The 65,504-nt window shown below is 37.1% G+C and overlaps 3 protein-coding genes across 3 annotated transcripts; 2 read left to right on the top strand and 1 right to left on the bottom strand.

The window, feature by feature from the left end:
* Positions 1 to 1,676: 1,676 nt before the first annotated feature.
* Positions 1,677 to 33,555, top strand: LOC133990057 (dynein axonemal heavy chain 8-like). The gene is made up of 92 exons (XM_062428238.1): positions 1,677 to 1,718; positions 1,847 to 1,981; positions 2,489 to 2,573; positions 2,908 to 3,059; positions 3,744 to 3,930; positions 4,130 to 4,293; positions 4,581 to 4,757; positions 5,411 to 5,524; positions 5,662 to 5,769; positions 5,905 to 6,006; positions 6,121 to 6,267; positions 6,347 to 6,544; positions 6,689 to 6,765; positions 6,842 to 6,941; positions 7,061 to 7,180; positions 7,275 to 7,410; positions 7,538 to 7,725; positions 7,808 to 7,888; positions 8,198 to 8,314; positions 8,483 to 8,602; positions 8,796 to 8,931; positions 9,132 to 9,229; positions 9,323 to 9,429; positions 9,507 to 9,594; positions 9,732 to 9,858; positions 10,252 to 10,424; positions 10,521 to 10,647; positions 11,265 to 11,500; positions 12,172 to 12,276; positions 12,389 to 12,502; positions 12,620 to 12,682; positions 13,092 to 13,192; positions 13,318 to 13,455; positions 13,670 to 13,910; positions 14,027 to 14,226; positions 14,600 to 14,753; positions 14,892 to 15,055; positions 15,293 to 15,395; positions 15,828 to 15,932; positions 16,299 to 16,460; positions 17,064 to 17,288; positions 17,399 to 17,571; positions 17,709 to 17,887; positions 17,987 to 18,174; positions 18,262 to 18,348; positions 18,441 to 18,548; positions 18,622 to 18,756; positions 18,852 to 19,013; positions 19,118 to 19,364; positions 19,701 to 19,942; positions 20,045 to 20,185; positions 20,284 to 20,515; positions 20,609 to 20,751; positions 20,857 to 20,991; positions 21,074 to 21,196; positions 21,286 to 21,499; positions 21,592 to 21,701; positions 21,790 to 21,953; positions 22,039 to 22,231; positions 22,314 to 22,436; positions 22,524 to 22,654; positions 23,474 to 23,627; positions 23,912 to 24,076; positions 24,185 to 24,411; positions 24,573 to 24,691; positions 24,809 to 24,912; positions 25,255 to 25,431; positions 25,523 to 25,690; positions 25,874 to 26,089; positions 26,461 to 26,598; positions 26,679 to 26,806; positions 26,922 to 27,093; positions 27,205 to 27,360; positions 27,488 to 27,643; positions 27,729 to 27,911; positions 28,150 to 28,255; positions 28,354 to 28,606; positions 29,146 to 29,336; positions 29,423 to 29,544; positions 29,637 to 29,752; positions 29,847 to 30,049; positions 30,159 to 30,232; positions 30,317 to 30,469; positions 30,628 to 30,783; positions 31,254 to 31,370; positions 31,449 to 31,550; positions 31,712 to 31,872; positions 31,975 to 32,131; positions 32,224 to 32,376; positions 32,497 to 32,686; positions 32,974 to 33,095; positions 33,268 to 33,555. The coding sequence occupies exons 1-92, from the start codon at positions 1,677 to 1,679 to the stop codon at positions 33,553 to 33,555; spliced, it is 13,674 nt and encodes a 4,557-aa protein (XP_062284222.1).
* A 5,634-nt stretch (positions 33,556 to 39,189) lies between these two features.
* LOC133990897 (retinal homeobox protein Rx2-like) lies at positions 39,190 to 43,973 on the bottom strand. The gene is made up of 3 exons (XM_062429316.1): positions 43,691 to 43,973; positions 40,673 to 40,929; positions 39,190 to 39,627 (listed from the first exon to the last, which is right to left on the bottom strand). The coding sequence occupies exons 1-3, from the start codon at positions 43,971 to 43,973 to the stop codon at positions 39,190 to 39,192; spliced, it is 978 nt and encodes a 325-aa protein (XP_062285300.1).
* An 18,326-nt stretch (positions 43,974 to 62,299) lies between these two features.
* On the top strand, positions 62,300 to 64,299 carry LOC133990058 (excitatory amino acid transporter 1-like). The gene is given in 9 exon segments (XM_062428239.1): positions 62,300 to 62,377; positions 62,379 to 62,425; positions 62,427 to 62,438; positions 62,874 to 63,035; positions 63,037 to 63,105; positions 63,204 to 63,337; positions 63,340 to 63,397; positions 63,854 to 63,992; positions 64,162 to 64,299. Coding segments are annotated over 9 exon segments (837 nt in total).
* The last annotated feature ends 1,205 nt before the right edge of the window (positions 64,300 to 65,504 follow it).

The raw sequence follows: 65,504 nt of genomic DNA on the forward strand, positions 1-65,504 counted from the left end.
GCACCCAGGAAGCATTAATCATTACTATAAGTCTGAGTTACCGTAATGACTATGATTTGGATTACTCATTTACTAGAAAGCATATCACTAAAACTTCATGTTGACTTTTGAACTGGCCAATTATCGAAGCCCATTTCCGCCAATGTGATGGGGGAAAAGATCCTGTAAATCAAATATGATGAGAAACTTTGTCAAAATAATGAGATACTATATCAAAATAATGACGTAGTATCTCAAAATAATGAGATACTAATAAGTCATAAGATAAGTCATTATTTTGAGATACTAAGTCGTTATTTTTTAGATGTTCTCATTATTTTGAGTTACTGTCACTTTTTTGATATTATTCTGAGATAGTTTCTCATTATTTTGAGATACTAAGCAATTATCTTTGAGATAGGCTACTAAGTCATAATTTTGAGATACTCGTGATTTTGCGATACTAAGTCGCTGTTGTTGAGATGTTATTATTTTGAGTTACTATGTCACTCTTTTGAGATACTAAGTCATTATTCTGAGACAGTTTCTCATTATTTTCAGATAGTTTCTCATTATTTTGAGATACTAAGTCATAATTTTGAGATACTAAGTCATTATTCTGAGATAGTTTCTCATTATTTTGAGATACTAATTAGTATCTTTTCATCACATTGGCGGAAATGGGCTTCAATAGAAAATAAAATCGTTTCCTGATTTGGTGTCATCAGTTTGGTTTTGCAAGTTGATGTATGCCAATTAACATGAATCACTTGTAACTCAACTACAGGTCAGGGTTAATTATTACTGAAAGAAAGTACCTGGACGAGCATCTTTTTTTTTATCTGACAAGCATTATTACTTTATCTGACAAGCATCATTACTTTATCTGACAAGCATCATTACTTTATCTTACAAGCCGTCAAAACAAAGACAGAAAAGTAAAAGAACCGTTAGGAACGTTAAGAATTATTTTTTAAACGTCACCTCTGGCACTAGCGGTTGGACAACGGTAACAGTTGGTGGGCCGTTAAAGCTGGACTTTATTGAGAAAATCTTAAAAAAACATAAACCAACGACTCCTTTTACACCTGGAAGCGACCCAAACAATCAGAAAAAATGTGTCTGAAAGGAAGTTGTAGTTGTGACGGATAATCAAGTGTTGGTAAGGACAGAAACAAGTTAACAGTATATTAACATGATGTGTGACATTGACGTTATAGTTAAAACAACGTAAACGTGTTAGGAACCTTAGTATACGTAAGTTAACCAATGCAACAGCTGTTAAACTATATTTATGTAACTTTTATTTAACTTCAAGTTCGCCAGGAGTAAATTGGAGGGTTAGATATTGACGCTATGTTCAGCTTATTTAGCTAACCTAGCTCAACAGTTAAGCCATTTTCATTGATGATGTGTGTATTTGTGGGGTGGGACAACATATATAATGGTTGCCCCTTAAATTAAACTCTTTGTCATGAATATTTGTCAAACTGCACTATTTTACTCAAAAAATACACTTATATATCAGTTTACAGGTATCCCCACCTCTCTGAGGCTTCATTAAAGTCAACATAATGGCATGAGACTACAGCACAAGTGGCAAGTCATGCTTTTTTCTTATTTTTTTTTAATTCAGAGAGGATAAGCAGAACTGAGTTTTTCAGCAGCGAAAGAGGATCCTGCCCGAGCTCTTACTAATGGATGCACATGAACCAAAGTCAAAGAAGAATGGCTGTCAGGTAAATATGTGTAACACCTTAATAGACCCAGGAAATGCAGGCAATCAATGCCATTAAGCACAATTCAAATGGCACTGCATTTATTTATTGAACACGCTACTACCATTAACACTGCTTATCATCCTCAGGCCAAATACAAGCAGGCCAGACAAGAGCGAAAGAAGCTCCTCGCCCCTGCACACATGTACATGATTGACGTCCTGGCTGATAGGCTGTTCTTGGAGCCAACAGCAGTAGAGGACTTTATTTTAGACTCTTCATCTGTGAGTGTGTCCTATGGGTTTTGTTAGGGAGTTTCAGAATATCTCATAGGAGAAGTAATTAATCATACCAGTGGTGTTGGACTGTTTTGTGTTCATTGTGACCAGTCAGGTCTCTGATCAAAAGAAATGAGAGAGCCAACACTGACATAATGAGATCTTCTCTGCATTTGGGGAAAATATGCTCCAGTTGCACCTTGCACTTTTAATACTACAATACCCGCTGGGAAAAACAGAATAATAGAAATTTTCCATTCCAGTCTTATAAATAGGTGCTTTGATGTGGGCCAGATTGTTCATTATTTGTTTCTGGTGTTATTTAATCTCATAACATTGTACTGCTATGACTGTCTTCCTTTTTTTTAAATTTTTTTAGGGAGAAGTTTTTATTTTCAGCCATATTTACCTCTGACATGACTAGAACATAGTGTTTTTGGTTGAATGTCTTTTATGTCTAAGCTGCATTTGTGTCTAAGTTATCATTTCTTTCCTTTTTCAATTGTTGAACAGCTGGCTGCTTTTGATAATTTCTTCGCCGAGGGAGGTTGTAAAACCATTTCCTTTGTGTATCAAGAGTCTGAAGTCCCAGGAATAGGTAGGAAGATAATCATTCTCAACTGTCACACATTAGCCAGCATGTTGCTGTAATTTCATTTTACCTGACTCTCTTCAAGCAAGTTGAATATATTCTTAATAGAGAACAAAATAATTGCAGCAAGTCCCACAGGACAGATGGTTGTACAGTACTCATAACTGTGGGTCCATATGTGAACTGTATGCAGTTGAGTTTATGTTAGCTCTAAAATGGCATTTTTAGATGGTTCATCTGTGTAATTTGGGTATAAGTCCAATACTGGTTATTATTCAAACTTAAGTCTAAATCAGCATTGAGTAATATTATCTGTTTCATAATTTGTATTTAATTTCAGAGTGTGGTCGCTCATATCCTGGGGCAGCCAAAGGGGGAAAAGTATTGAGGCTATTTATAGCCAATTTGTCTCAGACATGCCTTACAGGCATTTGCTGCTCTTTCACACGGACCAGAGTGGACATTCCTGTGAATTCAGAAAACATACACGAGGTAAGAAGTGTAATGTGTAAACCATTTAAAATGGTCTTTTCTGTAATTGTAATAAATGTATTGTTATTGAATTAGATAATGAACTTATAATGAATCCCTGTGTGCTTGCATAGCAATTTGTAACAATAAAACACTCAATGAGTGTTGCAGTGCCTTTTTATAATATATTTTTTTATTCATATTTCTAATAAAACTAGAAAACTCTCACAGAGCATAATCCACAAAGGCTGGACAACTATAAGTTAATTTTAATAATATAATTTTAATGATAATAGAGATTGATGTGTTTTCAAGGTTACCACAGTTTAGTGCATATTGGGACTTTGTACAATAATTAATTTGTAAAAATGTCAAGAATGACAGAATCATCACAACTGACTTATGGCCATTTAAATGCATGATGTTGCTGGGGTTAGGGTTGCACCTATTTCTATCAAATTTTGTGTGATTGATTTATGTTGATATGCTTTCATGTCTGAGGAGTTTACAGTTTTTGATTTTATTCAACTAAACTGTCAATTTTAGTATAACTTTACCCAGTTAGATGGAACTTATGAAACTTTGTCAAATCACTGAGGAAGATGCTCGCTCCAGATGACCATGTAATTCGCAGTAAGCAAATTTGAACTTTTTTGCCGTTTAATTTTGTGAAGTGATCGATGATCTTTTCTTGCTGTTTTGTAGGAGATCTTGTTTTCAATGGTCAATGCCACAGAGGGTCTCCTGAAAGGAACCAGGAATGCCTTCAAATTTCTGCTACCAGCTCTTGATGCAGCACAAAACTGGGGTGTCCTAGAAAAGTGTAGACATGGAGCGAAAATTATAGGAAATTTCAAGTACACCATACAACGCTGTCTTCTTTCCTTTGATGGTAAATCATTGTTTGCTTTCAAATTTTGATGTTTAGAGGGAATTTTAATTGTAACCTGTCATCACCATTTTTATTGGCAAATCACACTTGATTGGTTTTAAATTGTCATTTGTTGCAACAATGCCATTACTGTAACCAAATGGTGGTCTTTAAATAGTTTTGATGATCTTGTACTTTGTCTCTTGTATTTGTACCCCAGACATCCAGATGAGCAATGAGAGTATCGTTCATCTATATACAGTCACAGATGTTGACTTCACTAAATTGGCGACCCTTGAAGATATGAAAGTTGCTGCTGCCAACTTTGACCTGGTGCATCGACTGGAAGAAATTCTGATGCAATGGTATAAGCAAATCGAGCAGGTTGGTTAAATGAAGATCTTATATATGTTATTACTACTCTAAGAGGAAGTATTCAATTTATGTAATCAGAGGTATCAAAAAATGCAATATACTTGCATAATCAGTATCTATGCACCCTGTCTAAAATATCAGTAAAAACGGGATCAAAATTAAATTAAATTTTTCATGATTAATGAATCCATATTTTGAAATATTAAAGTATTACTATCACTATCTTACTATATGTTAACTGAATTGCTATCCTGTGAAAGGAAATTCTAATCTTTCTGTGTATCTGTGATTATCAGGTCCTGATAGAGAGTGATCAGCTGAGGAAAGGAGTTGATTCTGCAGGGCCGCTGAGTGAGTTAGAGCACTGGAAAAGAATGTCCTTAAGGTTCAACTCCATCATCAGTCACATCAAAGGCCCAGAGTGCAAGGCAGTTGTAATGGTGCTACATATCAGCCATTCCAAAATTATGAAGGTATGGATACTTGAATGTTCAACTTAAAAAGTAATTCATTAAGAAGTTTTTGGTTGTCTGATCAAGGTTTGTGTAGCGATAAAGGCTTCACTCAAAACTTACTAAGTTTAAGTGAGTAAAAAATACTCAGTGTAGTATACTAATAGATTCTGCGAAATTAAAACCAGAAAAAATGTATTTCAATGTTATTATTAAAAAAAGCTTATTGTTGCATTTTACATACTGATTTCGACCTTAATTAACATCTGTGGATATGTGATAAATTGTTAATATTTGGTTCACTTTTTCATAAGGGGTTGTAAAGTGAAAAATGTTGTGTTTTAAAGTGGTACACGTACAGAACAGACATTCTAAATGTCTGATTCTAGTGGATAATTGCTCACTTTTCTCTGTCATCTTGTTCATTTAATAACTTTATTATTGTATATAAGAAAAGAAAAAAACAAAACAATAATTAGTCCTTGCTTTTTCAGAGTCCTTCCCTTTATAATAAGAATAATATAATGGGGAAGTAGTAATCATTAGGTATACATTGGCACAAATTCATATCTAAATATTGACACAAGCTTTCAGCTATCAACTACAATAGGAACTTCAAAAGCCATCAAGCCATACACAGGATTGTATTTAACCAAACCTTTTCAACCATGTAGATGTGGCGGGAGCTGGATGCCAGGATAACGGATCGTGCCAATGAGGCAAAAGACAATGTAAAATTCTTGTACACACTGGAGAAAGTCTGTCAACCTCTTTACAACAGTGACCCGGTATGTACAGTAAATAATTAAGAGGATAAACACCTTGTCGTCATCATTAAAGTGTGTGTTTATTAGAAATGAATGCAACAATTTCCTTAGAGACACAGTATTGTCAATAATATAGATATATGTCTGTATGATTTCAGGTCACCATGATGAAAAGTGTGCAGAATGTGATCAGTGCCATTCAAATGATTTACAGTGTTTCACAGTACTACAATACAAGTGAAAAAATATCTGCACTCCTAATCAAAGTGAGTGGGTTCAGTTAAGTCAGAGAAATATACAAGTAGTATTCAGAAAATGTAGTTCTGATGAAAATATATAATGTAAGGTCACAGTTTTCTTTGTGATGTTTTAATAATTTAATGCCTCCAAAAATGTATCAGGTCACAAATCAGATGGTCACAGCATGCAGATCATATATTACTGACAATGGCACTCTTCTTATATGGGACCAAGATGCCGAAGACATCATCAGTAAAATGCAGGTAATGATCACACCCATATATATAACATTGTTTTTTTTATCATTAGTGAGGCTTGAATAAAACACACATTGACATCAACATGTTACGGTTTTATTTATCTTTTATCTTTGGCAGGACTGTATCGGCTTGTATCAGGAGTATCAGTCTTGCTTCCAGAAAACAAAGAAACAGACAATGGAAAGACCTGGAAAGAAGTCCTTTGAGGTTTCAGAGATGCAGATTTTTTGCAAGTTTGAGGGCTTCTGTAAGCAACTTGAAAAGGTACAATCCAAGATCCCATTTTTATTCCTCCTCTTACCACAAAGCCTCATCAAGTAACAATAAGCATTATCTTTTCTAGATCATACAAATAATAACAGTGTTCAAGACGTATGAATCTCTCAGCAAATCAAACATTGAAGGCATTGAGGTTCTGGCCAGACAATTCCACACTGTATCCATGAATGTGAAAAGGAAGCAGTATGATATGTTGGCTCCAAGGACAGCTGAATTCGAAACCGATTTTGCTAAGTTCATGACTCAAGTCAGCCACATTGAGGTATGTATTTTATCCTGCTTCTCTAAATTTGCAACTTGTTCTGGTATTGGTAGCCCCTATTTCCAATCTCCCTATTTATACTCAGTATTGTTTCTGAAGTACGGTAGATGATCATATATAATTCACTGCCACCCTTATCTACAGAACCAGCTGCGGGCATTTATGAATTCATGCTTCTCAAACATCATCACATCTCAGCAATCTCTTTGCCTGATACAGCGGTCAGTATATAATATTAAGATATGACTGTAATTATGTAAACTGTGGATGATTTCTCATGAATTCCTTTACCTGTAGTTTTCAGAGGCTGAACATTCCCTGTCTAAAGACAGAAATATCCAATACCTTGGGTCTTATTCTTCAACACTATGCCTCAGAAGTAGAGTTTGTGAAAAAGGTATACCATTTGCATGAGTTTATAAACAGAAATTGACTAATATTGACATAGTATAAACAGATTTGTTCTAACATGGACTTTTATTATGTGTTGATCTGCTTATGTGAATTTTCTTGCAGCTCTATGACTTACAAAGAGATGACCCTTCTTTGGCTAGAAACATGCCTCCTGTGGCTGGGAGGATTGGTTGGGGCAGGCACCTCTACAGAAAAATAGAGGAACCCATATCATACATAAGAGTAAGACCTAATTTCTCCCATAAAAACAACACAAAATATTTTCATTGTTGTACTGAAATATTTCATTGTTGCATGTATCTGTCATGCTCAACAGCAAAACTCTGACATCCTGTGCAGTCCTGAGGGACAAGATGTGGTCAAAATGTACAATCAGACTGCAGCTGCATTCGTAGAGTTTGAGTCTGTCTACCACATAGCATGGATGAATGAAGTATCAAAGCTGGATTATGGTTGGTTCTTTTGCCCTGATCTAATATCATCATACCCTTGATGACACACAATACTCCTTTTTAGGTTGCATTATAAGATTATGTTAATATTCATTCAATATATTTTCTCCATAATCTGCTTCATCAGTCTTGAATATTACACTGCTGGTTCGTCACCCAAAGACAGGAAAATTAGTCGTCAACTTTGATCCTAAAGTAACTGAGGTCATTCGGGAGGCTAAGTGCTTGTTAAAGATGGGTCTGGAGGTTCCAAAGCAGGCTTTGCGTCTGGTCAAGCTGGAAAGCAGCATAAATGCCAATCACCTCAGACTGCAGGTAAAATATGTTGTTATATTTTTTCACAGTGGGATGGGTTACCTTAAATAAAATGACTTGTATGCTTCATTTTTTCTTATAGACCATTTTGGCAGACTATGACAGCACTTGTGAGAGCATACCTGCAGACTTCACCAGCTTAATGGCTTCAAAAATAAAAAATGTAAGCAGTTTGTAAATACAGTACACTTAAAATTATTAAATGTAATTAAATACAAAAATATCAAACGGTGGAAGAATAACTAATTTCATGTCCTCAACTACAACATAAATAGTTCAACTCATCAGTCAGTTAAAACAAACAATAATGCCTTCAGTAAATAAGCTTTCTTGCCACAGACTGAATACATGTGGAACCAGCTGTACCACACTTCGTATTTTAATGGATTTTTTATCTTTTGACTGTTTATTTTTTAATTTATCAATGCTTCCAGGGTTGCTCATTTTTAACATTTTATGAATACATTACAAGGTGGAATCTGCACTTCGCCACGGGTCAGTGCTGCTCACCTGGTCATCCTTCCTCCTGGACAAGTTCTTTCAAAATGTTGACACTGCTTTGTTTGAGCTCAAACATCTTGTAAAGAAGGTACACATTCTCAACAAAAACACGTGAACTGTCCCTCCATTTCACTTATAATATCGCAATAACATCAAGTATAGTAATTTACTGTTTACAGTGATAACAAAACTAATGAATCTCTGAAAATAAGAAATTAATCAGTTCATAGTTCAATGCTACATTTTCTGTTTTCAGGTGCGGGATATCTGTAAGATACACATTGATGATATCCTTAAAGACATCTCAGAGACTGTGCTGATTAAGCTTCCTGATGATCATGCTTCTTCAGTGCAGCACCTGATTGACCTTAATGAGGTATGGACTGTGATGACCATCTTATTTTAATCCTCCAAATAAATTCATTACATAAAGTTGTATATTCACTAGTAATGCCATACCAGCATGACTCCCTAACAATTACAAGTAGGACAAGTATAAAATTGTATGCTATAGAGTTTGTTATTATATCTGAATCACCATTACAGTTATTGTGTTACAATTTTTTTAGACTCAGTGTAAGGAGTGGGCAAAGACATTGGACCACAAATGCGGTCATGTTAAAGACGCCGTGAAGGAGCTGTGTAATGTGTTCAGTGCCATTTATGAATTAAAAGGCACCAAGAAGACTGAGGAACCTGTCCCAGGTACCCCTACATTCATATTTATAGTTGCATGCAAGTCAAAAGTGCATAAATAACCATCATATATCCACTAAAATCAAACATAATTTGTGTATTATTTTACATATTAATTTATGTAGTCACAAGCTTGGACACACTTTTTCAATGAGAAGGTTTGTCGGGTACAGTATGTACTTAACTTTTTTACTTATAAAATGTTTTAGCATGGAAGTTCACAGGAGACATCCAGAAGACCCCTAATGAGGAGGAGGTAATGACTTCAGAAGGTCCAGATAGAAATAAAGCAATCAAATTTGAAAAGGTAAGTTTGTTTACTAATACCAAAATGTTGCTCATGGTGTATATAGTATACCAATAAACATGTGAATGCTTCAAATGAAAATTGACATTTCAGGAATTTAAGAAGCTTTATGAATACTTAAGTGCAAGGGTGTTGGATGCACTGGTCAAAACAACTAAGTTATCTCTTGACACCCTAAAAAGGAGAATCTTTGGCACCAAGTAAGTATTTCTGGGTTTGTCAGTATGCAATATAATACCTTAGCAGTACCTTAGCAACACTATACAATTTCTTACAGAACGACATCAACTTATCAGACGTCAAAGTCTGTGTCTAAGCTGGTCCCACTAATAAAATCTGAAGTCCAACTGGTCATGCCCAATGTGGTGAGTCTCTACTACTCACTGACAGCTGATTTTATATACACTAGTTACTTTATAGGAGGATAGGATAATCTAGAATTGCTTGCCCATTTTGTGAAACAGAATATGTTGTTCCTCTGTCTGATATTTGTTGTGATTAGGTGATGATTCCCACTGTAGATGAGATCCAACACACCATAAGTCATCTGATAGACTTGTTGTTGGAAGTTAGCAAGGGTATTACTTGCTGGCAGCGGGAATACAGCCATGATGGCACAAAGAGTAAAGGTGAGTCATTGTCAAAAGACACATGCATTTTTAAAAAAAAACTAAACAAAGCTAAGCTAACAGGAAAGAAAAATGCCATAATGTATAATACAAATATGCGGATACTAATAAAGAACACTTAATATACAGAATGGGGTTAGTTTAAGTTAATAAAGTTATTCATTTGTTGATCTCTGTATTAAAAATTTGAATAGTCAAGATTGATTAGTTCATCTTTTATTTAATATGATAATACAATGTATAATAAAATCAATACTCTGACTGGCCAATATCAATCACAATTGTGTGCAGCTCTTACAATTCGATGTGATGTGATGTGAACATGATTAGTTTTATTAATCTGAGATTGACTTTTTCAAGAACAAATAGTGATTACTTGTAATCATCTCATAGGCAGAGAGAAAGAGAATTTCTATCACAGAGTTGTTGAACACAAGGACATCAAAAAGGCTGTGGTCAACCTGAAATCAGCTGTTAGCTCTGAGAGAGAACAAGCAACTGATGTTTTGGAGCAATTCAGTCCATTCAGAGTAATGTGGGATGAGGACAGAGACCTCAAAATAAAGGTGTGTTGTCCTGTGAACATAATATATTGTTTTGACTTTTAGTCAGAACTTTTTTTTCTTACTATAATGATATGAATATTATCTTAACTTTTAAAGGAATTCATGAACAGCAATCCATCCTTGATCCAGATGAAATCAGAAATCCAGCACTATGACTCAGTTGAACATGAAATTGATGATATCAAATCCATCATTGCTTTCGGGTTCACTGAATTGTCAACAGGTAAGGTAGCAGTAATGTGTTACATATAGCAACTTTTATTTTTCATTACTCAGATTTTTTTTCTGGCCCCTACATTAAATTTTACATGGTGTGATAGTGGGTTACATTTCAGGGGAGAGAGTAGAGAGATAGCTTTACGGCACACAGCCAGAGGGAGGAGCAACAGCTTTAGTTAAGAATGTTACCATGACAACATTTACAAATTAGCTCTAAACACAAAATACAGTTGAAGCTGATAGCAATGTAAGTTTTTCAGGTATTTCATAATGAACCAAGGATTAAACAGATTTAAATTTTGACCTCATGATGGAAAGTAGGGAGACCCTCAAATTGATTACAATTCATTCTGTGTCAAGCATTAATGTCTGTACAATATTAAAATCTATCCAATAGTTGTCAAGAGATTTAATTAAAAACCAAATGTCAACCTCATGGTGGCATTTGGAGGAAACTCAGGGAATCACAATAAAATGATAGAGCTGAGGTTTAAAAATCGTACACTTATAATCTTTTAAATGCTGTTTCATTTCACACTAGTTATGTCATCACTTGTGTTTGGTGTGTGAACTCTGTAGAAGTTAGAAGGCTGCACAACAAATGATATCTCTTGTATACAGATCCATTTAAAAAGTCACTAACAGTTGAGACCAAATCCTGGAAGAAACTGTTGTGCAAATACCTGAAGGAGCAGTACAAAAAGAAAATGATTGACACCAGCATACATACCAACAAATACATCAAGCAACTATCTCATCCTGTGACTAATCTGGAGGATGTGCGCCGTGCCATGGGGGCCCTGTCTAAGCTTCGGGATGTTGAAATACAGACTGACATGACACTGATTTCCATTGAGGTATGAATAGCACATTAGTTTGTTTTTGATGAGAGTGCCATAAATCCAATCTGTTACTGCAACAAATGCAAAGTAAATAGGAATGTTTGCAAATGTGATTGACCAGTTGGATTGTGTTGTTGCAAAATCTGAGCCAGGTTCAGGGTTTTTGCTGGGGGAACCTGTGTCCTGTTGCATTTCTGTATTTAGGCCCCTGCTGTGCCAATAAAGTGGTCTCACTGATGTAAAATAATACATTCTGATACAATTGCAGAATAAACTGGATCCACTCCACATATGTTTTCATTTTCAATAATCAAACTGTTGGTATAGTATCTCCACAAAGTGCAAGTTCAATGACCTAATTAGAAATCCTTAAAATTACATAGATTTAATGACATGCATCATGAACTGAGTAAGTTACTGGTTTTCCGTGATCTATGGGCTATCAGTTATCAGAGACAACTTGTGGATATTTTAATTTTCATGACTATGAAATGTATGTCCCCTTTCATTTCTTCTGCCTGTGCTCTATTATAATCTGCAGATTGTCAAAGATGGTTCAGAAAGTTTTTCATTCATTCATTCATTGTCATACATTGTTTTTCATCTTCATATATCTTCATAAGTTAGAACTGGAGTTTTAATTTGTATTTGTAATTGTCAAATAACCATCTTATGACATTTTACAGGACGCCTTTGAAATTCTGACTAAATATGAAGCAGAAGTAACCAAAAAAGAATCAGAGGGTGTACACAATCTGAGGAATTTCTTCACACAGCTGCAGTCTAAAGCTGTTAGTATTATCATTATATTTATGCTTATTTTGTTTTTGGATATTATAATGTGTATAAGAGTTCATTTTTAGTAACTCTGTGATCTTGTTTTTTGATTCCGGACATTCCCAGAGATCAGTTCAAGATGAACTTGTTCGAAAGCAACCCACGTTCAAACTAAACCTTGTGGAGTGCGTTGCCACTTTCCAAAATAATGTTTGCACTTTTGTAGAACAATATGATACAGTAAGTAATTTGTAAATGTTTGTGTTTAACACTGTGTGTAAGTTTTCAACCACTATAACAATCTAAATGTATATATATATATATGTATATATAAATTAAGTTCCTATGGCATTTTAGGAAGGTCCCATGGCTGAGGGCATAGCTCCTCAAGAAGCCAGCCTCAGGCTCCGTGCCTGTCAGGTAATTTCACATTCAGTGTCACTTTTCTGCTGCTCTATTCCATAAAAGTACCAATAGTTTCCCAGGCAGCGTCACAGAGGTTGACTCGCATTTCAGAACAGTGCTGCACAGAGGCTATCAAACACTATTGATTTTTGAATGAATGGATATTTGGTGTTATTTTTTATTTATTTTAATTAATTAATTAATTTTTTTGGCATGGTGGAAGTTCTTGTCAGCTTGACATTTTTGATGATGGTGATTTTTGTTTTTTTTGCTTAGTCTCAATTTTTTGTATTGTGTTTTTTTTTTGTTTTATGTTGATGTTATTTTTTGCAAACTACAAAAATACAAATATATATTAGTATCTTACTTTTCTGAGATGATAATGTCTTGCGTATTTGATGACCTTTTTTAAAATTTTATTTAGGCTAAATTTGAAGAACTGTGGAAAAATTTCAACACATATACATCTGGGGAGCAGCTTCTTGGCCTGCCAGTTACGGAGTATGAATGTCTTCAAAAGAAAAAGTGTGTTACTACTCTACAAAGACTTATCATACATTTCACTAAAAAATGTATTAATACTTTGATTATAATTGTATTTCATAATGTATTCAGACTAATACAGCTATGATTTCCTATGATTACCTTAGAAAAGAGCTTGACCTGCTTCAGAAACTCTACGGCTTGTATAATGCAGTGATGGGTAAGATTAGTGGGTACTATAGCATTCTGTGGACAGATGTGGACATCGAGAAGATCAATTCAGAACTTTTGGACTTTCAGAACAGGTACCTTTTCCAACACGGTTTTCTGTTTCTGTGAGTTTTTTCGATGGGGAATGATTTGGCTTTTAGTTAGTAGCCAATATCAAAATGTAATTAACGAAATTAATACAGTATTCTCTCTGTAATAGGGTGGAAATATTCAAATATACATTATGAAGGGAAGAGAAAAACAATTACTGTATTTCTTCATAAATGTCCCCTTTTTTTTCTTTTCCAGGTGCCGAAAGCTACCCAAAGGACTAAAGGAATGGCAGGCGTTCCTAGACCTGAAGAAGACAATTGATGATTTTAGTGAGTCATGCCCTTTGCTTGAGATGATGGCAAACAAATCTATGATGAGGAGACACTGGGATCGGATCACAAACCTAACTGGTCACGAATTTGAAGTGGAGTCCAGTACCTTTACACTAAAGAACATCATGGAAGCACCTCTGTTGAAATACAAGGAAGATATTGAGGTTTGCTTTCAGTTCGGACAGTGTGGTAACATTTAAACACACATCCCATTTTGTAGACACAATATTTTATCTGTCATCTGATTCACCCTCTTAAGCTTGGCTTTCTGCATCTGTAGGACATCTGCATATCGGCTGTGAAGGAGAAGGATATTGAGGCCAAGTTGTCACAAGTGAAAGAAGTCTGGTCCGGGCAGACATTGAGCCTGAATACATTCAAAGATAGAGGAGAACTAATGCTGAAAGGGGCAGACACAACAGAGATCCTTACCATGCTAGAGGACAGTCTGATGGTGCTGGGGTCACTGCTGAGTAACAGGTAGAACTGAGCAAACAGTAACTTTAAATTTTGAGTTGCTGGAAAATTAGATTTCACATTCAGAATGAGGAACATTTGAAGGATTTAAGGGCCCAATTTACATGAGAGTGAAAGCACATCACAAATTTGTGCTGCTGCTAAGTACATTTTTTGTGTGATTAAAGGTGAGGGAAAAATGTGGGCACGTTGTACCTAACTGTGCCAGATTGCATCTGTTTTGTGCCTATGTCTGTGGTCACCAGAATTGTAAAAATGTGCTGGTCACGTCCACGTGTGTTTAGTTGCATTTGGGTCTGCAACCTAATTCAGGAACATGAAGCCCAATGTTTTGTACTGTCTTTCAGACCTTGTGACAGTGGCTGTTTCTTTGTAGGTATTGTACCTTCTACAAAGCAGAGATCCAGGATTGGGTCTCAAAGCTTTCAACATCATCTGATGTCATTGAACAGTGGGTTATTGTGCAAAATCTGTGGATCTATTTGGAGGCTGTGTTTGTTGGGGGTGACATTGCCAAAGACCTGCCACAGGTATAATTTATGCTTTTTATCTTTTTATTCTGAAAAATTCAAATGTTGAGGTTAATTGTAGCATGTTGATATTTCAAATATATAGCATACAGTGTAATCTTAATTTCTTTGTAAAATACTTGATTTTTACTAACATAGGAAGCAAAGCGTTTCCAGAATATTGACAAGACCTGGATTACGATCATGCAGCGAGCCCAAAAGGTTCCAAATGTGGTGGAGTGCTGTGTGGCAGATCCAACTCTTGGACAGCTCCTCCCAGACCTTCAGAAACAGCTGGAGTTCTGTCAAAAGTCTCTTGCAGGGTAAAGCTTTGTCAAAGCTCTTTGTAGTTTGTAACTGTTAGAAAAATCTGTATTTGCATTTTAGTTTTCATTAGAACTTTTTTCAGCCTATTTTTTGTGTTACTCTCTGACTTGCCAATGTCTTTGAATCATGAAGAACGATTTGGAATTATTGACGTGCTGTACATCGTACAACAGTTATTGTACAGTGGATGAAGATGATATGCACACTGGATACGATGTTATCTAACTCAACAGGTACCTTGAGAAAAAGAGACTCCTGTTCCCACGATTCTTCTTTGTGTCTGATCCAGCCCTCTTGGAAATCCTAGGACAAGCAAGTGATTCTCACACAATTCAGGTTAGAACATTTATTACTTATTGATTTACTTATTTATATTACTTTTTTAAAATGGCGATGTTAACAAAAAAGGGCCAGTCATAAAGATATCAAAGCATTTATATAGACAAGAAAAAAATGTTTGTACCTTCACCAGGATTATTTTTTCAATCTAATTTCTACATCCATTTGTTTTCATATGTTGTACACATCAAGCGATTTCAGTGTAATATGGAGTAAAATGCCCATAGATGAAGGAAGAAAAGATAGGATGTAATTTAACAAATTTTTAAAGGATTTCTTAACATTGTGAAATAAGGAGTTTTAGCTTTTCCTGTATTGCTTTTCATATAAATGTACTAAACTGTAAGCCATATTGACTTATTGATTGCTTGAGTTTGTCAGGAAAAAAGCATTTGTAAACCTAATTCTAGTAACTTTTTTTTTTTCCAGTCACATCTCCTTGGAGTTTTTGATAATGTGAATGAAGCAGAGTTTCACACAACAGAATATGACAAGATCATGGCTGTTATTTCACAAGAAGGAGAAAAATTACCGGTATGTGATGTTAATTGTATTAACAGATAATAACTGTAATGTGGAATTGTATGTGACACTGTGGGTCTGTTTGACAGTGAATGCAACTGTGTCTTATGTACATGCATATGTGGGGGTTTATTTAGCTGCTTTCCTCTCATTTCCACAACTGTGACCGTAAAATAAGTGTATATAAATGTTACCTTAGTAACATTATGCAAGAATTAATAGCAAAGGGTACAAAAGGATATAAACGTACACTAATGTACAAAAAGTAAAATTACCCATGAAGATTAAAGGTGTTAAATTTTTTGTAGTAAACCTTGTACTTGGTTTCCAGCATTGATCTTATAGAATAAAGTAGTAAACATGTGTTTGTGGTTTCAGCTGGACAGTCCTGTCCTGGCACAGGGACCAGTGGAGCTCTGGCTCGGAGTGCTGTTGATGCAACAGCAGTCTTCATTGCACACTGTTATTAAAGCTTCAGAACTAGAGATCAATGATGAAGACTTTGATCTTCTCTCCTTCCTCAACAAGTTCCAAGCACAGGTCAGTGTGGCTAGTGTATGCCAGAAAAGAAAAAAAGAATAGATATCACCCAAATGCCTTTGTATTAGATTCTAGGCCAACGGTTGGTTTGTACAGGGTATTATTATAGCAGATTTTCTCCATTGCTATGAACTATGACAAGAACTGTCCACTCTCTGACCACAACTCCCCATAGATGCTTTCGCAACAGCAGTTTGAAACTCTGTACTCTATAAACTTAGACTATCATCATTGCACATTGTAGATAAGGTTCATCCATATTCATATCAAAGTACTACATAGTGATCATTTGAAAATTTAGTGTCTGGAATTATGACCTCAGGACTCATGAAATATCTACAAATTTAATCATGACTTTTTTCATTAATTTACCTTTCTCTGTGAAGATAGTTTTTATATTTTTGGATGTACTTTTTGTCAAAAGTTTGTAAAAAAAATAAATAAATAATAATAATAATAAAGATAAGTAACCTTGTAGTGTTGGAGTACGAAGAGAGACTGGTGACATTCTTATGTATGTAGTTGTTTTTTTAGTACCAGTCAAACGCTTAGACAAACCTTCCAATCCCCCTTCATCTTTTTAATGCCTTTTTACTCTCTTAGGTGGGCTTGCTGGGAATCCAAATGCTTTGGACAAGAGATTCAGAAGAGGCACTTCAAAATGCTGAAGATGACAAGGAGATCATGCCTCTAACCAAAAAGAAATTCTTAAATCTACTTAGCATTCTCATAAAACAAACAACCCATGACCTGAGCAAGTTTGACAGAGTCAAGTATGAGACGCTTGTCACAATCCATGTGCACCAAAGTGATATATTTAACGACCTAGTAGGTTCTTTGAAAAATCTCACTGCTATAATTGATCTTTTAATATTATAAAATAATGGTTATTGTCATTTGTATAACACATTCAGATTGATGTTCTGCTTTTTCCTCAGGTAAAAAAGCGTATTAAATCTATCAGTGACTTTGAATGGCTAAAGCAGAGCAGATTTTACTACAAGGAAGACGTGGATAAGGTCCTTGTGTCCATCACTAATGTCGACTTCATTTATCAGAATGAGTTCCTTGGCTGTACTGACCGTTTGGTCATCACCCCTCTGACTGACAGGCAAGAGAAGACGAATATAAGTTACTTAAAGGCATACTATGCAGGATTGTCCTTAAGAAGCTTTTTATAATGGAATTTAATTTTCATATAGGATTTCATTTCTAAGTTGAGTCAGAGAGTTGCTTTTCTATCTGCAGGTGTTACATCACATTAGCCCAGGCTCTGGGCATGAGCATGGGAGGAGCCCCTGCAGGGCCAGCTGGCACTGGAAAGACTGAAACCACTAAGGACATGGGTCGCTGCCTTGGCAAGTATGTGGTGGTCTTCAACTGCTCCGACCAGATGGACTTCAGAGGACTTGGCAGGATTTACAAAGGTATGCCAAGCAACAAAATGATTCATCCAGCAGTGTTGCTTACTATTTTAGGTATCTTATGTTGAAGTTTTGTCTTCTTTTTTTTCTTGTTTGTTTCAGGCCTTGCGCAATCAGGGTCCTGGGGCTGCTTTGATGAGTTCAACAGAATTGACCTGCCAGTGCTGTCTGTCGCTGCTCAGCAGATCTACATTGTTTTGCAATCACGCAAGAAGCATAAAACCAGTTTCATCTTTACTGATGGAGACAATGTGGACCTGAATCCAGAGTTTGGCCTGTTTATCACTATGGTAGAACAAACAAATCTTATAAATCTTGTAATTAACATTTCAAAGCAACATCAGATATACTCCAACATGTTGTCATTCCATGCCTAGAACCCTGGATATGCAGGTCGTCAAGAACTTCCTGAAAACTTAAAAGTGCAATTCAGGACAGTGTCTATGATGGTGCCAGACCGGCAGGTAGGTCAAGGCTACTATTGCTGGAGAGTAATTTTATTCATTTTTGCTATAGTCCTTACTGAAAGTCACTTCCCCACTGTTGTTTTTGGCAGATCATCATGAGAGTCAAACTGGCCAGTTGCGGATTCAATGAAAACGTTATCTTGGCCCAGAAATTTTTTGTCCTTTATAAACTGTGTGAAGAACAACTCACCAAACAGGTGAGAGGCAAATGACCAGTGCCTAATTCAGAAAGTGAATAATTATTGACACACAACCTCTGCTATTTACCAGGTCCACTATGACTTTGGCCTGAGGAACATCTTATCTGTGTTGAGAACACTAGGGGCCAGTAAGAGAGCACGACCCAATGATTCAGAGTCCAGCACTGTCATGAGAGTGCTGCGTGACATGAATCTTTCTAAACTGGTAAAGACAGGAACTCTATTGACAAAGAGAGATATTACATTTTATATTTTACTGTGTAGACAGACACTGTATTTGAATCTTTTTGTGTGTTTCAGGTGGATGAAGATGAACCCCTCTTTCTTAGTCTGATCAATGACCTTTTTCCTGGTATCCAGCTGGACGGGAGTACATATGTTGAACTTCAAGCTGCTGTAGCTCATCAAGTTGAGCTTGCTGGAATTGTCAACCACCCCCCATGGAATCTTAAGTTGGTCCAGGTACCTCAAAACATGTTCATACACATGCTTTGTTCCTGTCGTCTTACATTTTACAAAGTGTTAATTTGGAAAATACCACTCTGTTATGTTACTGTTACCAACAGCTTTATGAGTCTTCACGTGTACGGCATGGCCTGATGACTCTGGGCCCAAGTGGAGCTGGGAAGACCGCTGTCATCAACATCCTCATGCGAGCTATGACTGAATGTGGATCCCCACATAGAGAGTTGCGCATGAACCCAAAGGCCATCACGGCACCGCAGATGTTTGGCCGTCTAGATGCAGCCACCAACGATTGGACAGATGGCATTTTTTCCACTCTGTGGAGGAGGACGCTAAAAGCCAAGAAAGGTTTGTGACACAAGGTTGAGTGCACATTTAAATATCTTATAAATATCTTATCTTATATATCTTAATGTATGTCATTTGTTGCCTCATTTTATTAATTTATTAATTATTTTCTATTACTTAAAGAGCCTTACAATTTAGCTCTGATTCACACTCACCCACCTACACATACCTAGGTGTATCTTCAGGTTAAGTGTCTTGCTCAAGGGCACTTCAACATGTGAACAGGATGTGCTTGGGTATTGAGTCTCCAGCCCTGCCCAACCAAGTAAAATGCTGAAGAGGTAGTTTTAGAATTTAATAATTGAATTTTGATGGCTGATCATGGATTCCCTTCAGGAGAGTTCATATGGATTTTGTTGGATGGTCCTGTGGATGCCATATGGATTGAGAACCTGAACTCTGTGCTGGATGATAACAAAACACTGACTCTGGCTAATGGTGATCGCATCACAATGTCTCCATCCTGCAAGCTGGTGTTTGAGGTACACAACATGGATAATGCTTCCCCTGCAACTGTGTCTCGGGTGGGTATGGTCTTCATGAGCTCCTCAGCTCTCACCTGGCATCCCATACTGCAGGTAAAGTTGTCATCAGTCATCCGAGGAGAGAGTCTTTGTAGATTAAAACAATACTTTTATCACAATTCTGTGCTTAAGTTGAATACAGGTGTTATGTTTTAGGGATGGACTAACAAGCGTAATGCAGAAGAAGCAAGCAGCATTATGGGTTTATATGAAAGGATATTTGAGGATGCTTACTTGTTTATGAAGCAGAACCTTAAACCCAAAATGGACTTTTTGGAGTGCAACTACATAATGCAGGTGTGTACCAAGAAGAAATGCTGAAGTCAGACAGGAATTGGATAATGCTATTAACCTTTTTCTTACAACACAGAATAATCATTATGATCTCCTTTTAGTCTGTGAATCTGTTGGAGGGCCTCATCCCAACCAAGGAGACAGGGGGCTTAGTTGGTAACAAACACATGGAACGTCTCTTTGTCTTCTGTGTAATGTGGAGTGTGGGAGCCCTTTTGGAGTTGGAAGATCGTGACAAACTGGAGGCCTTTATCAGAGCACATGAGAGTGACATTGATGTGCCTCAAACACAGACAGGAGAGACTATGTTTGAGTACATGGTCAACTCAAATGGTACATTAATTTCATACATTTAATACCACCTCTTTTTTTTATCTAGTTTTAAGTGATGGATAACAACTGCATGTATGGTAATTTCTCTTACAGGTGAGTGGTGTCATTGGAACAACCATGTGGGGGAGTATATCTATCCAACAGATTATGTGCCAGACTATGCCTCCATCCTTGTGCCAAATGTGGATAACACAAGAACCTCTTTCTTGCTGGAAACTATTGCCAAACAACGCAAGGTGATCTTTTCACTTTTAAATGGATGTATTTTTTATTAAGAAAGTAATTACTTAATTTTGTTTACGGTATATCTATGAAAGACTTAACATATTTTTCTTGTATAGGCTGTATTGCTTATTGGTGAACAAGGTACAGCCAAAACAGTGATGATAAAAAGCCATACAAAAAAGTATGATCCTGAGACAGACCTGTCCAAATCTCTGAACTTCTCTTCAGCAACCGAGCCCGTTATGTTTCAGGTAGAATATTTCTTGTGTTCTGTATTGTTGTCCTTGTTAAAATAGAGTTTTGTTTGCAATAGCAATTTTTTTTTCATTACAGCGAACAGTTGAGAGCTACATTGAGAAACGAATTGGCAGTACCTATGGACCCCCAGGGGGACGCAGGATGACTGTCTTCATTGATGATATAAATATGCCCATTGTCAATGAATGGGGAGACCAGGTGTTTATATAGCAGGTTTTATTATATATTTACTATTTCATTTTCAGTCAATTCAATTAGAGTAACTACTGTATGTATCTGTCCAACAGATTACCAATGAGATAGTACGGCAGATGATGGAAATGAGTGGCATGTATAATTTGGACAAACCAGGAGACTTCACCACTATTGTGGACGTTCAGATACTGGCTGCCATGATTCATCCTGGTGGTGGGAGAAACGACATTCCTCAAAGACTTAAGAGACAGTTTACTGTCTTCAACTGTACTCTGCCATCCAACATCTCCATTGATAAGATCTTTGGTACCTGTCCCTAAAATTACATTTGTCTCTGCTTTCTGTTTATTAGCTCTAATGAAACACTGAAGTTGTTTTCTGGTGTTCTGTTTGTACAGGTATAATTGGCTGTGGATATTTCCATGAATGCAGGAAATTCAAGCCTGAGGTATCAGAGATGGTGACATGTCTTGTGTCTGCTGGGAGAATTTTATGGCAGTGGACAAAGGTAATCACTTGGAAAATAATGTGAAATTGACCATAGTGATAGATTTATTAATGAAGACATGTCCTGATTATATGATTTCACATTAAAGGCAAAAATGCTTCCCACACCGTCCAAGTTCCATTATATCTTCAATTTGAGGGACTTGTCCAGGATCTGGCAAGGAATGTTAAACATTAAGGCTGACGAGTGTGGTGATATCCCCACTCTCTTGGCTCTTTTCAAGAGTGAATGTACGAGGGTGATTGCTGATAGGTACAGTGAAGTTCTTACATACCACAAATCCCCCTTTAAATACAACAAAATGGCAAAAGTCCAACTGAAATGTATTTTTCTATAGGTTTATTTGCTCTGAGGACAGAGAGTGGTTTGAAAAAAATGTAACTCGTGTGATCGAAGAGCATGTTGATCCCAACCTCGTACCAGAACTTCATCCTGAGCCATACTTCGTCGATTTCCTGCGAGATGCCCCTGAGCCCACTGGAGAAGAGGATGATGATGCCTGTTTTGATGCCCCCAAAATTTATGAATTGGTATGACCTTGGTATTTAGGCCATTTAATGATATTTGTACTGTTGATGTCACCATCATCTGAGCAAACTAATGTTCTTCCAGGTGCCAACTTTTGAGTTCTTATCAGAAAAGCTAATGATGTATCAGGCCCAGCACAACGAGGTCGTCAGAGGCTCCAGCCTAGATCTAGTTTTCTTTACGGATGCCATGACTCATCTTGTCAAGGTCAGACTAGAAGGCAATCTAACAGATACATATCCTGTAGTGAAGGCTACAGATAATTCAGATTTATTTGAGATTTGCCTCCCATAGATCTCACGTATCATTCGAACGGACAATGGAAATGCCCTGCTTGTGGGAGTAGGAGGATCAGGGAAACAGAGCTTGACTCGCCTGGCCTCATACATAGCTGGATACAGCATCTTCCAGATCACGTTGACAAAGTAAAAAGATTTTTTTTAAATAAAACTGCTGTCAGCATAATTGAGGTAACTTGGCAGAAAATAGCAAAACAGTAACAAGAGATGCTGGTAAATAAGATGAAAACCCAATAATAGTTAATGATGTATTTTGTTTTAAAGTGTTTGTAGAAATGCAATATTGTTAAATGTTATTTAAAGTAACTTTTTGTTAACCCAATACTGATCACTTTTTCACCTGAATGCCTACCATACACTAAAAGACTAAAGTTTGACACCCTCTCACATTTAAAGACAATGTGTCATTAGTCACTGAGTTTTTAGTCACAGATTTTGCAACGGCTGAGGGTCTTGCACTGTCACCATTTGCAAGATCACACCTAGATTTCTTTGGAGATTATCTCCCATCCTGCTCCTGGTGGAAATCTACCACAGGAAAAACTGTCAAATAATTGAGCAGAAACAGAAGCTGCTCTTGGCCACAGCTGCCTTAATGTGTGCAGTAGTTTGTTCTGAAAAACCTGACAAATAAGATGTAAATCAGTTAATTAATTCAGTTATAACTGAACAACAACTATTGCGAAGAAAAACAACAGACGCCACACACTGATTGCTTCTGTCATTTACAGATTTTCATTCAACATCTTTTATTTTTTACAAATAAGATTTTGGAGGGGTTAATGTTTTGTAGCTGAGACAAATGAATAAGTATCCTTTGAACCTTTGTTGGTATTTTTGATCCAGTTTTCCAAAATTATGTGTTCTTACCAATCCTCATCGTTTTGCTGCATTCACACTTAAGAATACTTGTTTCTTACACTGCTGTGTTTGTCTTTTCATTAGAACATACAATGTAAGTAATTTCATGGAAGACCTGAAAGTGTTGTATAAAACAGCTGGGGCTGACGGCAAAGGCATCACCTTCATCTTCACTGACAATGAAATCAAAGATGAGGCGTTCCTTGAGTACCTCAACAATGTTCTTTCTTCTGGAGAGGTGAGGACTTCACTTTGAGGGTGAAAAGCACTGATGTCTGTGAACCCTCAATTCATGATCACCCAAACAAGCTTCATCTATATTTAGACAATGTAGTTGAGGACTTTCCTATTTATTTCATTGAAACAATAAATCATGTTAGGATTATATTATTGTCATAATGGAACATTTTTACAATTTTGGCTTACTGAGATATTATAAGTTAAGTCCAAATTTTGTAAAAAGATCTCAAAGTAATGCTTTAGCTAGTCCTAATGAACTCACTGTGATTTAACTGTGTGCAGGTCTCCAACCTTTTTGCTAAAGATGAGATCCAGGAGATCACCCAGAACCTGATCCTTGTGATGAAAAAGGAGTTACCTCGTGTTCCACCAACGTTTGATAACCTTTATGACTACTTCATATCACGGTCCAAAAAGAATCTGCACGTAGTCCTGTGTTTCTCACCGGTAGGTTAATGTATACATTGACAGTCAGATCCCAGTCACTCACATCAGAGCAGCCAAATCATTTCTCACATTTGCACACTGTAAAGACTTGTGTACTCTCCTTGATAGGTGGGACAGAAGTTTCGCTCCCGATCTCTGAAATTTCCAGGGTTGATATCTGGGTGCACAATGGACTGGTTCACCCCTTGGCCCAATGAGGCTCTGGTGGCTGTGTCCAACTATTTCTTGTCAGAGTTTCCCATGGTTTGCTCTGCTGATGTGAAAGCATCTGTGGTGACGACCATGGGTACATATCATGACAAAGTATCCAGCACTTGTGACAGCTACTTTGAAAGGTATAACACACAGATAATATCTACACTAATATTGTTACATTATATTTATTTATATCCATATATACAGTACCAAGTTTGCTATGTTTTGACTGGTACTGTAGTTTTTAGTTTAGAAACATATTTCACATGAACTTAAAGTTGTATGCTGTTTGATCTTTCAGGTTCAGAAGAAGAACTCATGTCACCCCCAAATCCTACCTCTCTTTTATAAATGGTTACAAAACACTGTACTCTGAAAAACATGAGTACATCAACACACTTGCAGAGCGCATGAATGTCGGTAAGAAAGCAGCAAAGCTAAGATAAACTATTATGAGGATCTTTTTTGGGACAGCTTTGCGAGGTCTACTTAGGGAAAGGATTTTTATAAGATATTATTATTATTACTGATTTTCAGGACTGGACAAACTGATGGAGGCTAGTAAGTCTGTGGCTCAACTATCAAAAGATCTTGAAGTCAAGGAAAAGGAGCTGGCTATAGCATCTGTCAAAGCTGACAAGGTAAATAATAATATAGACTAAAGCGTCTCATGACCCTGCAAAAGATACACAGCACGATATTGAATGGATGGATCATGTATAACTTCTATAAAATGTGAATTAAAAAGTGACACGAAACAAACAAACAAAGGTAGTGACAAGTATGACATATTATAGTGTAAGTTCATCAATTTTTCAATGGGGGTTTTTGGCTTTTTCATTAAATATTTTTAATTACAATATGAATATTTTCCCAGGTTTTGTGAAAACAAGATTAACTGGAAAACTGTATTACATGTCAGCAGTTTATGGACATTTATATGATACCTCTTATGTGAGACATTTCTTGTTGCAATCATGAAGGTGGTGGCAGAGGTAACAGTCACTGCCGAAGCTGCTACCATTGTCAAGAATGAAGTCCAGGTCGTGAAGGATAGAGCCCAAAAAATTGTGGATTCAATTGAAAAAGAGAAAGCCATTGCAGAAGAAAAACTGGAAGCTGCGAAACCAGCATTAGAAGAGGCTAAAGCTGCACTGAATGTGAGATTTATGTGACTTGTGACTTGTGTTGAGTATATTCATATTTACAAAATATGGAATATACGACTTGATATATTTTTAAATGTTACAGACCATCAAGCCTGCTGACATTGCCACTGTGAGAAAACTGGCCAAACCTCCTCATCTGATCATGAGGATTATGGACTGCTGCGTGCTTTTATTCCAAAAGAAGTTAGACACTATCTCTATTGATCCAGAACGGCTATGTCTTAAGCCATCATGGTCAGAAGCACTGAAGGTAACAAAAATCCTTTTTTAATACATTTTTATAGTTGCATCTCTGCTGTAGTAACTCACCACCTGCACATTCTAAGTGCTTTCTATGAACCTAAATTATTGTTTTCTGTACTATAAGAATATTCAAAAGTTACTGTGAAGTTACTTATGGCTCCCTTTTGTCTGTTTTTTTTCTACTCTTTAGTTAATGAGCGGCGCCGGTTTTATGACCTCCCTCCAGCAGTTCCCAAAGGACAAAATAAATGAAGAAACTGTAGAACTTCTGCAGGTCTACTTTGACATGGAGGATTACACAATGGAAAATGCAAAGAAAGTGTGTGGTAATGTAGCTGGTATGCTTGCATGGACGCGGGCCATGTCCACATTCTTTGGCATAAACAAAGAGGTGCTGCCACTTAAGGTAAAATTCACCTTCATCATTTATGCAATATATTAATGGCATAGTTAGTGCTGTATTTAAGGATTAATGATACCCATAATTTAAGCTAATGGGCTCACCTACCGATGTACATAATGTAACAATGCTAAATACAAACACAGTGACACATTTTCAGTTATTTTAGTTCTCCAATCTGGCCTGTTAGTTTAGAAAGGAAACAAAAGCTGACTTTAAAATTTAAGTATGTTTGAGTGGCATCACGCATTTTATAAGGATCATAGTTTTTAGGATGTAAATCATAGAATTTAGTTAATTGATGTTATACATTGCATTGTATATTACAAATGATATGATACTAAGTTTTGTGAACATCAGTGTCCTTCTGTGACTAGGCTAACCTGGCGATTCAGGAAAGCCGCTCAAAAGTGGCTACCAATGAGCTAAACAAAGCTGAGGCAACGCTGGCTGAGAAACAGGCTGAGTTTGACAAAGTCAAGGCCAAATGTGATGCTGCAATGAAAGAAAAACAGGTGTGATTTTACCTAAACATTGCATTTCCTTCGAGCTAGAAATTGTAATTTGGAGTGACCTAAAATATCGTGTTTTTTAGGACTTGTTGGATGATGCTGAGATGTGTAAAAATAAAATGCAGGCTGCATCTGCACTTATTGATGGACTAAGTGGAGAAAAAATACGCTGGATTGAGCAAAGCAAAGAATTTAAATCACAGATCAACAGGTAGGTTACAAAGAAAATAGAATCTAGTTTAATTTTAGTTGAAAAATAAACATTTGAACAACTGAACATTTGAAAGACTTTAAATGAGGCCATTTGCTTCTGTTCTCTTTGGCAGACTTGTGGGTGATGTGCTACAGCTCACTGGCTTCCTTTCTTACTGTGGGCCATTCAACCAGAGTTTCCGTGAAATGTTGTTGAAGGACATATGGGAGGCAGAGCTCAGGAGCCATAAAATCCCTTTCACAGAAAATCTTAACCTAATTTCTGCCCTAGTAGACCCTCCCACTGTAAGAACAACAGAAAACTGCCACACACACAAAAACATACTTCTACAGTAGCTTGCATAAGATTTTATTCATGTGATGAAACGTATTCACACCTCTGTTTAACTGTCTAAGATAAGTGAGTGGAACCTTCAAGGACTTCCAGGAGATGACTTATCAGTGCAGAACGGCATCATTGTCACAAAAGCAACAAGATATCCCCTCCTCATTGATCCCCAGACACAAGGAAAGTCTTGGATTAAGGAAAAAGAAAAGGCCAATTCACTCCAGGTACAACACCTTAGTTCAATGCAATTGATTTTTCCCATTACCCCCACCCCCCACCCCCCCACCCACCCAAGGTAGCTGTTGGTATGGTAACGTATATAATGGAAATACTGTGTCATCCTGCTTTCAGGCCACTTCCCTCAACCACAAGTTCTTTCGCACTCATATGGAAGACTGTCTTTCCTTGGGACGCCCACTGCTTATTGAAGATGTGTGTGAGGAGTTGGACCCTGCCCTTGACAATGTTCTTGAGAAAAACTTCATCAAATCTGGGAGGAGTTTCAAGGTAATTAGATGTTATAACCACTTGTAATTGGTGATACAATTGTAAAATATGTCCTCTTTTAAATTCTTGGAGTTTTCCTGTGTAGGTTAAAGTAGGAGACAAGGAGGTGAATGTGATGGATGGATTCCAGCTCTATATAACTACCAAACTGCCTAATCCAGCATACACCCCAGAAGTCAGCGCCAAAACATCCATCATTGATTTCACTGTAAACATGAAGGGCCTGGAGAACCAGCTACTTGGTCGAGTCATCCTCGCAGAGAAATATGTAAGTGATTATTTTTTGCCATGTACACAACCAATTTTTCTCACATGGATCTTTATCAATGCAAAATATCACATTATATGGTTAAAACAGCAACAATGTGTCAGTTGGGTTTGGTTGGCTCAGTCACCTAAATGTTCTCTCCTCTATCACCTGTAATGTAATATTGATCCTGTCTAAAGCTGTATGTGGATTTAAGTACAACTGGTGAGTTGTGATGGTTATCTTAATGTTTTTACAGGAACTAGAGGCAGAGAGACTGAAGCTAATTGAGGATGTGACTGCCAATAAGAGAAAGATGCAGGAGTTGGAGGACAACTTGCTGTACAAACTTAGCAGCACAAAAGGTACATCAGTCATATTTGTAGATTCATGTCATTTCTTGGAAACCTGTAATGTCATATATTTCTGAAAACTAAAAAGTGTTGTGTTTGTGTAATTGAAGGTTCCTTGGTTGATGATGACTCCATGATTGGCATTTTGAGTGTCACTAAGCATACTGCTGCTGAAGTTAGTGCAAAGCTCACTATTGCAGCAGACGCAGAGTTGAAGATTAATGTAGCTCAAGCAGAATATCGACCCGTTGCCTCCCGAGGTAGCACCCTTTATTTCCTCATCACAGAGATGAGCATGGTCAATGTCATGTACCAGACCTCACTCGGCCAGTTCCTCAAAATCTTCGATCTGTCACTAGCAAGGTATGATCTAATCTAAGCCAGTTTAAAAAGTTTATTTCTGAATAATCTTGGTGCTTATTTTGAGCATGGAACAGCATTTGAACTAAGGACCCTACCTGTCATACTATGTCACTCAGTACCTACAGTGCAGTCAGAAAATGTTTGGACGCCTTCACTTTTCTCACATTTTGTTATGTTGCAGCCTTCCACTGCCATTACAAAGGGACTGAATACTAATGTTAAAGTTGATATTTCAGTATTTCCTTTGCAAAAATGTTTTAAAAATCTGTTTTTGCTTTGTCATTAAAGGTTACCGATAGAAAAAATGAATTTAAACTATTTTAACATAAGGCTACAATATATTGTGAAAATAAATGAAGGGGTCTGTATACTTTGTGAATGCATTGTGCTTTGTGAAACTAATACTAATATTATAGATAAACCAAAAAAGATGACAATTTAAACACAACCTTAATTTTTACCAAATAATGGAAGAGCATATGCTTGTCGCACACTGTTCCGTACATTATGTCTTTCCTGTGCTTACTATGTTTTTATAGGTCTGAGAAGTCCTCGAAAACTCAGAAGCGAATTGCAAACATCATTGAACATCTGACTTTTGAAGTGTTCAGATACACAGTTAGAGGCCTGTATGAAAACCACAAGTTCATCTTCACCCTTTTGCTGGCCCTCAAGATTGACCTACAGAATAACAAAATAGAGCACAACAAATTTCAGATTCTTATTAAAGGTCAGAAAATCATCATTAACAGAAAAATGCAATCTACCTTTTTCTATGGTGTATTTTAACATGTTATATTCTACATGTACATCTAGGTGGTGCAGCTCTTGACCTGAAGACATGTCCCGTAAAGCCATTCAGTTGGATCCTTGATATGGTGTGGCTTAACTTGGTGGAACTCAGCAAATTGCAACAGTTCAATAACATTATAAACCAGGTGAGCTAAAGTTCTATGGATTATATCATATATTAATCTGATTCATTCATAAATATGTCTTTAAAAGGTGTTGCTATTTACATATCTTGTAGGTGTCTCAAAATGGAAAGGCCTGGAAAGCATGGCTCAATGCTGATGCTCCAGAGGAATGTGTCATCCCAGATGGATACAACACCCTTGAAGTCTTCAACAAACTTTTGCTAATTAGGTTGAGCCCTGCTGCCGGTCGCATTGCTTACTGTATGTGTTCAAATACAGAATATAACATTTAATTATATATGCCTACAATCCATTTTTTCCAGGTCTTGGTGTCCTGATCGTACCTTGTCTCAGGCCAGAAAGTATGTGGGAGAATCCCTCGGCTTGAGGTTTGCTGAGCCAGTCATTTTGAACCTTCACAGCACATGGGAGGAGAGTGACCCTCGCACCCCACTAATCTGCTTCCTTTCCATGGGCTCAGATCCCACTGAACAAATTGAAGGACTTGCTAAGAAACTTGAACTTGGTGAGACTTTACTCCCATATTTATACTCCATTGTTTGAAACATTTCGTCTTAACCCTGACGATTGTTTCCTTTTTTGTTGTGTTCGCACTATATTTTTCTGTCTTACAGAATGCAGAGCTATATCCATGGGGCAAGGGCAAGAGGTGCATGCAAGGAAGCTCATTCAGATGTCAATGTCACAGGTATGTATTCTGAGTTGATCAAGTATTACATTGATGTCTGGTTACTTGACCTGATCTGTGGGCTCTGTATCTTATTATGCATAGGGAGGTTGGGTCCTCCTGCAGAATTGCCATCTGGGCCTGGAGTTTATGGATGAATTGCTAGATACAATCTCTACAGTAGAGACCATGCATGACACTTTCAGGGTGTGGATTACCACGGAACCACACGATCTATTCTCCATCACACTCTTACAGGTGACATTTTACTATGTTTTTATGCAAGGTGTTATAAATGTATTACTTCTCATCTTTGTGCCCTGCCCCTAGCCTCTATGAATACTGTGGTGAATTTATAAAAATATACATTATATGAACAAGCTTCTAGTAAACATTTTTCCTCCCTTCACCTACAGTCGTCTATCAAGTTTACCAACGATCCACCCCAGGGAGTGCGTGCTGGCTTAAAACGAACATTTGCAGGAATTTCACAGATCCAGTTGGAAGTCAGCAATCTGCCCACATGGAAGCCTTTGCTGTACAGTGTGGCCTTTCTCCACACTGCTGTGCAGGTAATTATCACTGAGGACATGGTGGCAAAATATTGAAACGCTGGCTGAGTTCAGACTAAAAGCACAGAAGGATCAAAATAAATCATTATTTTGAGAAACTCACAGTTCACTAACATTATAAATGTAACATCATGTTCTTAATAAATCTGGCCCAGAATGTTTTGTATGCTTATCTGATGTATTTATTTGGTGTTCATCCTTTGGAAATCCCTCTGAAATGCTGTCATGATTTGAGTCATTAGTGATTTAAAAATGTAAGATCACGCTTTAATTTTTGCATGCTTCAGGTTCACATTACATACATGACTGAACAACATAATTTCAAATCTGCTCATGTTTTAGAGTTTGTTCTCTCAAAGACAGCTAGGGAAGACAGGCCTTCATAATCACATAGTCTTTCCTCAGAATTAACTGATTCTTATTGGCTTGATTCAGTATATGATCATTTGTTTTACTGCTTCCTTTTTGAGGAACGGCGCAAATTTGGACCCTTGGGTTGGAACATACCCTATGAATTCAACTCTGCTGATTTCACTGCAAGTGTTGAATTTGTTGAGAGACACCTGGATGATTGTGGTCCCAAGAAGGTAAGGATTCAAGGGTCTGATTTTTAAGAATTTCTTTACATCTTTCCTCACTTACCACCTTTTGCTTTGTCCCCACAGGATGTGTCATGGGTAACTGTGCGTTACATGCTAGCCGAAGTTCAGTATGGAGGAAGGGTCACAGATGACTATGACAAACGCCTACTGAAGTGTTTTGCTCGAGTAATAATCAAACAATGCACTGGATAATACCAAAATACTAAAAATTCTATGTTTTATCATCAATAATCAAAGACTTACTTCTCTTTGATCTATTATTTTATTTAACTTAGTACAATACATGGGAGTTGGTGTAACGTTTATTTTTCCATTTTTGATTATAGGTGTGGTTTAGTAAAAAGATGTTCGATCCAGCATTTTGCTTCTACACGGGCTACAAAATCCCAGTGTGTAAGACAATAGAGGAGTATATGGAATTTATTCAGAACCTGCCTACTATGGATTCACCCCAAGCTTTGGGGCTGCATCCTAATGCTGACATCACGTAAGCTGATATTATACTTGACCTCTCAATAATATAAGCACTGTTTATAATGTATGATATTGCTAAAATCACAAATTGTGCTTGGTGTTTAATGTTGACCAGATACCAGACAAACACATCTGCTGAAGTGCTGGATACAATCACAAATATCCAGCCCAAAGAAAGCGGAGGGGGGTCAGGAGCTACTCGGGAGTCCATTGTTTACAGCATGGCAGAGGACATGTTGAATAAACTGCCTCCTAATTATGTGCCACATGAGGTCTGTCTGTTTGATCAACACTACATGGTTTTAGTCACCAACCTTTGCACTGACTATATTTTAAACTGAAATGTAATTTTGGATGGGTTAAGGTCAGAGCCAGGCTGTTGAAGATGGGTGCTCTGAACCCAATGAACATCTTCCTACGGCAGGAAGTGGATCGAATGCAAAGGATCATCGGTGTTGTGCGCACTAGTCTGACTGACCTGAAGCTGGCAATTGATGGCACTATCATAATGAGTGAGGTCAGAATACTGAGTCATCCCTTTGCTCACACTAAAACACCTACACTCTACCAGTAAAAAAAAGTTATTTTGCAAGGCTTTAAAGTGCTGTGAAACTACTGATCTGTACTTTACTCTTAGAACCTCCGTGATGCCCTGGACAATATTTTTGATGCCCGTGTGCCAAACCTATGGAGGAAAATCTCTTGGGAGTCATCCACACTTGGCTTTTGGTTTACTGAGCTTGTGGAGAGAAATAAACAGTTCCACTGCTGGGTCTTTGAAGGAAGGCCCAAAACCTTTTGGATGACAGGCTTCTTTAACCCACAGGGTGAGTAAAAAGAATAAGGTAATCTTTAAAGTTACCTTCAACCAATAAACAGATTAAAGACTAGACTGGTTGTATAAATGCTCATCTTAAGGCACTTCAATTTTGTACTCAAAGAAAAATAAATTAACTCCAACAAATTCATCCCAATTGATAGATACATATTGAGCTTGTGGGTGGTAACATAAAAAAGTAAAGGCAAATGTCAACATTAGCTGAGGTTGAATTTATGTCAGACTACAGTACTGATATCAATTAATTATTATCTCTGTCCTGGGCGATGATTGTAGGTTTCCTAACAGCTATGAGACAAGAAGTAACAAGGGCAAACAAAGGCTGGGCTCTGGACACAGTGACCCTGACCAACAAAATACTCAAGCAGGCAAGGGAGGAGATCACAACTGCCCCTGTGGTGAGTCAGAATATACAGAAATACTAACAATACACCAGCTAATAATAATACATACATTCCAAATTCAGATAACACTTGCAGTCTTGATAAACTTCAGTATACATTGTTCACAAAGAAGTGATGTTTATTCATTTAGGAAACACATTATTCACTGACTGCTTTTCCTCAACAGGAGGGAGTTTATGTCTATGGTCTGTACTTGGACGGTGCCGGCTGGGACAGGAAGAACACTTGTCTCATTGAGTCCTCACCTAAAGTGCTGTTCACACCCTTACCTGTCGTCCACATGTTTGCCATCAACTCCACTGCCCCTGTGGATCCTAAGCTCTATGTCTGCCCCGTTTACAAGAAACCAAGGCGCACAGACTTGAATTACATCACAGCAGTGGTGTTGCCTACCCCCCAGTCACCAGACCACTGGATATTGCGTGGCGTTGCCCTACTTTGCGACATTGCATGAGTGATAGCTGCATGTCATTGTTCATGTGTAATACTGCTTAAAGTGAAAATAAATGTTTTTTTATGTCAAGTACCTGTAAAGATGTCTACTTAAGATAGTTATTAATTATATTATATTGCATTGTAAAAAAATTTGTATTAGGCATTATATACCATTTAGCATGGGTTGTCTGCTAATTGACAAATTATTAAAGTAGTATAAAGTCATGAGGTTTTCATTCATCTATTCTTGCATCTGATTCAGTGTGCCAGTCAATATGTTGGCCAGGTTTTGCAAATGGCTTCTCAAATGTTTCAATTAAATTATATTTTAATTGAATAACTGATCACAAAGCCTGAATGCTATTGGTAAGTCTACTCATACCAGTAATATCATAACCTGGTAAATTCCGTTTTAGTTCTTTCTCATCTTACCTAAAACTCTTGACAGTGAAATTGTGCAGAAAGCTGAGTTGTATTGGAATTCAGATAGCCGGGGCAGAGCTCTCACCAATCAAGGAATGTTACAGGTAAATGATACTAGTATACATCATTTATAAATTACTGATATTCCAAGCATTTAGTAGTATAGGGTTAGAATATAAAGTATCCAGTTAACTCTAGTCATCAAGTTTTGCAAATATATTTACAACTTCTCAGCCTCAAATTATGACCATCTAAATAACTCTCCATGTCTGTTCTGTTCACAAAACACCTGACAGATCTGGACAGATTACATCCACTGAGGATAGACGTTTAGGTAAGTAGGTATAGACGTTGTCAGTCCCAGCACATAAAATGGAACACGGTAAGAGTCTCCTATTTGATCTTACTGCTTTTTTGTAAAATGAATATGATTTTGTATAGGATGGGAATAGAGCTAAAGCCTGATACCTACAACACCTCAGGAGACAAAGCCAACCACCAGACCGTTCAGGCCCACACTCAAATCAGCACCAAGAGAGAAGTATTGCCACAGTGCCAGATAATACTGTTTGAAACTTTACAGTTCTCAACACCCAACTTCAGTTTTATTCAACACTACTCAGTGAATAGATTAAATCAGGCTCGTATTAGTCACTCCCTGTAGAATTGTAGTTGTGACCCATGGGAAGAAAATAAAGAGAGAGGTGGTCTTATTTGAACAAACTCATGTGTTACTTGCTTGTTGTGGCTGAAAATTGAAACAAGTACAATAGTCAATATTAGCAACAATTTAGTACAAATATTTGTGGAACATATTGAACATAAGCATGACCATTTCTATACTATCCCATTCTGCTGTAATAAACTTAATTCAAACCGCATAGAAATCATTTTCCAGTTAGTATGGTTTAAAATGAAATGCCTTTTTTTGGCAAACACACTATACAGTTTCTCATTTTGAAACCACCATTTTGGAAAATACTGTTATAGAGGAAGGCATTCAAGCCAGTTGATTGTCTATGTTGAAGAGAAACCCTTTGTTGCCTGTGTGGTTCCCCCTCAGTTACTATTAGTACTTGCTTGACCTTGCAGGTCAGCATTAGTGTCAGTTAGGCATTTATCAGTTAAGGTTAAGGCTAAATTAGTTATTACTGAGTGAATGTTAGTCAATGCAATGAATGCTAAATTATGTCATTTAATGTGTGTGGGTGCATGCTATGCACATGTGTGTCTGTAAGGTGAAGAAGGGGTTGCTGTTTGAGTGACATGACCCTTTCCTAAAAGTGAACACTGGGTGAAGACGAGCAACTGGCGCCAGCCTTCAAATCCCCCCCACCCCCTGAGTGATCCCCAATTATGTCAAGAGGGGAAAATGGTGTCCCTTTGAAAAGTGTTTTAATCAAACCCAATTAATTCCGCTCCTTTCCCTTATTATTATTTCCACCGTGCTAGTCAGCCTGTTAACTAGAGCCTGGGCCCCAGCTAAGGTCACGCTTGGCCAAGCAAATAACATCATAATGTGTGTAATTATTTACTAGTTATTTACTAACAAATCATGGGTGTTGATACATTAAGTCTTCATGAGAAAGGTGTGGTATAAGAGAACTATCACTAAATATACCAACGTCTAACAGTTTTCATCTACATCCTTTCAACTGATAGTAATGCCAATCTGCTCAGTGCTCAGGCATATTAATGATAAGAATTGTAAGTTTGGTAAATGCTCTCCTTGCAAAACTTAAAGGTAGCAACTAATAGGAAAGCAGTGAGAAAATTAACTTAAAACAGTACACAAATGTAGCCTACATGTTTTTGGTAATTATTATTCATAGTGCAGAGGTGTTAGGAGGCCTACATATTGTTTGATAAAACTCTCAATTCAACTAAACAAAGAGTCTTCTGCTCATTACTCAGTTGGGTTGAACCCTTAGTCACAGTAGCATTTTAAAGCTGGAAACCAAGATCAGGATGTCTACAATCAGACACTTTTATGACTTTACTATCAGGTGATAAGTAAAGTTTTCTATACAGTGGCTACAATGGGTTTTTACATAATTATTTTATTATTATTTTTAACCCATTCAGTATGTAAAAACTAAGACAAGGCTGTCTCCAAAATCTTTTAACTCCAGTGTATTTTTTTTTAACCCTAGTGTTTATTTTTGTCTAATTTTAAGTGGTGCATTCTAAGAGATCATTTGTCCAAGTTTGAAACCAACTTTTCACCAGTCAGCTACCACTGCATAAGCAAGCAGTTGGCTTTGAAGGTTTGAATTTTGTTATTTTTTTGTCATAACCACCAATGTCCTTGTTTATTTAGTCCTGGTCAAGATGATATGATGTAACTAAACAAGCCGGCCGATGATAGCGTCTGGTTACCATGGAGATAGCTAAAACCTTTCCCGAAGCAAAAATTGAATACATCTCATGGTTGTAAAGGTTAAATCAGAGGGATTTACTTCTTTACCCCTACCCCCATCCTATAGCACACTAATACATTCACTTAAGACTAAAAACCAGTGAATGCAAAAGTATTTTAATTTCCTCTAGATGTACTTTTTCCCAGCAGTTTACCCTCTGTCCCTCCGGTCATTTCATGTGCTGCCCTGGTGCAATTTTAGTGCCTAATACAATAAGCATAACCATGCACTCAGAAGAGTTTTTCATTTTCACCTCTTTCACATCATTGTTCCTTCCCTAATATACTGAGCCCCTCTTAAAACCACTGTTTCAGTATTTAACAGTTTCCTACCCTCAATCTGCACATCTATTTTCCTGTAGATAGAAATTGTGAAGCATATAACAGAAGCACCTCATTGAAGTCAGCTTATAACAGAAGTGGTGAGTACAACAATTTTAGATTTTGTCTTAATTTTTGTCTACACAATTAATACATCTCTGCAAAGTGCTCACATGCAAAATAGACTTTTATGCAAAGCTTCATCCAAAATAAATTGGGGCAGCTAAGCCACGCAGGCTACTGGAGGGCAATTAGAGCTTGAGCCCTTGTGGCCTCTGCAGCCTAGCAGGCGGGGCCTCCTGACACCCCTGGTTGGGCCTGATGGAGTGGAGTTTCATCTGCCTAACGGCCTGGCAAAGCTCCACAAGCCTGAACGAACACAACAGGTCTCCATCAGGCCAGCTCGCTCTGTCACAGCTTACATGGCCTATTGTACACCAGCGCTCATTAACGGCACTAAGTCATGTTGGTGTCTCGCTAATGCATGTGTGGAAAGAAAAACATGATCAGCAGTCGAAATGCTTCTACAGTGGTGCTAACGTAACTTTATTTTTTCTTTTGCACATGGAAAATGAAAGTCACATTCTAAAAACTTGAAAGGACTAGAAATTAGTATATAATAATGTTGAAAACTGATGAAAAGAATATTTTTAAGATAATAAACAATCTTACACATTCATATATGTGTCTTCTGTTAATAAGAAATGTGCCTTCTTGTTTCTTTGGCTTTTAGTCCACTGTTGTCAACAGGGATTATAACTAAGTATACAACCAAACCTCTAAAACTGACAGTGTAGATGCTGCCAATTCTAAAGGCCATCATATACAGGTAATGTTCAATAGTGATGTAGATGAGAACACTTCCTTACACTTATGGTGTCCACAGTAGATTGCCACTGACAGATAGATTTGCCTCAAAGCACAGTAAGTGTACTCAGTAGTGCTTTGCTTACCCAGGATCCCTCTGCATCACTTGAGTGCACACACACCAAGTACATTATAAAAACAGACACACATTATCAACTTGACCACACAGTATGTCTCTGAGCAGCGTCAGTGCAATGTCACTTTAACGTCACCTTAACGTCATCTCAACGTCATTTTCCACTGTGCTACTTCCAAGAGGTATGAGAAGTTGCCAGCTCCCATTAACTTTCTCACTCTAAATCCACTTGACTTCATTGAACATTTTGTCATCAATGACATGAGGAGCATCCTTTACCAAGGATGAAGATTAAGACATAATAAAGAGCAACACTGATATGTTGTGCTGTTTATATAAATTAGAGATAAATTGGCAAGTTTGAGGAGAGTTAATCAGGTCTTGAAATGGGTTTTCCAGGGGCATCTGAGGGCATCCTGTCTATGGCTGAGAATCCGAGGTTAATCGCTTTAAAAGTAGTAATTAGGTGTTAAGAGGTATGCTTGTCTGTTTAAATTAGCCTCTGAGCCAGATTACGCTCTGTGACTTCCGACAACCTCCCCCATCAGGTTTTAAATACTCTCCAAAAGGCCTTTTTAATAATTTAAGTCTAAAAAAAAATTCAAAATTCAAATATTATCTTTAAACCGGGGTCAAACGTAAATGTAAGCGGGAGAAGAAATTTTGAAATAAACATCTGTGCACACTTTCAAAGAAACTGTAGTAGAAATGACCAACTGTTGCAAATTTGTTTAGAAAGATGGACAAAGCATAAACCCAACGGAACAGATATACAGGGAGGTGTTAAAACAAACAAGCATGCCTCTTAAAACAAACAAAATTCATAACAAAGCTTTATAATTTTGAGAACTAGAAACTGTACCAACACACCGTATCAAAGCACAACAGTGTTCATGTATTCTCATGAAGATAGTTCAAGTGAGCAGCAAAATCTTACAAAGTACACAGAGTTAAGTCAGTATCATCTTATTTATAATGTACCTCAAATGCAAGTAAAGCAGCCCGAACACCCCACATTTAAGACAGGAAACTCGTATAAATTGTTGCAATTTGTCAACACATAATAACTAAGGCTGCACTTAGCCTTTCATATACTATATTGCTGTTTGTTTGTGCTGTCTTAAAATGAATCTTGACACAAATAGTGTCAATACAAATTTTATGTAGAGGATTGTCATTTATTAAAACAAAAGAGTGTGTTTCCAAACAGTGTAGTAGTCAAAGATGTATATCTTGTAAGGAAGTCCTTTAGAAGTCATGTATAAGGCAGGAAAACCGTCCTTTCCCGTCCAAGTCTAACGAAAATTGACCCACAGAGGTTTGATCATTTTTCCTCAGGGTTGATAAGTTCATATAAAATTAATAACATTTTTAAGGTGAATTTTTAAAAAAATTCCCAAGAAATTAAGTTTCAGCTATTCTTCAGTGTCAGTGGAAAAATCAGACTTTTGAACTTCATGTCTTCGCGAATCCTCTCCGTTGTATAAAACAGTGGAAAACAAGTTTGTAAACATTCACTGGAGCAGCCTCGAAAGTACCTCATCAGGTCACATGTGTTGCCAGGTTTTATCCATTGACTGAATGTGCTCTTTGGCCTTCATCCTGAGTGCCGCAATGCTGGAACTCCTGTCATCCTCCATTGGGTATTTGTCGTTGAAGCTGGGTGGGCACTGGTATGGAGGTGGACCCATGGGCTGCATACTTTGGACCATGCCAGGTGGGGTGTTGAGAAAGCTGTGGCTCGGATAGGCTGGCTGCAGGCCCTGAGGTGAGCCCATGAACCCTGGGATAGTATGCATGGGCGTGGCACTGGAAATGGGTGAGGTGAGCCAAGGATCTAGGGGCATTGGGTTGGCCACTGGCCCCACATTAGGAGGCATCGGTGGACGACTGAAGGATAGCATAGGGGAATCGTGCAGCTTCATGGTGCTAGTGTCCATCTTCTCTTGACGTCTCCACTTGGCCCTCCGGTTCTGAAACCACACCTGGACAGAAATAAATTCAGTGAGATATGATGGTACAGTGTAATGGAGGCACTGAGACACACAACAAATTATTTAATGTGAGAATTGAGATTTTCATCTTCCATGATTCTGAATCAATTTTTATAATAATATGAATTAATAACATTATGTTTACATAGGAAAATAGCCAGAACTTGATTGCGAAAGTTGTGCAGCTCCCAGATGGTGTAGAGCATGCACATACCAGAGTAACCTTATAGTTCATTTTGTGGTTACTAAAATAATAATTAGCTTTCCAAGACAAAGTATTTTGTGATAGTACATTATCACCAAAGACTAATGATAGCGAAGCAGAGCTGAACTCCAGCACTAACAAATAACACCAGCAACACTTCAGCATCAAATCGGATCACTTCAAAATCAATGAAGAAAAATACTCTATCTGTAGTCTGTTTGATATTTAAAGGCTCTCTACAATTGCTTTTCCCAGTATTGTTTTTGCATCCGAGAGACTCTTACTCCATTACTCACACACGCACACACACACACAGACTTCGTTTTTGCAAAGAATATTTAACTAATGGTGTTGGTCAGTAAATTACACTTTCATGTGATTATTCTTAAATGCCTACACAGGAAGAAGAATGTAATATGTTTCCAAATGAATGCGGTGAACATTTTTAAATCACAAAAGTTTCTCTGCTTTTTTCTGTTTGTCGCCTTGACAGTCACCTTCATCAAGACGAGTTAGCATAACTGTCAGTTATGTTTCATATTTCAGTTCAGTGGACAAAGGACACAAATCAATAGCTTGATACAGAGTGCACTAGGATAAGAGCTTTAAAATAGTGTCCCACTTTCTATCTATTGAATCAAGGATCAGTTTTGAACTGAAATACATCCTTGAAATAAATAATGTACATGTCTGTTCAAAACTTGATTTGAAGCTGTAAACACTGTTTTTATGAGAGTTTTTGTAGGTAGAACCTATTTGTCACAATTACTAAATTAATTTATATCTGATTAGTAAATGTGGTATGCTAGACATAAGGATATCAGTCTTTACCTGAACCCGAACTTCAGGCAAGTTGACCTTCATTGCCAACTCTTCACGGCTGTAGACGTCTGGGTAGTGAGATTTCTCAAAAGCTCGCTCCAGCTCATGAAGTTGATAAGTGGTGAAGGTGGTACGGTTCCGTCTGTGTTTCTTTTTAGCGTGCTCTTCCTCTTTAGCCATGTCAGGAGACCCCTCATCAATGTCTACCTCCTTTTGCATGTTGCTCATTTCCCCATCACACTTGTCACTGGAGAAAAGGTCTGATTCTGAAAATGATGAAGAAGATAGCAAGGCCAAAATAGGCATCATTAACTGTCTGAAATGTTCACGCTTGAAGGGAAAGAATGTTTGTTACAGCTGCCCTTCTCATTGTGGATGTCAGAAACCAAGCTGAAATTAAAAAGCACTCCTCATTGGCAACATGTCAACATACTTAGGGCTATGACACAGTCATGCTATGTTACATATAACAACCATTTATTCTTTTATTCTTGTACTCTTGAATAAGTAGTTCTGCCTCATTAGTACATACAACAATATAGACAACAAAACTTTAAGTGTAAATCAGTGTTTAGCAGGGTGTCAGTATTCATATTTATTAACATCTATCAAAATGAATGTAAGAATTTTTTTTTAAAACCAACTGGTGTGCAAATGGTAGCCAGTAGCAGTCTTTACAGTTTGGCAACTCCTGACTTTTGACTCTACCATTCTGACCAATCCTATTTGGCTCAGCAAAGGACTACATCAGTTTAGAGACTTTCTACTTTATACATTACCTAATACAAATACAAATAAATAAATAAAATAATGTCAACAGTTACAATACAGTGAATCTTTCAGAATTCACACCTCGACCCTCTTTTGGTTTTCCAAAGACAACTTTCTTGGTATTTATTAATTACGATAGCTGAATACCATAGCCAAAGCATTTCTCAGAGGACCAGTTCTCAAAATAAAACTTGCCATTCTATTTTTTTGAGAAATATTATTACCAACGTCAGCAGCATTGGACACTAAACTTGTAAGAAGTTGCATCCTTTCGAATCAGAGTCAGATTTGCATAAACATGGTTCACATTCCACAGCATTTCTAACAAGTGGGTCAATCTCGCTATTTCATTAATTCTACTCACTGTGACAACAGTAAAACATAGACAATGCCTCATATTCTGAACACTAGTGGTAAAACTGCTCTTTTAATTCTTTCTTTGTGATTGAATACATTTTCTTATGTCTAGTTTTCAAAACAAAATATCCTAGGAGAGAACATATTTACTTTTGTGTGATTGTTTAAATTTCAAGATGAATATATGGAGCTTTTTAACACATAGTCTTAAGTGAAATTTAACTCTTCTTCTCGTGATAAAAACAGCTTAATGTCTGATGCCCTTTATACAGTTGAACACCAGGGGTTTGGCATACCCATATGACATCACGTCTTTCACTGAATTCTTCCCCTGCAGTAATCCCACAGTAACAGATGCTACCAGTTAAACCTGCAAGTCCCCGCCTCCTCTAATCTAACAAGGGACTTTAGTTGGCCTTTGCACAAGCCAAGTAAGCACTCATAGTCTCTGTCTTCCAAGAAATAGGTGTAGAGCAACTGAGCCATGTGTGTGGTGCACCAAAGCTTGTTAATCATACCAATCGTTTTAGGCAAGATGGTCACCAGATCATTGGTTTGGAATAATGATGCCAAGCAGCAAAAGCTGTCAATTGGGATGGGCTGGGATAAACAGAAAAAAAGTTTTGTTTTTTCCACATTATGTCTATGTTACGTAGTTCCAAGAAAGAAAAAAAAACACCATGAAAGTATCCAGCCTGACACATCAATCTTATCTAATGACAAAATTTAATGACGTAAATCTAATTTTTCCAGAGGGATCAAAAGTGTTGCAATATTTTGCTTTGATTTATAACTTTTAAGTTTTTTTATTATGCTAAAAATGATAGCAGTGCTAAGCTTGTACTGTTTACACTGGAATACTATAGTGAAGAGTTTTCACAACAGGAAAGGGTATCAAAACAAAAACAAATCATCTTTGTTGCATAATCCACTTCTCCACTGCCCATGCATTCCAGCTCTATCCGCTGACTGCTCTATCCTCGCTCACACATCGGCCTGCATCTGTTACCTTAAAATGTTTTGCTCTAATTATTTTGATTTTGCTCAACATGTCAAAGTTACCAAAGACCACAGGTAAATCGGCTGAATTGACTTTTGGAGTGGACATAGTAGAGTACAAGTGTAACTGATTACATTGCTTTGATTAATTTGTGGTGTTCCAGGGGTTTAGAATGAACAGTGCCAGGGCCCTAAAACATCTGATTGGAGTGCAGTATTCATGTTAACAAGTCAACATGTCCTAAAAGGGCAAGTGTTTAAAATGATAGTGTTTTTCCAAACATTGTCTCTTGGTTTTGAATACATTGCTCAGTATAAGCCAAACATAGCTTTGGAAGAATAGCTTGAACACAAATCTAACATCACATTAAGGGGTAACAGCAGGTTTGCCACTAGTCAAGCCTTTATTTTGCTGGCTTTTGTTTGTTATTATTGTATTGTAGGCCAGTTACATTAAATCATAGGTAACTATTGTCTGTTTTCTTTCATCAACTATTATCTTTAGATTGAATCACACAAGTATAACTGGACTTATATGTATTTCTATGCTCCTCCTTTTGCACTCTGACCTTATTGCTCATTTTGCAACTCAGGGTCTAAAGTAGAATAATTATATACGTACTTCACATCATTGTCATTACAGACAACCACAGCCATCATGACATTAAACTTTGTTATGGAAGACAGTGTACTGGATACCGGTCCACTACAATGGGAAAACAGTGTAGGGGTTTTGCATTCTAAACAAGAGATACACCAAGACACTCTAATAAACTTTATACATGTCCATTGTCACTCTCTGCACAGTCTAAGATAAAATCCCTGAACTTACTGTGATCATGAAAACATCTACAGAGACTGTTTGTACAAGACAATACGTTTTTTTCTGAAAAGACTCACCATGGTAGGAAGAATGCTGGGAGCTGTCACCCAGCTCTGAAAGATGCCCATAGGGATCTGAGGGGTCCTGCTTGTCAGAGTGCTGTTGGTTTTCTCCATTGGCTTTTTGGCCCTCATCATCTCCTACTGAATGGAGTAAAGGGTCCTGGTCTTTAGTGAATCCCAGTATGACATCGATGCTGTGGACCCTGCCTCCATTGCTCGACCCAGCACCTTTTGCCATATCATAGTTGTCCAGGCAACTGTCGTCCACTATTCCGAGTGTATCCATTGACAAATGCATCCGTGCCTTTGGAGATACTTTCTCTCTTCCTTGTCAGAAAACCCCCCAAAATGCTACCAAGTGAGACAATGCAGAGCAGTTGTTGTAGAGAGCAGTTATCCTGCGTCACATGCAAAAGAACAGCCTTATTCTTCAGGGAACACTTCAGTGAAGTTGAATATGTTTTTTTGTGGATAAGCAGAACAAACTCACATCTTTGTCTGCAAACAAGTAAGTGAGAGAAAAGGAAAAAATGAAATGACACATTCATGACACTTAATGAATCATTGAATAGCTTGTTAGTCTTTATAGGCTGTTTACGTGCAGTTGTTATAGTGGAAATGAGATTTGTTCTGACAAGCGAGATCCCTCATTTTGATTATTAAAATACTCAAAGTAGTACAAGTACTTCAATAGTGAGTATGAATTTCCTCCATGAAGTTCATGTTTTTCTACCACAAGAAACTTCATCAAATCATGCTATCTTTGTATCGTTTCTGTCACAGTCATATGTTGTTGACTACAATCAGAGCATTATTTTGTCAACAAAAGATAAAAGTGGGAAGAATTCTAGTGAATCAATGATGAATCTTTGCTCTGCACATGGACACTTTTTGTATCAGTGCATATTATATGTTTATAATGGTTTAAAAAAGAAAACCAAATTACTCAATTATCAGATGCCCATCTAGTTTTATTTTAAACATTTAAAACAGCAGCATTTTGAAGTATTCACGTTGAACTTAAACGATATTTGAATCTCTTACTTGAACATAAATTAACTTTCTGGAAACCTATACAATACATCATTATCTGTTACGAATGACAAAATTTACAATAAAGAAAGTACATAAAATAATCTTACCTTTGTTCAAAGTCCTATCAGAGGTTAGACAGTGCACATTGCGTCTCTGTAGTCCATAAGTACACAAATGACAATATCTACTGTAGGCATTTGTTACTCCCTGTTAAGTCCTTGAAATCCCCTGCACACAAGTGAGCAAAGGACATGCTGTTGGAGCCCTGTGCAACAAGCATATGTAATGTCTTTCTCTCCTGACAAAAACTCTCCTTAACCACACAGGACACCAAAGCTTGCGGGGGAATGGTAGTAAAACCAAAGGGTTTAAGAGGTTTATTAATTGGAATCCTTCCCCTTTAAGAATGACTGACAGTTGTTTTCTGGTCAAGTAATTGCTCCAAATGTGTCCTGCATTCAGACCACAGAGGGAGGCCATTGCTAATGAAGCCTTGACAAAACTTTCAAAAAATCTATTGTTTGAAAGATAATGGCTCGTACTGAGAGTTTCCACTAATCCCTTCATTATAGACAATGTAAGGGAGAAAAGACACAGAGATGGACTTTTAACTTGAATGGCTACACACTGTAAAGAAGTAGGCAATTCTTTATAAGCACTGTTGCATTTGGAATAGTAAGCTTTAATAATAAAATAGAATTTAAACAAATAAATGAATCACTTGTAATAAGTAATGTTATTTAGGTTTCCTATTTAGATGATTTGTCCACTTGAGTTACTGTAAATAGTATACAGCTAAGAGGATGTAATGCATAAAAATAATAATAATCATAATAATAATAATGATAGTCAGAGGTCTGATCCTGCATTTCTCATGTTTATACGAGAGGGAATGACAAGAAGTAAGAATAACAATGTAAAAGTCTAGAATTATCCCACTTATCTTAATCATTTCAAATACTTTCAGTTAAGACTTTACATGTGTCAGATAAATAAGTGACAATTAGTGTGGCTAATGGTTGAAAGTGTTACTGGGTTAAGGTTAGGGCAATAGGGGCATTTTATCCTGCAACCTGCAGTTTCCCTTCTGCCATCTGGGACAGCCAAAGCTGTGGCAGCTACAGTAGGTGTTGCAGAGATCAATCCCATCCATAATGAGTTTAAAGACTTCATTAGAGATTTCCTCTGACCTCACTCCTCCCGATGCTAAGATATATTTAGGAGTTCTTTGCACGCCAAAGGCGAAATCCAAAATGGAAAAGTTGTACACACAATAGTTTTCCCTACAGAGTGTCATGTGTATAAATGTTTAAAGAATTAATGTCATTATTGGTCTGCCAGACTGCTTTAGAAGATAAGTGAGCATTATGTTTTTAAGTTTTCAGTTGTATACTCTGCAATGCTTTCAACATGGACTATTTTTCTAGCAGGGCATTGTTTATGGAAATTATTACAATTACCTGTAGATACAAATATTTATAGCATGCTCATAATCATGCCACTTCTCATAGTCTTAGCAGTGCATTTTAATACATAACATACATGTTTATTACATTTTATTACTTGTTAAAGACCATTAATGTTAGTGACCATCTTATTGGACTCAATGACATTCCCAGGAACCTCACACGTGTCTGCATTATGGGCTCATGCCTAAACAGATGAGGAATACTTAATACTAACAAGTTCAAAGCCATCTGGCAAAACTGGGCTCCACTGCCAATGATCTCTACAAGCAGAATGGATATGGCTATACTGTAGTTTTCCAAGAAAGCAGAGACTACAAAGCCCATTACTTCTGTCTGTGAGTGATTACCATTGTTATGACAAGAAACAACTAATGACTTTGCCATATGGTAACTTTAAAGAAAGTCAGACATGTAGTGTGCGCTGGCCTGGCCATCTTTCTCCAACTTTCAGTGTATGTTTTAAATGAAAAGATCTGGCAAAACAGGCTATTAACAGGCTATTAATTTCATTAGTTAATAAATATTCATGAAGGTATGAATATTATAAACTGTTAATTAAGGCATTCTGTCAAGTCAAACATTGTACCTGGGTTTCTATTTTTGGAAATATACCCTTAGCAAGATAACACATCAAATGAAGCATTAATTGCTTTAGTAAGCTGACACTATGAGACAATCAAAGGATTTAGAGGATGATAATTAGTGTCATCAATTAGTGATGCCAGTGAGAAGACTCATCGTGAGAGATTCCGCGTATCCACTGCATTACTCAGAACATAGAGCAGATCGTCCACAAATCAGAAGATTGTCGATTTAGTCGGTGGCTCCTCCAGTCTACATGTCCAGATACTGAACCCCAAATTGCTCCAGATGGCTGTGCCAGCAGTGTGTGTGTGTGTGTGTGTGTGTGTGTGTGTGTGTGTGTGTGTGTGTGTGTGTGTGTGTGTGTGTGTGTGTGTGTGTGTGTGTGTGTGTGTGTGTGTGTGTGTGTGAATGTGCGTTAGATTAGATCCTGATGAACAGGTTGGCAGCCTTTGCCATCATTGATTGAATGTTTGGGTGAATGTTGGGTGAATGTTGACATCCGTACTGTAAGGCACTTTCAGTTTGAAGACTAAAAAAGGGAAAAAATAAATGCAGTCCAAAAATAAATTTACCATCCAGTTGTTGTCACAGAGACAGCTATACTTTTGTTGGAAAACTTTGAGGTATCAAAATAATTTTACTGACCAACAATCTTAACAGTATTAGAAGGTAATGACAGATATAAACAATGTTATTTTCCAATGATTCACATGTTCAGCAACAACATGTATCTGCAAGCAATCTTAAACTAACTTGATTGAAATTGATTGACTTGAAGTCAGTTGAATCACTTGAGATGGCCAGTTAATGAAGCTATTGTTTTGTTTATATATTATAGTATTTTATTTCTCTCTCTTTCTATGTTTCTGTACTTTGTTTTTATTATTAGTGTGTGTGTGTGTGTGTGGGGGGGGGGGGGGGGGGGGGGGTATGTATGTGTTGGATGATTGGGTTTTATTTTTATTTCTCAAATTCCATGTTTTTTCAATTTTTTCTGTTAAATTTTTCTTTTATGTAAAGCACATTGAGTTGCCACTGTGTATGAAATGCGCATATAAATAAAACTAAACTGCCTTGTTTTCTTAGTGACAATCAGCACTGTCATATTAAAATAAAGACTTTACAAACCTCGTAGGCAAATGTATACATCAGTTTTACTTATCTACACAATAAATATTTACGTTAAAATTTGTGGGTTAAGGCCTTGAATGCTTTAATGTGTTTTTTAAGAAATCAAATGCAATTCATTTCAGTTGAAGTAGTGATTACACCAGGCTGACCCAAGAGAACCATCACTGCAGTTATAACAATATAATATAATATAACAATAACATTGTTAGTATGTATTTTTACATAGTCTAGCAGTCCATATTTTTCTAGCCACCCTGTCTAGAAAAATATGTCTACAAATGACAAAAATCAGACTAGAATAGCTGGCAGAGCCCCAAAAGGATGTATCACATTCTGCTTAAAATGCTTACTGGAGATATCTGACCTATCTCTAAGAGTATAAAAACCTTGTACTCTGGAGCAAATCTTTGTCAGTGTCTCATGCATGCAGACATGAACCGGGCTCGAAATAAATCATATATCAAGACAGAATTCCTGATTTGATTCATCTTTGCCGATCGACGATCATCACAGAAACACGTATCATCAAACATTAATGATGGCTAGGTTCAAATAGTGAGAGCCAGCATGTATAATTCATGCCAGAGCCCTGGAGATTATACACCTCAATGGAATCCAATGAATTCTTATAAATGACACCTGTAGCAAGTCAAAATGTTTACTGAGTCTTTTGTGTCCACATCTGTATTTGGAAATGCTATGCATCTGTTGACAGATAATATTTACCACCTACTCTGAACTAATTCAAGCGTTTCTTTATACCTTTATTGTTTGGCCCACTACATACCGTATAATAATAATATTAATTTGAGACCCGAAGGAGGCTCCTAATACCACCCAAGTTGTTGGCAAGAGAAATTGATAATCATTTTATCACATTAATATATTAAATCTGTCCCTCTTTGCTTGTTTCCCCATTATCCTAATTGAGTACAAATTGGTTAAGAGGTTGCAGCGTAGCTATCAAGCTCCTTAGTTTTATCAGATGACAATTTAAGCCCCTGAGATCCTATTAGGAAGAAAGCGGATAATGTTTAAAGGCGCTGTGTCAGCTTACAGGGGGAAAGGGGGATGGGGAGCAGCAGGGGTATGACAGGGAGATGATGGAAAGGGAGGGTAAAATGCTGAGAGACTGACCATGTGATCAGCTCGGGCTGAAATGTGAGGGGAAAGCTGACTCTTTAAAATACTGTCATTCTGTTCTGTCCAATATGCAAGTAGTACACATTTCACCTGGCTTTAAACTAAGACTTTATTTACTGGTGTAATAAAAGTAAAATTTAAAATTTTTAGAATTTTAAAATGTAATCTAATGTAATCTAATGAGTCTACCAATAATGCAGTAGAGGGGGCAAGAAGGTATCAGGGTTAAAGTTTAATCCTCGATTAAACAGTATGTCCTATAATGTATGTAATAATCTATGTGCTTCTCCCTATAGGTACTATGGGTACAGTACGAGCAACTAAAAATACCTGCGAAGTCAAGGTGTGCAGATAGAGATAAGAGTGCATCATTGATGTTCTTGCATAGGACAAATTCCTAAATTTGCTTATTTTCAATCCCATACTTTTGTTCTTCCACTATGCTTCTAATATGAATACTTCTTATTTAATATTTTTTAACTGGCGCAGACAAAGTCATTAGGTGAGGAGGAAAGAAATCTTAAAAGCATTCAGGTACTTTATCTTTTAATCTTTTGGTTTGTCACAATAATTAAAGGAGTTAACCCTCCCTCCACTCATCCAGATTAGGACTCTTTTTGACCTAGTGGTTAATTCTTCCCTCACTTAAAGTCTCATTTAACTTCTTTATCTTTTAAACAAAGCTGTTGAGTGGGTGTCTGAAACAGCAGCACTTCGTGTTCTTTCCATTTTTAATTTCATTTATTATTGTTGAATTGATATTTTCACCAGATTCTGATAAAAAGGCAAATTAATACTCCCACTATGAATAAAGATAAGGTCTTCTAATATGAAGATGACAAATTCATTTGGGGAAGTAATGTAAAAGCTGTGAGGTAGAGGGGCCCTCTTTAGCCAAATCACTTTTCAATTATAATATTTTATAAAGAGAAACAACTTCCTGGATCAAAATAAATAGCCAACAAATCCACATTGAACTTGAATTGTCTAACATTGCAGTTCATATGACCACATTTTGAAGGCATATGAATGGTGCAGGTTAATTGCATTAAATGAATAGTAGCCACATGAGAAAACACTTTTCCTCGGCAGTCTGCTTCATCTACGTTACTGTGGCCTGGGTTTGCTTTTTTGTCATTTGTGTCATCTTCCTTATCTTCTTCCACTATTTTTGCATGGTCCTCTGGCAGGTCAGTGGCATCTTGAGCACTCTATGGGACATGGCTACGTCATGATTGACAGGTTGATTGGTTCACAGGTTCAGGAGGGCACCTCATGCCCCTCCTGATGCCCATATAAGTAGAATCCGTGTTTTTATTTTTCCCAGCATGCACCTGAAGTTTTCAAGATGGCGCTGCTCAGATCCGATACTATTGGCTTCTGAGCAGCAGTCCACAAACCAATGGGTGACGTCACGGATGTTACGTCCATTTCTTATATACAGTCTATGAGTAGTACCCAGATAGGACCCACCGGACTCTGATGCTGACGTCACAGAGGCGACGCACCAACAGCATAACAAAGCAAACGACAACAAGGAGGTAAACTTGGAAGGAGCTGAGGTGGTTGCCGCGTTTCTGATTTGTGTGTACATGTACATGGCGGTGGACGGCATGAACTTTTTTCCGGCAGTGTAGGCACTTTCTACCACTTTTCCTCTTCTGCTTTGGTTGGTTGGTTTAAAAATGCTGCTTATTTTGGCACTTTCTGTTGACGCCACATCCCGCTTTGAGTATACCCAATCAGCACCGAGTAAACCTCAAACCACACCCAGGAGTTTTTCGGGGCTTCTCGGAGTACATACCCCGAGGCAGGGTCTCGTTAAGCCCCTGTAAAAGTTGCTGCTATGTAGCCCTGCTATGGAGACACGCACTAACGGCCCCGGCCCCATAAAATTACCCTGACGTTCCTGCAGTGGAAATAGGGCTACTCATTTCTTTTTATTGAAGAATATCACCACTAGCTAGCAAGTTCCACTAATGAAGCTCCACTAACTCAGTGATAAACAAATTTTATTTTATCCTGTTTTTTTTGTTTTTTTTCTTTTATTTATTTGTATCCCTGTTTAAAATACATGATGAAGTACCAGATTTAGCTACTAGCTACTAGCTCCCTTCCATTAGTTTGTCAGTATAAAGATTTTCATATGAAGTAGCAGCAGCCGGAAATGGAGTTACATCCAGGTAACTACTATGTTACATGGGTGATCATACCAGCTCAACTCAAGTAACGTAGTGCAAAAACAGGCGTTTTCAAAGGGCATGGAGTGGGAATGAAAGATAATGTTGCTTTAAGGAGTTTATTGGGTGCTTCTGTTATAAACACGTGTTAGATCACAAGGATACACACAATGCATTTTAGTGAGAAACAGTTATTGTAAACGTAACTTTTTTTGTTTACCAGAAAATGCCACTGGCACCTTTAAATTTGTCTGTCCATCCTCTCCTTAAGCTAAGCTTATCTGTCAACTGGCACCTTGGTTTTAGTGCAAACCTCCCTTCTAAGCAACATTCTTTAACATCAACAAACAAATATAAAATAATAATACTCAAAGAAATTTGTGTTCAATCTGCAGCTTTAGCTTTTAAACATGAAGTCCACTGCAGCAACATCTGAATGTTTACCCCTGAAAACCAGTTAGATTATTTTTTAAAGAAAGAAAAAAACTATAATATGGTTAACAAAGTAATCATGCCTGCTAAACATCAGCATGTTAGCATTGTTATTGTAGGCATGTTAGCATTTAGCTTAAAGCACTGCTTAGCTACGTACACGTTGTTTCCCCCCACTCTGCCTTTTCCAAGAAACCCAAGCTAAACAAGTGTGTCTTAACATAAGGACGGGATATTAAAAGGTTAAAGGTTAGATACAGAAGCAGGTGGCTTTGAGTAAAGCTTTCCTTAAACATCAGTGTCTTACCATCAGCAGTATTAGAACAGGAACATAATGTTGTTAGCCAGGAGAAACAATTCACGCCAGGAACATCTGATCAGGGTAAGTGAGAACATACCATGAAACACTATCTTATTGATCTAATCAACTACTCACCGTGTACAGTATTGATTCAGTTAAGGAAGCTGTAATTCCTATCCTCATCCATATGGCCTTTTGTGGAGCTGTTGGATTGGATTGGATCTTCTGTATCGTCCCTGAGGGCCAGTTTGATTTGCATACAGTAGTCAACACAACCAATACATATTATAAAATATATAAAAAGACAAATACATATATTGAACATACTGTAGATGTCGTCATTAAAAAATTGCAATGAGGTACAAAAGCACTAAAAGCCTATCAGTCCTTTGTTAAAGTGTATGTGTAATAGCAATAAGCCTACAGCTTGTTTAAGAACCGCTGAGTGTCTAAATGATCTCATATTCGTTTGATTTGGTCCTCCTGGGGTAAATGTACCTCTTCCCTGATGGCAGGAGTTGAACCTCCAGTGCTAGGTATATCTGCGTGTCATCTGCATAACTGTGATAGTCTACATTAGAGTTCTGCAGAATTTGACCCAAAGGCAGCATATATAGACTGAACAGAGGGGCTCCAAGAACTGACCCCTGAGGAACTCCACATGTCATAGCCACTCGATCGGATTCATAACTTCCAATGGTCACAAAATAACTCCGCTTTTCCAAGTAGGACCTGAATCATTCTGGGACTGTTCCAAGTCCTGCCCAAGTTTCCAACCTGTTCAACAGTATACTGTGATCCACAGTGTCAAATGCAGCACTGAGATCCAACAGGACCAGAACTGACACCTTGCCTGAGTCAGTGTTTAACCTTATGTCATTTAACACTCTAATAAGAGCTGTTTCTATACTGTGGTGAGGTCGGAAGCCTGATTGAAATTTGTCAAAAAGGCCACTGGAGTTCAACAAATTGCTGAGTTGATTAAAAAACACTTTCTCAATGATCTTGGCTATAAAAGGAAGATTTGAGATAGGTCTGTAGTTGGTTAACATGGAAGCATCCAGCGTTCTCTTTTTTAAGAGTGGCTTAATGGCAGCTACTTTTAGGGGTTTAGGAAACGTGCCTGATTGAAGTGAGCTATTTATTATTTGTCGCAAATCTGTTTGAACAGAGTTCACAATAGTTTTAAAAAAGTCTGATGGCATTGTGTCAAGACACCATGTTGATGTTTTTGATGCTGAACTGTTTCCTCTATGGTTAACCAGGTTTCAGTACATGCGTTCACATTTGCTTGAAACTCATCGACTTTATAATAATAGAGGAAATGGACAAGCGGCGCAGGCCAAGTCTGTGTAGCCTCTGTCGCACTCCTCCTTTCCAGCCACAATTCCTCACTCTTACTGCTGTCTGCCATCGAAAATGAACAACTCTGAGTTTATAAATCTCCGGATCAGGAGGTCACGACTGTGTAGGAGTCTGTGAGGCTTATTCCTTTGTTGAAACTTCATAATAGTCAAAAGAGCAACCATAAAAAAAAAACTTTAAACCTGTTTTATTTGTTGCCTTATTAGTTAAGATTACTTACTAAAGACAAGGGATGACAATTGGATCTTGTTTCTGTTTCTGATCGCTGCTTCACTTGAGGCATAGGTTTGTACTGAAGGAGAAGCTAAATTCATATCTTTATTTGTTACACATGACGAGTTGATCCAGACATAATTCAGTTAAATACCAATAAATTAATATAGTCGCTTTTAGGGGTCGGTATGTTTTGTTGGGGTTCAGTCCTGGTTTAATCTAGTTTCACGTCATTAAAGAATATTGTCTACATTCCACAAATGAGTTCATGAGCCAGAATACAACACATTTATTTTTATTAAAAAATAGGTCAAAGTATAATATCAGGATCTCACATTTAAACTCACCTTTGGATTGAATTGTACGAAATAGTAGGGTTTATTTAAATTAACTTATGCAGAAGATTGTTACCTACCTTCTTCACGTCCTCAATCCAGATTAACACACTCACAGAAATATTTAAGCCTAATTCATTAGATTTATGTATTTCAATTGCATATAAAATTTCCATCCATTTGAATTACTTAGATTTAACATAAACAGGCCAATAAACTTTATGTGCTGCATATTTGACAGTCAAATGTAAATTAAACAATTAAGAATGAGATTTATGTAATAATACTAATAAACCCAATGTGTTTTGAATAAACAATGACAGATTTATGTATTCACCATAAATAAATCCAATTTGTTTCAAATACTTAAGAACGAGTGTATGTATTCAATATGAATTACTCCAATGTATTTGAAATACATAGAAAAAGGTTTATGCACTATATGCAATTTAAATGAAATTCATAAAGTTTATGTACTTAAAATAATAAACCCGATGTATTTTAAATTATTAAATTTTAATTATTAATTAATTAAAATTATTAATTTTGTTTTCCATTCAGCCTGTACCTACAGTAATACTTGCAGTAACAATATTATAAACAGTAATATCAGCTTGTTTAACATTTTATTTATTAGACTTCTCAGGCATGTGGCAAGTTATGGCAGTGAGAAAACTCAAAGGCAGCAATACATCACACTACACCACCTCCATTCAGCATGATACAAAGCCATAAAAGAGGAGCTGAACACAGAACCAGTGCTCATTCACATATGTTGAAAAGAAAAAAAGAGAAGAAAATGCCCTCATTTCAGCATGCAAAAAATACAAACAAAAATAAACCAAACACCTAAAAATACTCATTTGTGCACATTTAGGCAGAGACATTTTACTTATTTTGCCACACAATAGCCTAACAAATGCAAACATTTAAACACGTGGGGAAAAGCTAACTCATAAGTACTGAAATTTGCAGCAGGTCCACCACTTTGCTGCACTGCATTCTCCAGAAGGCAACATCAGTGCATCAGGTGAATTACACAGTCACATATTAACTTTTAGTTTTAGGACGTCTGGTCTCTGAATCAGCATAAGCACATTTACTTTTATCATTTTAAATTAACATTTGGAAACAGACCTTTCTGCAGCAATAACAAACTGTGTCATTCTGCTAAAATGTATGAAACTTCAGGACAGGTAAATCAAGCAGAATAACTGTATGCTTGCAGTACACCAACATTTCAAGGATTACCAGACATTCATTTTTTGAAATTTTCGTCATTACCTGATCAATCCAAGACACTGCCATAAAGCCAAGTGGTTGAATGGCTTTGCACCACCCCACTGACATGTTAAATTACAGGTGCATGGAGATATTCTGCAGCAATAACAACCAAGAACTGTAAACACATTGCAAAATTTGCACAAATACTCAAACAACCACTGAAAATTGCAGTCGCTTTGCTATACATTTTCCAGGGGGAAACATCTGCATATCAGGTATCAGGCCCATCACTGGAACATCTTAATTTTCAGTGCTTGGACTTTTGGTGAAAGCTTGGTCGTGTCCAGTTCCATCAGGATTTTTTGGAATACTTCAAATGTGCTCTTGAGGTCCTTAGGGTAGCTTAAGTTAAGTGCATAAATCAGTCCGAAGAGCATCATGCATCCAAGGGTGACACTTTGTAGGTTTTGCAGAACTTCCACACCTTCAAGTACAACACCAACATCTGCATATATCTCGTCTCCAGGTTCAGCACCATCCACCCGAATGACGTAGATGCCCATTGTTGTCTGTGCAATCCCCAACTCAGCCTCTGCACACTCGCTGTCCTGGAGAATAGACAAAGAAAATGAGTTGTGTTCATTCATTTTTTAAAGGCATGTGGTTTTAAAACTTCACAGGGAGTGTTCTCCAAAATAAGTAAAATAGATATGGCCCACCAAAACGACTTTAAGAGGCAATCCAAAGCTAAAGTTTTGAAGGATGCACAAGACTCACTAATATTGTTTCTTTCCAGCCCTCACATTTGCTAACCAGTAGTACTACTCTATCCCTACACAAGCGCTCCAACCACAAATTACTACAACAGACAGTGTTGAGTACAACTGATACAGGAACAAAATCCACTATTTTGCAAGCATGAGGGCTGAAAAAAAAAAAAAAAAAAGTCCTTCTTCTTCTCTAGTGAGTGACTCTGAATTTGAATTTCAAAGGCCGTTGACACACCAGTTGCATTACCGCCACCTACTGGACTGGAGGGTGGAGCATGGACGTACTAAAATTACATAAACCTAATGGAAACCAGTCTCATAAATTTGAACTAAATGAACCTTGGTTGAGCCACAGCTCATCATATTTAAACTATATTCATACGTTTTAACTGATTACATTTCATTGGTTTCGCAATTAACAGATTTATGTTGATTTTAAGGAATCTGAATAAATAAATTCTTAAAATTTTATTATTTAAATAAAATCAAATAGATGCAAATACTTAAAAATAAACTATGGGATAATTCATTTTTCTGAGTGGATGTATGGCCTGGAGAAACTGACTTAACACCTCTGCTCTACCAGGCTCATCTTTATATTTTGTTCTGTGTCTATTTAAGGGTGGTCTGCTCAGGCCCTGACCCTTTTTTAATAAGATTAGCTGCACTAAGAGCTGCAGCTTGGCACATATCCTCAGGTACTTGATGTCTTGACCAGGTCTACTCTGTCACCTTATTCCTCTCCACTACTGTCTCATCTATACATGAAGAAGATATCAGCATTCACTGTATGTGCTTCATTACTTAGAAACAAAGCAAAGAAACTGAAATCTATCTGAAATCCAGTGTAGTCAAATCCATTTAACCACTGACGATAATGTTTGGTATTACTGGAGCTGCCACTCAGCCACTGGCATACACAAAATGAGGACTATAGCAGCATCTTCTTAACAGTTTAATCAGACATTCCAAGTCAGGTATTCCAAGTAAGCCCCTAGTGTTGACATGTAGCTATGTTTAATTAGTTATAGGAAAAAACTATAAATGTGCTCCTAAACTGAATAATAATATAATATTAATAGAATAGAACTCTTTAGAAGTATTTATTGTCACTGTACATGTACAACAAAATTGAAAAGATGGATGCAGATGGATTTTATGCAAATATTGAACATATATTGTTCTGATTAACAAAGAAAATGTAAATGAACGTGTGTGTGTGTGTGTGTGTGTGTGTGTGCGTTTGTGTGTACACACACCTAAATAAAATTTAAAATGTCATATCGGACACCCTGTACCACTTGAATTTAAAGACATAACTGACTTGTATAGGCTTCACACTTTCACATGCAGAATGAGACCTTATTGCTTAATTGAACATGCCCAAAACATCAGCATCACTTCAGATTGTAAAGTGATTAAAAAATAATTGTTTTAAAGCACATTGGCTAAGAGACATGTTTAATGGTAACCTCTTTTGCGCCCTGACAGGTTATTATACACGGAGCCTAATCTGCTTCTCTGGCTAATTTGAGCCCCAAGCTAATAAACCCCCACCTAAAGCTACCTTATAAGCCTTGTGTGCATCCGTTGATGTCACACATGCATCACACAGAACCACACAGGCCAGAGAGCTCAAACTTAAAAAACAAGGGAAAAAAAGTCAGGTATCAAATGAGATGAAAATCTAATCTAGAATAATAGGTTGATATTAGTGCAACATGTTTGCAACTATGCAAGAATAATACAGTGAGATTAAGAATAATACAGCATTTTATGGCCATATTGATTTAACCTAAACACCAGAAAGAAGTGTTATTACCTGAAGAGGCTTGATTATACTCTGAAAAACTGTGTTTTGTTCATTTTATGGTTATGTGATTGTAAAGGCAGTATCGATAACCAGCGTCATCACTTAGAAACACCAATGGTAGCTTCTGTGTAATAACGATGAATCATTGCTGGAAATTTAAACCCGCCTGAGTCTACCAACATTGCTCACATCGCAATAGCGCCCTGTTTCACTGGATGTACCTGGTCCCCATTCAATTGTGGACATTTAAGGTAATATGGGTGCTGTATACCAGTGCTGTGCAGTATCATTCCTCCACTGTTGAAGGTGAGGCCTTTTGTTATGTGTATATCTGGTTTATACCTGTGGCTCTGACACAAACATGAAGTAGGAGCCTACTGTAGTTAGTAATACTAATCTTGCATGCTAATCCCTGCTTAATGGACATGTAGGTCATATTTTCTCTTTACAGATTTCCACTATTCAACAATTCTGAAGGAATTATTCTCACATTAATTATGCTTACGTTTGCCGATAAAATGTAGCCCAATTTATTTTCAGCACACGCGTTGTGCTATACCAGTCATAAATGCTATTTTTGTAGCACTCAATTTGCTTGGATGATGTCATATAAGTGTGTGTCATGCTTACTCACTTTTTCTTCCCCCAGCTGCCTCTGGTACTCCTCAAACTCCTCCCTGGACATGTCTATGGACTCCTCCACTTGCACCTGTGTCCTTTATTTTACTTCCTCCGGTAAAACTCTTCAGCTTATCAACCTCCATTTAATTTATTAGGAACAGCATTGCTCACTCCAGGTAGATGTTAATGGTGCAATTCTACAGGGAATGGGGTGAGGGAAACCAAGGGCCAGTGGAGAGGAGAAAGGTAATTGATAAATATTATATCTGTTAATTCAACAGATTATTGTCTCTCAAACTTTTCAGATGGAAACCTTGTCTAGACTGTATCAGAAACTAATGGCTTGAGTAAAACCGCTAAAGAGCTTAGCTCTTAAGTGACAGCCTACAGTGAATGGCAAGACATTGTCAACAAGATGCAGCAAAACAGACCATCAAGATGTAGGCCACAGCAGTTTCACTCCACCTCGGGTTAAAAAAAAAAAAAAAAGTTCACTCTTCACTCTTTCACAATAACAATATGAAGAAAATAAATTGTCATTATTGTGCAGAATTTCAGTTCAAATTTTTCATATTAAAAACATTATTTTACTTAACACCGGTTTGTGAATTGTTTTCTTTTACTATGTGTTGCACTTGATATGATCAAAAATAACAAAGCACTGGTCAAAGTACTTAAAGGATCATTTATGTGATATTGGCATGTCCCGATAGAACCTCTGTCACTAGATGATTTGTGATTTAAGGGGACTCAAGGAGCTATAAGATACTTAAAATGTCCCTGATCAGCTCTTCTGTCTTTTACCCTACTAAGGCTCACTAATTTAGGGACACTGTGGACTTAACGCCTCCGTGACCTTAAATCTCTGCACCTAACAAAGAACTAAAAAGGCTCTGGACATTATACCTGTAGGAGTTAAGAGGCCTTGTGAGGCAGCTGGATTCGCCCAACTCATCCAATCACCTACCAAGTCATTTTTGAAAGTGTCTGCCTCTTTCCAAACAGTTTCTATGGACAACTCAGGTTAGTCAAGAGCACCTAATTACGGAAGATCTGTTAAAAAATATTCACTCATACAGCTGGACTGAAACCCAATTGTCCAACTCAAACAGTTATTGTAAAAAATGGACAAGTCTTGTTCTGATATCTAATTGATTTGACTCATTGTGAGATACATACACACCCAAAACTTAATAACAGTTAAGCTTACCCAAAAAAGTCTAAATACACAGTTTGCCAAAATATGGCTAAATATACGAATTCTGGGTCATGCTTTCCTCTTCCTCAAAGATGTGAAGCTCCACCAGAAGTAGTGTATTTAGCCATAGTATTGTAAATCCACAAGTATGCAACATATTGAGCGAACCATGGACATGTTGAAAGCTTTATAAGGACATTTAAATATTAACTTTATCACCCTAAAACCACATTGTCATTGGAATCTATTGTAAGAGAATTTCAGGGATTGAAGCTGCTCCATCTATAAGAAAACTACAGCATACTTTGCAGTCAACTGAAAATTATTAGTCAATGGAGGCATCATTTTAATCTTGACAGTAATGTTGTGTTTTCAAACATGCACACAAGATATTTGAATCCTAACCGAATTAATCTGCATATCGTGTGCAAACAAATGGCAATTGAAGTCTCAGTTTGGTTAAATTAAAGCTGCATTCACAGACTTCCAGGGACAAGAGCAAGCAAGAGGAAAAGGTGAACCCTACCCTAATATGTCATGTGTAAAAATTCCTCAGCAACAAACTATACTCTAAGACAATCCAGCATTTCATTGTACTTAATATATACTTAATATTTTACAGGTTTTACTGTCTTTATTCTGAAACCCAGCACTTGCTTATGACTTAAGGGAAAAGTAAAGACACAGTTTATGATTGATATAATTAAAATAATGTTTTGTAAAACAAGAAAATAAGCAAGCCCTCCCACTTGTCAAACATTTGATCTTAACTGTGGTAACTAAAAATCATGCTTTAAGGCTGTTCGTCGAATATTATTTGAAAGGGGATTACATATAGGTGAGAAAAAATGTAATAATCTCTGATAATACTTTATATTTACATCTATTGGCATGTTGTTATGTTATGCTATTGATTTGACACTTTTAAGGTCTTTATATTTTTACCATGTGTGGATTTTACATTAACCTGTTTTAATGTCCTTCACTCTTGCAACTTTTTTTAACACCAGCAACCCTAACCCTAACCCTAACCCGACTCAGTAGTGGTTACAGAACCACAGGAAAAACAGACATACCACAAATACACTAAGTCCTCAGGTCATTAATCTTCGTGCCAGAATCAATCTAATATTTATGGCTTTTCTCAGGAGAAATGCTTTTGTTGTTCTCACTAAGGCTGCTGTTGCGTCTAGGTGGTTTTCAGACATATTGCACTTTATTCTCCATCAAAGCCTGAAAATGTGCTTTTCACCTGCCCTTAAATGACCATAATGTCTAAATTGCAACTTGCTGTAATGTACTAACAGTAGCTGTTAACAGATCTTACTTCTTCAACAGTCAGCTGCATATTGGCTCTACTGAAATGGTATTTTTGAACTTGCTGTTAAACATTGCTGATTTGCTGACCTGTGTTTATATATGTGTAAAGGGGTTGGCCTGGGCTTTGATCTCTGAAACAGTAGTTTGAAAGCCAGAGATATTAAATATTTAAACTTTCCTGGAGAGCTGATGAGGATCCTGCAGATGTTGGTGCTTCCCCTCATCATTTCCAGTGTGATTACAGGTTAGATCCACACCTTTATTACTTTAATCTGGATATGAAATTATGATTTCCTTTTAAATCAAGAAGTCAGTGGCTTGATGCACAATAAACATGGTAAGAGTTTCCTGATTATAATCCTAATTTTTTAGACACATTACTGTCGTAGCTGTTACTATCTTGCTACTGTCTGCCTTTGTGTAGCACTTTGGTGCAAAATCTGTTTGCTTTTTAAAGTGCTTTAAAATAAACTTGAAACATGAAATAAACTTCCTATAGTATGTCCAAGCCTTAAAGCCAATGAAAGAAAAGCCAAGTCTGACAGCATAAAGTTCAGTCTTAAAAGCTTAGATTTAGGTGTTCCTAAACTTTCACCTGACAGAGGAAAAGATATTTTCATTTCAGTACCATGGCCTCTCCTCAAACACCACATGAATGCTTCTTTTGTTTCATCCATTGAGTAGCTTTGTTTATTTTCTCCCTGGATAAGATTGTATGTGTTTCTGCAGCTACTGAAAATGCCTTGTATACTTTATGAGGCACCTTATGTGTATCAGTTTGGTTGGTTGGTTTATTTGCTTATTTTTTTGTTTGTTTACCTACTAGACATGTTTTTTAATATGAAGCTTTCATCTCAATTTTAGTTTTGCTCAGATAAGTCCATGGTTCAAATAGAGGATGATTGAATGTTTACAGGTTTTCTATAAACATGTGCCTGTAATTAGGACCTTAAAATTATTCCACATTTTTTAAAAATTCTTTAAATAAAGCAAGAATGTGCACACAACACATACAGCACTTAAACAGGTCTTAAATTAGCACTAATAGAAATTGCTACACTAATTAAACATGGGGTTTGCATTCACCTGTGGGCAGGATGATTTGTGGAAAAATTCGGCTCAGGGTCCTCAGCTACTACATGGTCACCACACTTATTGTTGCATTCACTAGCATTACTCTAGCTGTTCTTATCCAGCCGGGGAAATCATCCAGACACACAGCAGCGTCCTCTGGTGGTAATGTAGAAGCTGTACATACTGTGGATGCTTTTTTGGATCTAATCAGGGATGTATCAAACTATTCTCAATAAAACTATACAACAAATGTTCTCAACATAATTTATAGGTGCAATGGGACGCATCAGGGCTCAGAGAAGATGTGTTTTGACTTACAGAAACATGATCCCTTTAAATCTGGTGGAAGCTTGCTTCAGAAAGGTAAGATCTACCATGGTTATGATTTTTTCTTTTTCTTTACACTAACTGTTTCATGCTCGCCAACTATTTATTGGTCTTCTGCATTTCATTCGGGCTTGTCCTTGGCAGTATGGAGAATGAGGGAAAAACCTCTGAGGGACTTTTTAGACTGCCAGAATAAGGCCACCATGCAACTGGTTAACAGTCATCTGGTAAGAATGGGAAACTACTGTAATTACTATTTTAACTCTGAGTCAATACTGTCTTTAATCCACCAGTCCATCAGCTACTGTGTGCATATAGTCTACATTTTGTATATAATGGCTGTACATTTTTTGTTATCACTGTTATTAGTAAGGGATGAGGGAATATTAGTAGCCATGTAATGAAAGTGCAAATCAAAGGCTGCACTCTCCATTTTTTGTGATAAGGTTTTGGATAAACTATGAAAAATATATTATCCAAGTGTTTGTTATACATGAGGTATCCAACATGGGGGCAGCTAAAGCTCAGTTGCTTGAGATTTATCGCAAAGGTGAGCATCTATGTGCACTACGCATTAATCACTCACTCTGTGAAATCTTGTGAGAGCATTTTACAGTCAAATATGATGATTTCCCCTGTTCTGTCTCACATCTATACCGCAGGTATTCTTCAGTGGGAATCCTGTTTTTACTGGCAGGACAGATTTTGAAGATGAGAGACCCTTATGAGACAGGTCACGGAGTTGCAATGTATACTCTGACTGTGATCACAGGCCTGTTAATCCACAGCTTCTTCACTCTTCCCCTCATCTATTTTGTCATCAGGTAAGAATCCCTTCAGGTTTGTGGTTGGTCTGCTCAAGGCTCTCACCACCGCCTTTGGGACTTCATTCAGGTGAGCCAATGTCTTAATATTAAACATAATACATTGCAAACATATTCAGAATCTCAGAGTGTCATTGTCCTTTAAATACCTTATGGGTTTTTTCACAGCTCTGCAACCCTTCCTGTAACTTTCCACTGTATTGAGGAGAATCACAGCATGGACAAACAACTGACACGCTTCATGCTGCCAATCGGGACCACAATGAACATGGATGGTGCAGCACTCTATGATGCTGTAACTGCTTTTTCATAGCGCAGGTTAATAATATAGAGTTTAACCTAGGTCAAATCATTGTCCTCAGGTACGATTAAATGAATACCAATTTTATCTGTAAAAGTAAAAAAATGTAAAAGTTCTGTTTGTTTTCGTAAACCTTAATCTTTGTTATATTTGCATGTAATCTTAAACTTGTTTGGTTTCTATGTGCTTTAGGGAAAATACATTGTCGTGTCTAAGTTCAAGAAGTTGTTAGGGCCCATTGTGAAGTACAGTGATGATCACACACTATTTTTAAAAACACACAGAAAGGCCTCCAACCACTTTTTTGTGCTTCTTCATGAGTCACTGAGGACTTAACAGAAGAAGACTGCCATTACATAGAACCAGTTCCCATAGGTTTGACTGGTCTCCTTCTCATTGGTTGGACTTGGACATGCAGATTTTCAGTGTGTGAAATCACAAACATGATTGGTCAACTATTAATGGCCTATAATTAGTATTGCAGCATTAGATAACCATCGCAATCTCTTTTGTTTAGTTTGATTGTCACAGGTGCAAGTACTGGTTCGGCAGGCATCCCACAGACTGGCATGGTATCCATGGTGATTGTGTTGGCATCAGCTGGACTGTCCACTCAAGACATATCACTGCTCATGATGGTTGATTGGATTCTATAAGTGCCTGCATGTGTGCTTTTGTACTTCTTTCTTTCTAAGGAAAAATATAGAGTGAGTATATATTTTAGCCACATTAGCAGCGTAGTTGATTTAATTTATAACGTAGTTAACATCCTCAAAGAACATGTACATGTTAACAGCATCCTAAACTTTTATTATTGTGCTCAAGTCAAATCAACTTGTTGACAGGTATCATTTGAGGACTGCCACCAATGTGCTGGGTGACTGTATTGGTGTGGGTGTGGTGCAACACCTGTCCAAACATGACTTACAGAGCTGTGGTCCTGCTTGGTGTAAGAAAGCTTAGTTCCAATGAGATTTGACCATATGTCATTGTCTTAGACTTGTTTGTTTCTGTATTTACAAATTCTAACAAAAGATCAGGTAGTGTGTTGTCAGGATGAGTGACAAATGCTTGGTCGGAGGTATGATCTAAGGATCAGGTAGGCAGGGCCAAAAGTTGTGACGCTGTATGGGTATGTTAGATATAAAAAGTTTAATGTAAAAGTTTGACATAATTAATAGGCTATAGTCCTTCAGCATTTTGGAAAAAGATATATATTATTTTACATTTTATTGAATAATTTAATAGTCAGATTATACTGTTTTGTTGTTTGTTTTTAAATTTGTTTTTGTTCCGATAATGCAAAATGGCTTCATGGCATGAAAAATTATTTCATACTAAAGGCACATCATAGTCTTTGGTAGATTGTAATAGATAGATATTTTCCTTAAGCCGTAGGTTTGGTAAATGTTTTTATTTCTGTTATTACTGTAACTCAGTTGTTATTTATCAACTACTATCATTTCTCTTATTTAATTCATTAATGTTGAAGTTACTATGCCAAATATAGTAAAATATATCAGGCTTTACATGAGGGTAATCAAGAGTTTAGTCCAACCCTATATTTTAAATGAAAACTCTGGCTCTGCAGATGCATCTTTCATGGTGAGCACTCTACCACCATCTGGTGGGAGGAACGACAACATGCAATAATATCTATATATCTCAGTGACCCAATTAGTCATTGGTTATGCATGTGAATACATATAGAAGTGTTGAATATTTTATGGTACTGCAGATGTAAACACAATGTTTGCCTGTAACTGAAACATGATCATGTTTTATATTTTCTCTGGAAAAAAACACCACAGTAAGGTACAGAAAGAGAGATGGCACTGAAATATAATTTCACCTTATTGGCTATTTAAAGGGACTCAAACATTTTCAGAAAAAATTAGGCCAAAATTAAAATCTAGGCAAGCTTTTCATGGAAATAAAACCTTTAATTAAAAAAACAACAACAACAACTTTACCTGTTTATTATAATGACAAAGTAATACAATATGTGTGTGTTCTTAATCACCTAAAGTTAAACACTTAATAGTCAGGGTGTGTAGTGTTCAAAAATGTGGAAAAACAAATTCCTTCACCCACAAGTCTGGGCATATTGAGGTATGACAGTGTTGTGCAAAGTAGCGTTATTAATAGAAAACTGTAAACACACCCGA

Source organism: Scomber scombrus, chromosome 11 (assembly GCF_963691925.1).
Source record: "Scomber scombrus chromosome 11, fScoSco1.1, whole genome shotgun sequence".
In the NCBI taxonomy this organism is placed as follows: Eukaryota; Metazoa; Chordata; class Actinopteri; order Scombriformes; family Scombridae; genus Scomber; species Scomber scombrus.

What these genes read in the sequence shown, in the direction of transcription:
- LOC133990897 (XM_062429316.1), bottom strand. Translation starts at nt 43,973, where the DNA reads ATGCATTTGTCAATGGATACACTCGGAATAGTGGACGACAGTTGCCTG. An exon ending in CCAGCATTCTTCCTACCATG is followed by an intron (nt 40,930 to 43,690) that starts GTGAGTCTTTTC and finishes CATCATTTTCAG; the next exon opens with AATCAGACCTTTTCTCCAGT. An exon ending in TGCCTGAAGTTCGGGTTCAG is followed by an intron (nt 39,628 to 40,672) that starts GTAAAGACTGAT and finishes ATTTCTGTCCAG; the next exon opens with GTGTGGTTTCAGAACCGGAG.
- LOC133990057 (XM_062428238.1), top strand. Translation starts at nt 1,677, where the DNA reads ATGGATGCACATGAACCAAAGTCAAAGAAGAATGGCTGTCAG. An exon ending in CTCAAGTCAGCCACATTGAG is followed by an intron (nt 6,545 to 6,688) that starts GTATGTATTTTA and finishes CCTTATCTACAG; the next exon opens with AACCAGCTGCGGGCATTTAT. An exon ending in TAGTCCTGTGTTTCTCACCG is followed by an intron (nt 24,077 to 24,184) that starts GTAGGTTAATGT and finishes TCTCCTTGATAG; the next exon opens with GTGGGACAGAAGTTTCGCTC.